The sequence below is a fragment of the Capricornis sumatraensis genome, chromosome 13 (genome assembly GCF_032405125.1).
Source record: "Capricornis sumatraensis isolate serow.1 chromosome 13, serow.2, whole genome shotgun sequence".
Taxonomy (NCBI): Eukaryota; Metazoa; Chordata; class Mammalia; order Artiodactyla; family Bovidae; genus Capricornis; species Capricornis sumatraensis.
The window spans coordinates 76,337,072-76,389,124 of NC_091081.1; the positions used below are offsets into that span (position 1 = coordinate 76,337,072).

General features: G+C 40.6%; 1 protein-coding gene across 1 annotated transcript; it reads right to left on the reverse strand.

Moving 5' to 3' along the window:
* Positions 1-2,894: 2,894 nt before the first annotated feature.
* Positions 2,895-51,519, reverse strand: LOC138089583 (nesprin-1-like). The gene is made up of 22 exons (XM_068984966.1): positions 51,400-51,519; positions 49,970-50,164; positions 49,686-49,756; positions 48,273-48,480; positions 44,192-44,383; positions 37,077-37,208; positions 36,027-36,136; positions 30,440-30,596; positions 26,483-26,614; positions 26,150-26,305; positions 25,209-25,418; positions 19,504-19,605; positions 13,831-13,950; positions 12,089-12,289; positions 9,846-10,019; positions 8,842-8,973; positions 8,058-8,254; positions 7,231-7,363; positions 6,663-6,845; positions 4,886-5,035; positions 3,551-3,727; positions 2,895-3,109 (listed from the first exon to the last, which is right to left on the reverse strand). The coding sequence occupies exons 1-22, from the start codon at positions 51,517-51,519 to the stop codon at positions 2,945-2,947; spliced, it is 3,417 nt and encodes a 1,138-aa protein (XP_068841067.1). The 3' UTR covers positions 2,895-2,944.
* Positions 51,520-52,053: the final 534 nt, after the last annotated feature.

Below are 52,053 nucleotides of genomic sequence, written 5' to 3' on the forward strand. Positions count from 1 at the left end.
CAAAATAGGAATAATAATACACTTGGCTCACCTCAAAGAGATAACATTGGAAAAATATATCTATGAAATCCTTTTTAAGCTGTTAAAAACTAGGCAAATGTAAGAGTATTATTTTATTTAGCCATTTGGTAATTTGCCTTGCTTCAGTGCAAATTTATTTATTTTTCTCTCCTTAATTATTAGGAAGCTATTTTTGTCTTGATGTATTAATTAGAAGTTCTTACAGTCAGTAGCCTAAAGAGATAATTTTTGTTTTAATAACTGGTCTTTTATTTACAATTTATAATTTTGCCAGTCTGTTGACAGCTTTGATAATTAACCTGAGAATGAACATAATGATTAGTAGGGTTACAGGTCCTATATACAGTGAAGAAAACATAATCAACTTTACTATTTAAGGATTTTTTTTTCTCTACTTCTCTAAAGGATTACATAACCAAAATAATCCTTCCAACATGTCTTTAGTATTATTCTAAAATTCAACCACTAGAATTAACCTTATTCTCATTTATCCATAGATGTTAGTGTTTTAAGTGAGCAATATTAAATAAATGATCCATTGCTTAGAAACACATCTCAAAAGTGTCCTGCATATTTATGTTGGCATAAAAGCACAACCCAGGAGAGAAACAGGAATGAAATATATATTTTGTGCAAAACAAAGGTATGTTTTCATTTCTCTCCAATAATAATTAAAAGATGACTCTGTTTCTGATCAATGAAGGGAAAAGCCAAAACTAACATTTTTTGCAATAATAAATCATTCTTAACTTGGGCTAATTCAGAAATATCAGTTTTTAGGTTGGTTTGAGTTCATAAATTACTCCTGGAAAAGTAAAAAAATATCCAAGACCTTTTAAACAAAATAAAGCTTGAATCCAGTCACCATTGTAAGTATGCTGGCTTGAATTCTATACTTTGGTCCAGAGGAAAAATTTCTCAAGAATAACAATAAATTTTCACCAATGTTTGTGGTGCTGTCAGTGGAACTTGCCAGTTAGGCTACTGTGATTTATCTGTGATACCCCAAAATAAATGTGGGCTACTTTAATTGTTGTTTTTTTTTAAATGACTTTTCATTTGAAATCATGAATTGGCATTGGGGTGAAGTCCTTTCAACCACACATGAAGCTTTCTTTCTGACACTGCCTGGTGTGACCCTCTGGGAGACTAAAATTTGGGTCGGAAAAGGAGTGAGACTTGGTCAAGTTTCTGCTATATTTTCCATCTAGCAATCTCTCTCTCTCTCTGTTAAACAGAAGACATTACATAAAAAGAAAATGGAAAATGGCAGAAGAAAAGTACATTAAGGAGAACAAAAAATAGCAAGCAAGAAAAAAATAAATGAGGAGAAGGAAGAAGGAAAAACAAAGGACAAGGAAAGCTAACCTATAATTTCAGTCTTTCCATAGTCAAGTTTCTTACAACAAGGTCATAAGGAAGCACTCATCTTTCTCATGTTCATTCTGAAATTATGTCTTAATTTTAATAAAAACACTTGAATTGAGGAAGTCATCCTTCCAAGTAAAATTCTGAGATTCTGGCTTACTTGTACATTTTAGAATTGATAGCCTAAGTTAAAAACACTACTGGACCCTGGAAAATTGGAAAGGCAATGAGACTAGCTAATGCATGTTTCTGGTCTTCCATCTTTTCCACAACCATCTTATTTTGCAGGGAGAGGGGTTTGGGGGTGTGTGTGGGGGCATGCCACAAGGCATGTGTGACTTTAGTTCCTTGCCCAGGGATGGAACCAGTCAGTGTCCCCAGCAGTGGAATTGCTGAATCACCAAGGAAGTCCCTACGCACCCAACTTATGATGTGAAGTTTTTTCAAACTATTTCTCTGTATGATAGTTTCCTTTGCCATTTTCATGCACCCTCAAAATTGTACTTCATTAGCTTGTCAGCCCAGTACAAAAGCCTGTGCTCTTTTCTGTACCAAAAGGCTTTGATTGAGAGCTTAAATATATCTCTTTACATATACCCCCCCGAAGAAAAAACATTGTTTCAAGGGAAGATCATTAGGAAAGGCCTTTCTTTTTGAAAGCTGAAATAGAAAAACAGATTCGGGGTAAGGAGCATTTCTGTAGAATTGCTTCACAGTTTAGTCTTCAACTATCCTTAGGGAATACTATAGAGAACCATCACAGCTAATCTGTAACACATAAATTACGGAATTATTTTTTTTAATTACAGCATTAACTGTAATAGCTTATATTTCTTTCATATAAACAAGAACCCCTAAGGAAATATTAAGGAGTCCCAAGTCACTGGAAAACATTTAGTTGGCCCACTCCAGCTGAACCAACATCCTTATCACTAATTGCGGAATAAGCAGGCGCTGTCTGGTCTTGCTGACGGGACACAGTAGTGGGGGCAACACTGTCCCCTGGGAAGCACTGCCTCACTGGAGTTGAACCAGAATTCAGTCAAGCCTCTAATGCTGACTTCCATCTATACAGGAAAGACAGGTGAGAGAAGCGCTTCTTAAGGAAGTGTGTGTGTGCATGTTCAGTCGCTTCAGTCCTACCCAATACTCTTTCTGACCCCAAGGACCGCAGCCTGCCCTGCTCCTTTGTCCATGGAATCTCCCAAGCAAGAAAACTGGAGTGGGTTGCCACTTCCCACTTCAGGGGATCTTTCCGACCCAGGGATCAAATCCGAGTCTCTTGTGTCTTCTGCCTTGGCAGGTGAATGCTTTGCCATTGTGCTACCTGGGAAGCCCGAATGATCAGTATGGGGGGTTAGAACCATTCTCTATTCATAAATTCAAATTTATAAAAAAAGGTGGAAAAAAACCTACTAGGTGGAAAAACATTATAATTCATGTAATCAGAGAAATTTGTTACCAAATGCAGCATTTTTTAATATGTAACTCTCAATTGTCATGACTTGCAAATTTGGTATATGACATCAAACTGTGAAGGGTGCTTGTCGGCCACTCAAGTTACCTGACAGTCTTTCATCGCATTCTGAACTGAAGCCTGGTCTCCAATGCGATGCTGTTGTTTCAGTCTCTCTTCCTGGGTTTCAAACCATGTTTTCAGACATTGTACGTTATTTTCATACTCTGACCAAGATTCCAATAAGCCTTCCAACAACTGAATCTGAACAAACATAACAAAATTTGCAATTTTGTTTTAGAATCCAATTATTGGCAGATCACTATTTCCTTCAGATTAAGAATTCTTAAAAAAAAACCAGTCCATTGTATCTATGATTAAGAATGAATGTTAAAGAGTGTAAATCAATGACTATTATTGGTAAACAAGTAAATAACTTAAGTTAACTTTGAAGCAAAGGAAAAAGATATTAAGACCTTAAATAAAGGAAAACAATATGAAATATTCAAAGAGAAGAGGGTACAGAGACAAAATAATGAACAAAGCCGAAGAACAGTTAAAATGAAAACCTCCAGGATCTATCCCTTCAGAAGCAGTCCTATGCCCAGTGGACCCATACTACTTTGTGGAATGAGTTTTCTCTACCGAGTATACCTGTTCTTGGAGTTTTCATGAAACATGGACAACAAGGAATGCTTGGCTCACCTTCTCAGTGACCAGACCCTGCAGGATTTGCCAGCTTTTATTCATTGCTCCAAGTCGCTCAGCAAAATCAGTCTTGTCGCTGCGTTTACTTTCCACATCCTGACTGCTGATCTGTAGCACAGACTGGTTCACAAAATCAACAGTCAGCTGCTTACAGTTAATGTCAATCTGAAAACCCTGAAAAGGGAGAGGAGAAAATAAGAAAATAAGGTTATATGTATACATTTCTTATATGATTTTATACATATCAGCTTCCTTGATAGCTCAGTTGGTAAAGAATCCACCTGCAATGCAAGAGACCTTGGTTCAATTCCTGGGTTGGGAAGATCCGCTGGAGAAGGAATAGGCTACTTATTTCAGTATTCTTGGGCTTCCCTTGTGGCTCAGCTGGTAAAGACTCCACCTGCAATGTGGGAGACCTGGGTTTGATCCCTGGGTTGGGAAGATCCCCTGGAGAAGGAAAAGGCTACCCACTCCAGTATTCTGGCCGAGAATTCCATGGACCATATAGCCCATGCGGTTGCAAAGAGTTGGACGTGACTTTTACTTTTTAATATTTTACCAGGAGTTGGAAAGCCTTAAGCAAGCTTAAGATGAATATTATCACTTCCATGATTTTAGTCCAAATGGCACAGTCTGTATATATTAATATAATCTATTATTTTCAGAAATTGAATATATATGTAAATATGCAACATATGAATATACTGAATATAAATTGATTTAATACATTTTGAATGTATAAATATATTGAATTGAAATTTGTGAAAATTTGAACATATAGATATATTGAGTATAAATATGTGTGTGTGTGTTAGTTGCTCAGTGGTGTCTGACTTTTTGTGACCCCATGGACTGTAGCCCACCAGGCTTCTCTGTCCATGGAATTCTCCAGGTGAAAATACTGGAGTGGGTTGCCATGTCCTTCTCCAAAGGATATTCCCAACCCAGGGATCGAACCCAGGTCTCCTACATTGCAGACAGATTCTTTACCATCTAGGCCATCAGGGAAAACTTGAGTACAAATATATATATTTTTTAGGAAGAGTAAGTAGAATTGGACAAACTATATAATCCCACTATATAACATAAATAAATTATAGTATTTATTTTTTTATGACTTCTTAAAATGACACAAAATCTTATTCAAAATTTTGTCCTAATACCGAACGATGCTCCTATGCCTATAACGAGGGAGGCAGTCTTCTTACTATCAGAAACCTCTCTGGTCACTATATTTCAGACCTGATTTCTATAACTTGAGTTTTTGAGTTTCTTCCAATAAAGCAGTTTTAAAACACAAAAAGCCAGAAACAAACAAGAATGTTTAATTACCTTATATTTCTGAAGGTACTCATGAATTGTCTTGTAACCGATGGAATTTTTAATATTCTCTTCATCCTTTTGAATAACACTTTCCATAAGAGAAATCCAAGTCATGACTTCAGAAATGGCGTGGCGAGAAGGCAGTTTATCCATTTGGAGCTGCTCATGTCAGAGATAGAACAAGTCACAGTGTTAAAATTCAAACTGATTTCTGTTAACTTAGAATTCTATTAATTCCTACTAAAGTACCAACAGAATAACACTTCTTAATGACATTTTTGGCTATTAACCTCATTAGAAGCTTGAAATTAAACATCAGGCAAACACTGAACAGTAATAGTCCTCATGTTCACTTGACATCGAATACTATAAACATTATATTAACACTACCCAATTAATCAAAACACCAGCAAGAAGAAAATATTATTCTTATTTTATAGCTAGTTTTATGAGTATTAAAAAACGTAACTACAAAACATTCAGCAGATGTATTTTATTAATTATCTTGTAAAATCTCTGTGTATTACGACTCAGGAATGTTCAAAGAAGGAAGAAAAACAACCACCACACGACAAACTATCATTTTCTAGATTTTTGGCACTCTGATATTTGTTCCGAAGAGTATAGCCAATTTCCTCCATCTTTCACTAAAATATACTTAGAATCCTGAATCTTCCTTAACATATCAAACATTTATCCAAATACTTAGAAGGACTGGGGGGACAAAAGCAATCATTTAACATATTTATGGACTTCTAGGTAGTGCAGAAAGATATAGAAGTCAATGTGAGATGTTTCCTGCCCTCTAGAAATGTTCAGCCGCTGATTAGGAGGGATGAGACGTTTATATGAAACACGCCTTTTACACAGTGATGAATGTCAAAGAGAGATACAGATAAAATAGCTGGGAAGTCAGCACTAAGAAGCCTATTTCCAGATAAGGAAACTGCTTACTTTTCCTTACTCTATTTGTTGCATGTCAGCTCTATTGTAGGTAAGATTATAGGTCTTTTACATATACTATTGGGCTTCCCTTCTGGCTCAGCTGGTAAACAATCTGCCTGCAATGCGGGAGACCTGGGTTCAACCCCTGAAGAAGGGAACAGCTATCCACTCCAGTATTCTGGCCTGGAGAATTCCATGGACTGTATAGTCCATGGGGTCGCAAAGAGTCAGACACAACTGAGCGACTTTCACTTTCACATATACTATTATTAAATCTTCATAACTACTTACTTTTTGAGAGAGGCATGGTCACACTCATTTTATTTATGAGAAAACAAATAATTTAAACATGGACAGACAAGGATTCTAACACACACAATAAAGAAGCCATTGGAAGACAGGGAATTTGTAGATTGGGCATTTGTAGAATTATTCACTCTTTTCTTAAGACAGGGAATTTGTAGATTGGACATTTGTAGAATCATTCACTCTTTTCTTTTTTGGGGGCATGGGGCACATTGATTTACAATGTTGTGTTATCTTCTACTGAAAAGGAAAGTGAGTCAGTTATACAGATAACACATTCACTCTTTTTTAGATTCTTTCCATACAGGTCATTACAGAATATTGAGTGAGGGTCCCTGTGCCATACCATAGGTTCTTTTCGGTTATCTATTTTATGTCTAGCAATATTAACATGCAATATAAGGGAAGACATAAAAGACAGGGAGTCCAAGACATAGCTGATTTAAATTTGTGAGCAAAAGCAGATAAATGTACTTTTCCATCTAATACCATTTACATCAGTTATGAACAATTAAACTGATGATTATTTCTGTACCTGGTGAAGCTTTTCCTGTACGGCTGGAATATTTGTCAGCAGGTCATTCCACTGGCCATCAATGTGGGACAGCTCAGAACGCAAGGCAGCTGTGTCCACTTTCTTTAATCGAAGAAGCTGATTTCCAGTGCTCAGAACAGACGATTTTAGTGTGGACTTGGCATCCACCTCTTTGGAAAACTCCTAGAAGAAGTACCAACAGTCAAATCAGGATTAAGTAGCCAGACCTTACATTTACAGAAAGAGACTAACTTATTACATAAAGTTTTTTCTTTCCATCTTGAAGGGGAGTGGCGATATTAAGCACTCTGAGGAAAATAAAAGCAACAGGCCCTTGCCCTGAATGAAAGCCAACCTCCCTTAGACACTACTCTAAAGAGGCAATGTGGAGGCTTAGTATTTTGCAGAATGATTGAACACACAGAGTTAACAACGACAAATTCTCTATAGCTTGACTTACTACTATATCCGCTGATAGCTGATCTTTTTACTGGTGTTAAGTCAGGTTTTACCTAAAGGCTTGAAAACAGTTAAAACCGAATCAAATGCTTTAGATTCTTAAGCTTACCAGAAAACCATTCAGGTGATCACGGACCATTTCCAGTTCTTGTGGGACTGTCACAGATTGCTGAGTCCAAAATTCTAGCCTGTCTTTTGCAGACTGTAACCAGTGGATTAGATCGGCAGATTCACTTTGATATCTGCAAGGATAATAATAAGCCTATTAAGTAAACATCCAATCCCAACTTTATGCTAACCTATGTTGTTCGCCAATGCTAATTTTAAAAGGAGACAGGTCAGGATTTGGGAGAATCATGCCCTGGGCAGACACTCTCAAATTCCCTTCTCTTAATATCCACACCTTAAGAGGGTCAGTCTCTCTGTGTTTCAGTATTCCCATGTCTAAGCTGAAAATTAAAAAAATATCTTTCTCCTACTCCTTCACATTGAGGCTACCTACTGAGAAAATATTAGATGATTGTTAAAGTTCTTAGACATAAAGGTGGCATAAAAACAAGGATTTCATTATATAAAATCAACCTTCCACCTCTCTTGATTACCTTCTATTGCCCTCAAGGAAAACTCTATCTTTTCAAAACACACTCTCTCTTCTTTCTCTCCTTCTAAGATTTACTGTGACCACCCATGTGCATTGATAGGCAAGGGAGATGACAGCTCAAAGGTTAGACGTATTGCATAATGCCTGCCTCCCTCACCCCTTTTTTAAGTACATGTTTATACAATTACACAAGAATCCAATTGGAAGCTTTGTGTTTGGTTTTCTTTTCCAAACTCTGTGGTATGTTCCTTGAGGGACCACATCTTTTTCAACTCGGAGGCCCAACAGCCTTATAAACACTGCAGCAGTAATTTAAAAATTTGCCCAAGTATTACCTGGTCCAGTGTTTCAATATTGTTTCCAGTCTGTGAAGTTCCTTAGACACTTTGTTGGTATCATTTAACCAGTGTTCTCCAAGTTGATTTAGCTGGCTTTCCAGATCTGGGCAGCTAACAGATATCAGAAGTCGTTTTCCATCATCTATTACCTGATATAATTTGGGCTGGTATTCATTAAGGCTGGATTTCAAATGCTAAAATGATCGAAAATACTGAGTCAAAGTTCAGATAATGCAATTTTTCACCCTAAAGATTATAATTTCTCTATAATGTTCCCCTTACCCCTTAGTCAGAGTTTAACTATTTACACTGAAGTTTCTACTTCATGTTTCTATATCTAAGTATATAACTTTGGGGGTACTTAAAACTATTGACGTATCATTATTTTAAGAATATTGTGACACCAACAAAAAAATACAAAGTAATGCTTGGTGGAGGCTGAATTTTCAAAAAGAGCTCTCTCTCATTAAAAATAAGAAAAAAACTGGGGGGGAAGGCTTTTTGATGCTCTATCATAAAACAACCATCTGTAATTATTTCAAGACAGTGAGACTTCAGCATAACAAGTGGAAACACTTGCTGAAGGCTACATTTTCAAAAGGGGCTCTCATTTAAAAAAAGAAAAAGATCTTTTTATGTTCTGTTATGAAACAAACACTGAAAGTAAAAGTACTTAACAAAATACTGGATTGAAAGTTTGAGTAGATCTGTTAAAACCATGGGAAAGCTTCAAAAAGCGATGTGGCAACTTCTTATACCATGCCATCATCTGGATGCTGACCTGGTAGAGTGCAATCCGGTCGATAAGCCTGTCTTCGCTCTCCTCCACCAAACCCACACTTGGGGTGCTGCTCTCCACCACCTCCAGCTGCCGGCTAAGCTCCCAGTGCTCCTTCTCCAGTTGGGACCATGTCTAGAAACACGACATCAGTGTGTGAGCTGAAGACCCTCATTAAGGAACAGCATCCTTTCTGTGTGCATACATGCACCTGATGGAGTCCTTCAAAGACACGTCTGAGGTGCCTGCGTTGGGGCTTTGCTCTGGGAAGCAAAAGACGGCTTTGAAGGAAGTCATCAGAAAGTCACCCTGCAAAGCACCACGCACGGCTCTCGCATCTGCAGCTAAGCAGCTGTAAGACCTGGGCAAATTACTGCACGTCTCTGAACCTCACTTTCAACATTAAAAGAAATGGTGACGATACTAACAGTCTTGTCCATTGTGAGGCTTAAATAGAATAATATATGCAGCACGTCTGAATACAGTGGGCATCTGAAATGCACGGTTTCATCCTTCCCCGCAGTGAGGATAAACCAGTGACTTGAGTGAAAGGAACAGGCTTGTTAACTTCCCAGAGTAACTGAACTAAATACTTTACATTTGCAGATAAAAAACTGACACAGACAGTTAAGAAATATGAATATACAGTATAGACAGTCTATTAAGAAGAAATTTCAAATCACTTATTCTAAAATTATTTTTTTATTTAAAATTGGAAAAAAAAATTTTTAATCATGTGACGTCTTCTTCAATAATTTATATCAAAGGCAAGTCTATCAAGAGTGTAAATATCACCGTGCCCATTCTGGAATCAGTCTTCTTCTGACTGAACTTACAGAAAGGCACAGCCTTTGCCTAAATGTAAACGGGAAACACTAGGGACACACACCACATGTGATGCCCAGTCTGTGATGTCTCTGGGTCATAAGAGACAAATCGCAGGAATGAAGATGTCTCGCCTGCCAGGTCTGCCGAGCAGCCGGAGTGTGCTGAAAGGGAGGTCTCACCTCGAGGATGTATTCCAGCTCCACACCCCTCTTGTGAGCCCCTTTGAGCACGGCGGAAGCCTGCACCATCAGGTCCGTGTGGAACTGAGTTTCCCGTGGGACTGCAAAGCTGATGATCTTTCTGAAGAGGGTTTCGGTCAAGATCATGTGAGATTCCAGACCCTGAAAGTATTCCTGCAATTTTTCAGATAGAAAGGGGTCAGCAACTCATGAGTTTACTACCTAATGATAAAAACCGCTTCAAACCTGGAAGCTGCTGGAGCTCAGCCAATCCCTGGGAAACAGTGGTCCTCCCCTGCTGGCCTCCGCTCACCCAGGCACCCACAGCCTTGTGCAGGGATTGGGGAGCTCTAGTCTCCTGATTGGGCTCTCCTGGCCCCTCACTGAAAGCATCTACACAATGGTGAGCTGCAGGTACTCTGGCCCCCAAACAGAACCCATCACACATGAGCAGCTGCTAAAAAACTCATCCATGCTCTCAGCTCCTAATCCCTGCACCACCTGGGTGGACACTCGCTTCTGCTGCCACACAGACCGGCCTCCCCTGGCCCTGGGACACATCAGCGCCTATCTCTCACCTTCAGCCTCTGCTCACGCCCTGCTTCCTGCAATGCCCACCCCTGACAATGTCATGACTCTCCTTCCTCCAGGGTGGGGCTGGAGCTCTGTTCCTTTGAATTCTCAGAGCATTTGTTGTACTTTGTACTCAATGCCAAGCTTAACTGGACACACACTGATTGACATCAATATATTTAAATTTCCCTCATAAAATGCCTACACACAGTAGAACTGTAGGCCTTGCACAGCCCTACAAATGCATTTCAAAATGTTACTTTCTATACGGAAATGTCCCCAGAGGATGTGTGCTAAGTTACTTCAATTGTGTCCGACTATTTGTGACCCTATGGACCGTAGCCCACCAGGCTCCTCTGTCCACCGGATTCTCCAGGCAAGAATACTGGAGTGGATTTCCATGCCCTCCTCCAGGGGATCTTCCACACCCAGGGATCAAACTCACATCTATTATGTCTCCTGTATTGGCAGGCAGGTTCTTTACGAGTGCCACCTGGGAAGCTCCCCCAGAGGATTGGAGAGGGCTATCCCATTTCCTGTTCCCAGCACCAAGGATGGAACTATGACTGGGAATTGACAACATCAGCTAATGCTGAGTGTGTACTATGTGCTGGGCAATATAAACACTCCAGTGAGTAACTTGTTGAATCCTTATCACAGCCCTAAGAGGGAGGTAGTTTTAATTTCCCATTTTCAGACTCTGAGCCACTCACGCAAAGCTCTCCCTCAGAAAATGGTCTGGTCAAGAGGAACCAGAACCATTATTTTTAACGGACAGTTATGATATCATAGAATCTCCAAGTTGGAAGAGAACCTGGAGGTCACTTAGCCCAACATTCGCAGAAAGCTGATACTTGTTTCACAACTCCATCTCCCCCGACAGCCTTGGACGGACTTCTGGCCAGGATGGCTATCAGTTCAATGGAAGCCTGTCCTTTCAGAGTTCTTCATCTATTGAGCTTTATTTCTTTGTTATTTATACTCATTGATCCCAATTTCCCCTCTGGAATAACTCAGGATGATATTTTATTGCTATGGTCAAAGATTTGAGAAAAACCAGCTGTTGACTTTAAAGCACTGTTTTCAAAGCCAAATGATAAGGCTTTAATAAATCACAAAGTTTTGGACAAAAACCTCTGGGAAAAATAGCACGAAGTATAGTTCTCTGCCCCTACCCCCAAACCCAAATCTACCTTTATAAGTTACCAAAGAGCTACATAAAGGTAGAATGTCAACCATCTATAATCCAAGGGAATTTTAAAAGTTTCCCTATGAGAAATTTGCACTGTCTGGGAAGCTGAGTCTTTGAAGTGGCAAAACCTTTATTTTTGCAATGTTACTAATAATGCAATTTGTGTTTCTGAATTAAACAGGCATTCCGTGGACAGAGGAGCCTGACAGTCTATGGTCCATGAGGTCGCAAAGTGTTGGGCATGACAGTGCACATGCATACTAAGTGTGTGCTTAGTATGAAGGGAACAGGGTCTAACCTGAAGTTGGTTATCGTACATACTGGTGGAACAATCTCAGGTCTACCAAGTTTGGTTATGTAGTAAAAGCATTTGTTGTACCCAGGAGGAAACTCATGAGGACTATGGCAACCAGAAGAACACGTATTTAAGGACATTTTCTATTTTGTTTTTGTTTTTTTTTTTTTTTTAATATATAACCTTATGTTTATCAAGTAGTTGTTGGATTTCCTCTTTGGAAGACACGATAATTTTCTGGTCTCCTGCCGTCTTTTCTCGTCCTGTTTCCAGTAGGTCGGCCAGATCCTGCAAGGCTCTTTCATACTGACTCTTGAGGGCAAGATTTTGGTTCAGCCCGCTCCGCCGGGAGCCAATAGTCATCAAGAGTTCATCATACATGTCCTAAGAAACAGATAAAACTCACGTTCAATTCAAACTCACTCTACACAGGGTACGTCTGGACACCTGTCCTCACAGAATGTCAATAATTGATGGAGGTTTAGAATGCTGAAAAGCTATTCTTGCAGCTAAGGGACATGTCATGGAGAACGCAGTTCTAATTTTTATCACGCTCTCAAATTTTCTAATTTTGAAGTAACTGGATAGAGTATCCTTAACATTGGGTCTGCTTAAGTAATAATCAGATCTGAGACTATTCCTTAAATAAAGAGCTCCAGAAACAGCAGTTTCAAGTGAGCAGAAAGACTTTAAAACTTAAAAAGGCAGTGTTTTCTGGTGGGTTTTTTTGCCAAATGTGGTGGAGTAAATAAATAACTATTTAACTGGAAAGACATTTTAGCGGACGATGATACACCAAAAACAAAATTTATTTGAGCCACATGGACCTGATTAATGTATCATATTAAGGTTGAGTAGGCCAAAATGGCTCAATCTGGAAAAGTTCAACTTTAATGCCTATTTACAGCTATGACGCTTGACTCTTACACCTGACATTTGAGTACTGTCGGAAAACTATCTCCAAAGGACAGAGTGGGGGCCGTGGGCTCATCACATTATGAAATCTTAGATAATGGAATGAGACAGTTGAAATAAAAATGTTCTTTTAAAATAAGCGGTATTTTATTTTCTCAGAAGAATTTGTGACCCTATATTGGACTCAACAGTGCAGAAAAAACTAATACGTGCACATTTTTTTCTTAATATAAATTATCTGTGTTATCAGATGCTACACTTCATTGGCTTTGCTATCTCATTATCTTCCTACCAATCTGATACCAGCTATCTGCCTAGGTGCCAGATTTAAAAACACCAATTCAAAGTGTTATTCTCTTCTCCTGGAAGATGCTAGGGAAGTCGGTTTGGATTTCAGCTACCTTCTAGCTTAATTTTTTGTTGTTCTAGAATTGAAACAATGTCTCTTTTCCATTCAACCATGTATGAAATATACACTATAATTTTGAACACTTGAGAAAATACACTTTCTAAAAGGTATCAGCTTAAGTATTTTTTCCTTAAAAACTTTTTTTTGGCTGCGGTACAATATAGGGTTTTCCAGGTATTTAATAAGATTGCCAATTAATAAATTTTCTGGAGTAGAAAGCAATAGGCCACAAATAAATTATACCATAATGCTTAACCATCAGAATAATAATAACACACACAAAAAAATCTTAGAAGCATAAGACTACAAAAAAAAAGCAAGAAAAGACCTAAAGATTTGACACAAAGTTCTCCAACAAATAGCCCACACAGACTACCTTTCAGTCAATCTCAAAATGTGTCCATTTATTTTATTGTACTAAATATTAATATGATAAATGTTTTAGAAAATGTTCTAAGAGTTACTTGGGAAAAAATTAGGGCCTAAATGACATGAATTTTACAGAAAACCTGACAAAAATGGAGAATATAATTTTTATTTTTTCTTGACTTCCAATTAGGATGTACCATTGTGGCTGAATGCCATTAGTAGAAAACTGTACCTGGAGTTTGGAGAGTTCTTGCATGGAAGGCTGCTCAATCTGCAACTTGTCAGCACGCCTTTTTAACTCAATGATTCCCGCATCTAATTCCTTTAGCCCATCTTCAGCCTGCTGGATTGCCTATGGAGGATTTATGACTTGTCATTAAAACTCCCATACACATTTCCCATGCATAATATGATTATCGTGGCTTCTTACCTGTTCCTCCCTTCTCCACCTAAAACATTTTCCGTGCAACAATAAAACAATGTTCCTCTATTATCTAGAAAAGGGAAGAAGGCCCTTTTATTATACTACAGATCAGATGTTTTAAAGGTAAGGAGGTTGGAAAGGTTTAATGTGGAGGGTTGGGAGAACAATGGCTTCCTTGAACAAATAAGAGAAATGGTGAATAGCAACCTGAAAAAGAAGCACGGTTTTGAGACAAAGTTAGAAAAGGGCATTTGCCTAAGACGGTCTAGGGGATCACACTCTGCTTTTCTGAAATGCAGTTTTGAGCATCTCTGGAGAGAGATTCAGTGAGGAAAGGGGAAAGTACATTACAGCATGGTCAGGCAGAGCGTCCTCATTGTAGAGCAGAAGGACAGGCAATAAAGCATGCAGGTGACCGCTAGAGCTGAGCCTTGTCTTCCCAGAGTGAGGCCTACTGAAGCAGGACAAGACCTCAACCTGGCCTTCAGGGAGCTTCCAGTCTGCTTAGGAAGCTGGAGTAAAGAGAAGAAAATGAAACAAGGCTGAACACAGTTAGGTGCTAAACTTGCTTCTGCTCCTCCCTGTGAGAGGACTTGGGAGCAGGCAGTGAATTCTGGAACAGTCAGAGAAGGCTTTTGGAAGACAAGCAACCTCAGCTGCCTTTGAAGGAGGAAAAGAATACGGACTCCAGATGGCAGATACAACACATGTGTCCTATTTTCTATCTCCTGGGTCGCCCATATTTTGTTTGCTTGTTTTCTGGTGTGTTTTCCCCCAATAAATCTACAAGAGCAAGGAAAACGGAAAGAAGGTGATACCAACAAAAGTTTGCAAGCTGAAAATCAGAAGGATACACGGGAATTGACTTAGGGAATCTGAGAAAGCTGAATTCGAAGATGGCAGGGGTTCTTCATCACCAGATTAAAGCAAAAGGGATCTCAGGAACTTTGGGAAATGCAGGATGAGCAGCACTAACTATAATTTGAGGGTTGGTGGAAAGATGCTTGAAGACTACTCAGATTCTCAGACCCTCTTCCTCACTGTACATTGGATCTTTCCACCTTCTGAAGAAGGTATTGGATTGCTCAAAAAGTTTGTTCAGGTATTTCCATTACAATGCACTTTTTTGGCCAACCCAATAAGACAGATAGTCTCTGGACTGAGGGGCACCAGATGCTTGAGTCCTTGACTGCAAGGGGATAAAGTGACCAAATGCCCAGTGATTGCTGAATGTGGATCTCCTGCATCTCCTAGAGTGCTGAAGCCTTGTCTCTATTTTCCAGACAGAAGAGGGCAGGTGGGAGAAAAATGAAAAGATCCGAAAAAAACCGAGACAAGGATTCTCCACCAAATGGACCACATAGATAGATCATCCTTCAATAAATCTCAAAATTGTCAAGCACCATCTATTCGTGAAGCTCCCATTCAGCTGATTACTCCCTCATCCTAAATGTGAAGAGACAGCATGCCCACGTATCCTAGAAAAGCCTCTTACATGAAAGATAGAAACTAAAATAAGCAAACAAATAAAAGCAACCTTGAGGGAAATAGATTACGCAGGAAAAACGAACAAAAACAAAAGCCTTAAAGTCTCCCAAAATATCTTCAACTCCAAAATCATTAATTTACCTAGAGAGATTACAGAAGGCAATGCATCGATTTAAAAAAGAATAAGACACTACTACCAAAGAACACATCACTTGGAGAACCAAAAAGAGCTCTAGGAAGATTAAACGCATGAGAGTAGAACCGAAAAAGTCAATAGAAAAGTTTGGAGCCAAAACCGAGACAGTCTCCCGAAAGCAGAACAAAAAAACAAAGAGAAACGTCCCTTGACAAGAAAGTTAGACGACTGGACCAGAACATCCAACATCTGCCTAAAAGGAGTTTGAGAAAGGGAGACAGATAAAACAGAAGGAGGCAAAATATTTCAATACTCTCATAAAATGTTTCAGAATGGAAGGACGAAGTTGCCACATCAAAAGAGCCCACTGAGTTCTCAGCCCAGAGGATAAAACAGACTCTCTCCAAGGCATGTCATCATGAAATTTCAGAACACTGAGACCTTTGGGATTCAGAACAATTTTACATTCCTCAAGCCAACATTGGAAGCTAGGAAACAATACAGGAGAAGCCTCAAAACTCTATAAAAAGAGTCCACCAAGAATTCTATAAAGAGCCAAGGTTTGAATAGAATGTGAGTGCAGTAATAGAACACTTTGAGACATGGAAAATATTGAAAAACACATCTAGCATGCATCCATTCTTAGCAAGGATGTACACTGATAAAACAAGGAAGCAAGACAATAAGGAGGAAGACGTGGTGTGGACTCAGGGAAGACAAGAGCCAACAGAAGGGAGAGGTGAAGGGGATTCTCAGAACGATAGTAAAAGGGCAATCCCAGGAGACAGCTGTGCACCAGGGTTCTGACACAGGTCTGTTCTAGGTCAGAATGACATGACTTAGAATACGAACATATCCCCTCGCCTTCTGCCACTGTTACCTCCTCAACCCAAGGAGGGTAGGAATGGAATTAGAAATAACTGAGTAATTTTTTATCTTTGAAATTTACATTGGTTATGTTGGCCAACAGTGTTACTTGTAATGATACCTATCCTAAATTTCACGTTAGAAATTCAGAGCAAAGCATTCTTTGGACTGCTCAATTCTTTTTTTTTTTACAATCAGATAACATTGCAAGCCAAAACATAAAAATTAAGGTCCTTTCAAGTAGGAGATATGACATGAAAGAATTATTTTTCAATTTGGGAAAAATGAGGGATCTTTTTTTTTTAAAAAAAGGTGAAATTATGGTAAAGAAAGATACATATTCAGATATAATTTTGTAACTTATTTTAAATGGTTAAAGAGAAAAAGAGAGATCTCCTTCTATAGGGAAATATTTGGGGTGACTTCTATGGTATGTATTTATGATAGTATGATCACAATTAACACTTTTACTAACTATTGACAGATATAACCAATGTAAATTCAAAAGATAAAAATATATTTCTTGATTATTTAATTGAACAAATGGTGATTTCTATTTCAGGCGATTTCTTAGGGCCTACCCACGGAACCATTATCAGTCTGCTGAAATTAAGGTATGCCATTCTATTAAAACACGTTTTCATAATGACAGCTTGTGAAATGGGATATTCTTTGTAGCATCCTTGCCATTTCTTGTCTCTTCCCTGTTTTCACTGCCACTATGACAGTTTGAATTCTTATTCCTTCTCCTCAGAGTAGCTATGAGAGGCCTCAGGATGGATACCCTGCTTCCTGACCCTGGAGTTGCCATGCCAACCACTTAGAAGCAGAAGATGACACTACCACTCATCCTCACCCTATAAACATCCCAAGTGCCTTTCCGCTGCCAGTGGTCTCCGAGGTGAGTGTAAGTACTCAGAAATGAATAAGAAGGTCTGTGAGACAGAAACACTATGTCTTTCATTTATATTCAACCACATGCATTTTAAAGGATCATTTGCATGTATACTTTATGACACAGTACCCACTTACAATTTATAAATAAGTAAACACACATACATTGTGGTATGTGCCTATTGTTTTAACCAATGAAGCATGAAATCAATAAAGCTGACCACTCATTCATGGAACAAGCCCCAATTCTCTGACATTCAATAGACTCCACAGGTTGCCTCAAATTTTCTCTTCCCATCCTTACTTCCCCTCAGTCACTTTGGTTCATTGTTCAGTTCAGTTCAGTCACTCAGTCGTGTCTGACTCTTTGCGACCCCATGAATCGTAGCATGCCAGGCCTCCCTGTCCAGCACCAACTCCCGGAGTTCACTCAAACTCACGTCCATTGAGTCAGTGATGCCATCCAGCCATCTCATCCTCGGTCGTCCCCTTCTCCTCCTGCCCCCAATCCCTCCCAGCATCAGGGTCTTTTCCAATGAGTCAACTCTTCCCATGAGGTGGCCAAAGTACTGGAGCTTCAGCTTTAGCATCAGTCCTTTCAAAGAAATCCCAGGGCTGATCTCCTTCAGAATGGACTGCTTGGATCTCCTTGGATCTCCTTGCAGTCCAAGGGACTCTCAAGAGTCTTCTCCAACACCACAGATCAAAAGCATCAATTCTTTGGCGCTCAGCCTTCTTCACAGTCCAACTCTCACATGCATACATGACCACTGGAAAAACCATAGCTTTGACTAGACGGACCTTCGTCGGCAAAGTAATATCTTTGCTTTTGAATATGCTATCTAGGTTGGTCATAACTTTTCTTCGAAGGAGTAAGCGTCTTTTAATTTCATGGCTGCAATCACCATCTGCAGTGATTTTGGAGCCCCCCAAAATAAAGTCTGACACTGTTTCCACTGTTTCCCCATCTATTTCCCATGAAGTGATGGGACCAGATGCCATGATCTTCGTTTTCTGAATGTTGAGCTTTAAGCCAACCTTTTCACTCTCCTCTTTCACTTTCATCAAGAGCCTTTTTAGTTCCTCTTCACTTTCTGCCATAAGGGTGGTGTCATCTGCATATCTGAGGTGATTGATATTTCTCCTGGCAATCTTGATTCCAGCTTGTGTTTCTTCCAGTCCAGCGTTTCTCATGACGTACTCTGCATAGAAGTTAAATAAGCAGGGTGACAATCTACAGCCTTGACGTACTCCTTTTCCTATTTGGAACCAGTCTGTTGTTCCATGTCCAGTTCTAACTGTTGCTTCCTGACCTGCATACAGGTTTCTCAAGAGGCAGGTCAGGTGGTTTGGTATTCCCATCTCTTTCAGAATTTTCCACAGTTTATTGTGATCCACACAGTCAAAGGCTTTGGCATAGTCAATAAAGCAGAAATAGATGTTTTTCTGGAACACTCTTGCTTTTTCGATGATCCAGCGGATGTTGGCAATTTGATCTCTGGTTCCTCTGCCTTTTCTAAAACCAGCTTGAACATCAGGCAGTTCACGGTTTAATCGTGGTACATTGTTAAGTCAGCCAAACAGGATTACTTGCTTTTCTCCCAAAGTGTCCTGAATGATACAACATTTATGCCTCTGTTCTTCTGCTCTTTGCTAGAATATCTTTCTTCCCAATCTCTGTGTGTCCAGACTTCTAAGTCCAGTTCGAATTTCCCATGACAAAATTTCTCCCTGATCCTACGGCTGGCTGGAGGTAATCTACCCATCTTCTAAACATCCACAGTGCTTCATCTGTACCGCTACCCGGATGGTCTGACTGCCTGTCAAATGTCATTGAGGTTCACGTCTAATCTCACATGCCTTCAGGTCAGCATCTGTCACTGACAGCTTTTCCTCTCTCACATTTCCTGGTCACACAGAAGTAAGTGGCAGAGTCAGTGTAATCTGATGTAAACCTGGCACTTAAAAACAACGCAGATGACAAACAAAAAATGCTACAGTAAGTCATCATATTCCATCGGCTATGTGGAATTTCATAGTAAACCAGATACACTCATTGTGCTTGCTCTTATGGAAAAAGCCGCAGCCGTAAATACCTCTATTTGCTCTGCCACAGGTTGTTCGAACATTTTCGCCAGCTTCTGCAGAATGATGTATTTGTGGTCAGCCAGTGATGTAACGAGCACCTTCAGATCATTCTAAGGAGGAAAGCAATAGGAAGACTTAATATGAGTAATGGGAAACTTAAAATGGTTATAAATATAACACACATTCTCAGAAATAATATATAGCTGTAGGAATTGACTTGTCTCCAGAAGAAACAATGTTATCTTATGGGAAGATAAAAGGAACTGGTAACAATTTATACAAGTGCTAAAACTGACTTTTGAAGAATTTTACAAAGCATTTCCAACTCAACACAGATGAAGGAGACAAAGTTTACAAACAAAAAGCAATAGTGGTCACTTTAATCTTGTAATTTCTGTAATAAATGAGCACATTTAAACAGAAACATGGCAGCAGAAGTGCTGCACTAAAGACTTCTGCATGTAGATGTTTCCTTGTTTTGGGGAAAAATATTATTCTGAAGAATAATTATGATCCCTTTTTTCCTTTTTCCTCTCCTTCCCTCTCTGCCCTCACTTCCTTCTTCCTCCTATTTTCAAAGAATTTGCACAAGCCTATTAAAAGCCATCCAAAAGTTTAGAAAATATGCATTATTTACAGTGGCCAAAGGCATAGGAAAACACAACACAAAAAGCTCTTAGCTAAGCCTATTCATAAACATTACTCATTTAAATGTCCAAATATGCTTATCTTGAGCTAACTTTGTACAGAACGGAGGTAACTATCGGAATTTTGACACTCAGTTCTAAAAGGAATAATAAACTGGAACAAAATATGAATTATAAATTTTTACATTTTTCTCCTGAAATATTAACAAATATGCTCTGTTTTTTATTACTTAAAAATGTCTCTGATGGTCTGGTTGCTCATCATTGTGTGAAGTTCAGCTCATCACATTTTCTTCACTGGGAACTGATCGCATGTACATATGTGTCACCAAGATGCAAAAATTCTGTCTCAGGAGAATGATAATCACACCAAGGAAGAAAGTCTAAGGATACATGGAAGCATTGTAATACAAAATGCAAGGCTAAAGCAAATTAGTAGATGAATTATGCAGTTAAAAAAAAAAAGAAAAGTAAAGAAACAGTGCTGAGCATGAGATTTTAGAGAATAGCTATACTATCCTAGGAGGCAATAATTGTCCCAAAGTGAAAGTCGCTCAGTGTCTGACTCTTCATGACCCCAAGGACTATACAGTCCATGGAATTCTCCAGGCCAGAATACTGGAGTAGGTAGCCTTTCCCTTCTCCAGGGGATATTCCCAACCCAGGAATTGAACCCAGGTTTCCCACATTGCAGGCAGATTCTTTACCAGCTGAGTCACAAGCGAAGCCCAAGAATACTGAAGTGGGTAGCATATCCCTTTTCCAACAGATCTTCCTGACCCAGGAATTGAACCGGGGTCTCATGCATTGAAGGCAGATGAGCTATCAGGGAAGCCCAAACCAATACTCAAACCTATCTGCAAGCCTAGCTGCAGACTAAATGAGAAACTGTAACAACGGAACTGAAGAATGTTGCCAGAAACAAGGGTTCTGCTTATGAGTTATGCTAATGCTTGTGTCATTCAGCTGCGTTGAGGGCCAGGTCACGTGGGCCGTTAGAACCAAGACACAGTTATCTGTTTATATGCACAAGAAGAGATGTTCTCATTCACTTGAACAGATTCAAAAGAAATCAAGTTCCTGTTATCTACATGCATTTAGAAAAACATTAGTTCAGTTACTCTAAATGAGAAGATAAGTACAAATAACATGAGTTAAGAAATGAAGAGGGTGTGTGTATTATCTGTACATCAATTTCACATTTTTAAGAGCATATTTTCTACCTTTCTAACATATTCTCCTCCAGGTAAGGGAGAAGAAAGTTCACATTTCCGGAAGCTGTAATAATTACTAGAAGAGATTAGCCAAGAAGACAGTAAAGCAGAGAACAGGACTGATTTAAAAGTTACTAATAAAAGTAACTTTTATTTTATCTTATTCATTTATTTTTTGGCCATGCTATGTGGTATGTGGGATGTTAGTTTCCTGAACCCATGCCTGCTACATTGGGAGTCTAGAGTCTTGTTCACTAGACCACCAAGGAAGTCTCTAAATAAAGGACTTTAAGAGAAGGAAGTGGGAACCCACTCCAGCATTCTTGCCTGGGGAATGCTATAGACAAAGGAGCGTGGAGGGCTACAGTTGATGGTGTTGCAAAGAGTCAGACATGAATTAGTGACTAATCAACAACAAATTGTCTGGATAGAATAGTTTGATCATAAGCATATTCTATTTAAGATTTGAAAAATAATTTGTGTTATAATACAAAATAGTTATTTACAAAAATAGAAGACTTTAAGAGGTGCGTATAGCCACATGGATGTACATATTTTATTAAAAATAAAAATCCAAAGGCTTTAACCATTTCTTAATACCACACTCGTGATGTGTGTTCAGTTGCTCAGTCACGTTCGACTCTTTGTGGCCGCATGGACTATATAGCTTGCAAGTCTCCTCTTTCCATGGAATTTTCCAGACAAGAATACTGAAATGGGTTGCCATTTCCTATGCCAAGGAATATTCCTGACCCAAGGATCAAACCCGGTCTCCTGCCTCTCCTGCATTGGTAGGGGGATTCTTTACCACGGAGCCACCTGGGAAGCCCTACAATTGTGATACAGCAGGTAATTAAGGCATCTATATACTACACATTTAATAGACATCACAATTGTTTTCCTACAGTTACTGGAATTACTTGGAGAGCATGATAAGGCAGGCTTCTAGCTGTTTAAGAAACAGGTCCAAAGAAAGTCTTGAATTTTAAAATCATTTCTGCTGCCCTGATCATTTAATAAGAAATTCTTTCATTTTTTTCCTTTTTAAATAACTTGAAATATTCAATTACAAAAGTGTCCAGAAAATGTATCTTGGCTTAAGTCCACAAAAAAGCTTTTAAAATATAGAACAGGTGATAAATAACTTGTGATTACTTGTAGATAACATATATCTACATAACACCTACCCATTATAAGGTAATATTAGCAGTCTTGCAAAAGCTAATGCTCAAAAGTTAACTGGAAAATCAAGGCTACAGCTCCAATAAGCACTGAACAGTGATAGTGCATCAGGAGCTCAGTGCAAAGTAAAATAAAATGACCTGTGACTGGTTTTTTGGCTTCCCATGTGGCTCAATGGTAAAGAATCTGCCTGCCAATTAAGGGGACGTGGGCTAGATCCTCAAATTGGGAAGATCCTCTGGAGAAGGAAACAGCAACCCACTCCATTATTCTTGCCTGGAAAATTCCATGGACTGACGAGCTATAGTCCATGGGGTCTCAGAGTTAGACATGACTTAGCAGATATGCATGCATGCACAACTTGACTTTTAATTATATTAATATTGGAAGTCTTTCTCCCAATTAAATTGGAGCACAAACATTTTGAAATGCCAGTGTTTGTTTGTGAGCTGGCCACCAACAAGTAGAAACTTGTTGGCAGAAGAAAAATAGAGAATGTGACTGAAACAGAATTTCAAGATGACTTGTTCTTCTCTTGTTCCTCTACCCAAAATAAGTTCCAGAGTATTCACACTTAGTTCATCTTTTACTCTGTCTGTGATTACCAAAGACACAGTGAATGCAATTTGAAAAAGGGAAACATGGGCCCTAGGGATATACCCATTTGCACTTTTAACCCACCAGCAGTCATGGCCAATAGACTAGAAAGTTGTTAAAACTCGGTGTGTTCTTTTATGCAAGAGGAATTTTAGAGTAATGAAACAAGTTTCTATAAGTTGCATACCAGTTTCGCTGATTTTAGACATACACTGTGTACACGTACATGCAATCAGATCTTGCATTCAAGACAGAGTACTCAAATAATCAATGCCAGGTTTTCAGATTCCAAGGGAAATGCTGTTTCCTCTCTGTGTACTATACAACACAAGGGATACAGATGCAATGATCCAATGTAGGTCATTTTTCTAAGCCACATAGTTGAGACTATTCACCTGAGTATCTTCATTCTACCTGACAGGGTTGCCCCAGCAGTGGTCCTGCCAGCAACCCAGTCCTGCCCAATGGTCAAGAGCACTGCTCCCACATGTCCTCACTGTTGGCCAGTGCCTGCCCCCCCTTCCCTGCCGCAGCCCCTGCAGATGCTCATGTCAGAGTCCCTGGAGTTCCTCAGTTGTCCCCCTTTCCCATGTTCCCCAGATCCAAACCATCAACAAGTGCTCCCCTACTGATCCTGCCTTCCAAATATACCTTGACTAGGTTTTCTTTTCTCCATCTCCCTTGCCATCACCCTAACAATATAAAATACACAAATAATCTCTGAGTCAAATCCTGGCTTTAGTTCTCGATGGTTAGATAAACTTGCAGAAATATTTAACTTTTTCATTGGTTTCAGATCCTGTATCTAGTATCGTTAAGTACTACTATTAACAGCAACACAGTAAAAAAACATGCTGAGTATTTACTATGTTTCAGATACTTTGCAAAGTATTTGACACATTTTAACTCATTTTATCCACATAAAAGCCCTAAAAGGCAGTTAATATGGGCATGATTTAATAGTTGAGGACACTTAAATCAGAGAAGGAGCTAAGGTTATACTGCAGCAGGTGATAAAACTATCATACTATTATTATGTCAGCAATACACATGAAAATTATTTTGTGAATAGAAAAATGATACATAAATGCCTACAAATGTTTACAGATTTAAGAAGGCAAACTGCAGGAGGGCAGGGATAATCTGTCCGTCTAGATGGATATCTAGAAAACTCCAGTTCCTGGCTAATAGTACATTTACTTGACATTTTATAGTACTTTTTTCCTGAAAATCAAAATTTAACATTAATTGCTTGGCTCTAATTACATGTATTACATAAATCTATTTTATAAATCTTCTATGTTTGCTAAAAATAAAGTTCAGTGAAGCCTTGAGTATTCCTCAAAGATGGTTTTTATTAGAAATGAAAATCAACCCTAAAGTTTATCAGTGGCTTTTGCATTTGTTGAAGTTAGTAGTCCTAAGAAAAGTCGCTTAAGCACACAATTACTCAGTTGGTAGTGAAACTCCAGTCTGGGGCTAAAAGACAGTAAGTCTAAGGAGTGAAGACTGGGAAGTAACAGAATGCATTTGTAACACAGATAGAAGTAATCGGGGCACGGTCACTTTCAGTGCCCCCACTGGTATTACGTGTGTAGGGTTGATTCTGTGTTACAGCACTTCCTGTATGCTTCTTTGGTCTTATGAGATGGTTGGATAGCATCATCAACTCTACGGACATGAGTCTGAATAAGCTCTGGGAGTTGGTGATGGACAGGGAAGCCTGGCATGCTGCAGTCCATGGGGTTGCCAAGAGTCAGACACGACTGAGCGACTGAACTGAAAAGAACTGAACATCAACTGGAAATGAGCATTATAATGCGCCGGAAATATGGCTTTTACTGGTTGAATTTAAAGTTCTATTCAGTCCTCAGTCTGACTGGCTAGTTTCCTCAATGAAAAGCATAAAACACTTTGTTTTCTATTCCTCGAATTCAATCTCTTTGTTTTTCTGTAATGGTCATGCATTTTGTACCTTTGAAAAAAAGTAGGTCTAGATCATACCTCAGTAAGATCCTGTTCATTGTTGAATGTAGCTGGAAGATGGTGCAACACCTCTTGATAATGCCTTACCTGGAAATTCAGTATCTGCTGAAGTCTTTCCTTCATCTGATGACATCGCTGATTTACTACTGAGTCTAGCAAAGATAACCTGCCCAAGAGACAACCCAAAGTGTCTTCAATAACATCTCGGTTATCACCATTCTCCGGAAAGGCTTGGGAAAACAAGTTCTTGTTCTTATCCATTTCTTCAGACATTTCCTTAATATCTTTGGCAAGAGTCTGGGATTGATAAGAAAGTACATGTCAATGTTTAGATCTATGAATTTATATAAGTCATTTCTTCGAAGAAAGCCCATTACATTTCTCTTACTATTCAGTGATAATTATATCCAAGGCAAGCTGGACCACTTTCATACACTTCTATAAACATTAGGCAAGTTACTGCTGGAGAGATTTTTCTCAGAAACTTTATATCATTCACTAATAATAAAATATAATATTAATATTTGGTGAAAACATGAGTTTTCTAAAGTGGCATTTAGAAATTCATAATTATTTTTAGTCTGTTTTTCAAATGTATTTATGCATATAATTCATATATTTCTATATCATAGAAGATATGCAATATAGAACAAGGCTTCTACAGACTCTTCAGTGTTTTCTGCCTCCTACATACATACACAAAAAAAAGCATAAAAATTCAAAGCCTATGAGGGAGGTGATATATGTATAATTATGACTGATTTGTATTGTTGTAGGGCAAAAACCAATACAACACTGTAAAAAAATTTAATTGTAAATCTAAAAACAAAAATACAAAAACTAAGTATCTTTCAGAGCTTGTTCTACTTAGGCAATTGTTTTCTGCTCTACACTGCTTGGAAATACACATTTGTACTTTAGTAGAACTGGTTTCTGCTTCACCTTCTTTATACATAGCATTAATTACCCAATGCCAGCATTCTGAGTGCTCTGTACCGTGCCCTGCAGACGCAAGCTGCCAAGCTCACCTCTTGGTTGAAGATGCAGGTTTCCGGTTCTTCTGCTAGAAGGGCTGTGCCAACAAAGAGCCGTTCCTCTACATCATCCAGCCAGGTAGAGGTGGCCGAGACCCCGTCATACAGCTTCCGTTCCAAGTCAACGCTCTGCTTCTTTGTCCCTCCACCCTGAGAGACAAAAGGGAAGGACAAAGAAGTCATTACAGCATTTTGAGGAGTCAAAGAAAGATACGAGGATGAGATGTGGGGGTCCAGGGCCTCTGATGTTCCGGTCTCAACAGCTCAGCTCAGGGGATGGGGAACCTCATGGGGTCCTGGATCCACAGACCAAGCACACAGCCCCACCTGGGATGAAACCTCCTCGAAGACCTGGTTCAATCCATCCAGCAAAGACGTCACCGCAGATTTATCCTGGGCCTGCCCATCCCCTTTGTACAGTGGCACGCCAGACAGGAGCCGATTTGGTCTGCTGTAGAGCTGGAGGCAGACAGGAGAGCTTCTTTAGGACCAGACGTACTCTGTCCAGGTGTTCTCATTTAGACGTGCACACTGAAACAGATGCTGGAACAACTGTGTTTATGGAAACCTCTGCTAGAGAAGGCAATGGCACCCCACTCCAGGACTCTTGCCTGGAAAATCCCATGGACAGAGGAGCCTGGTGGGCTGCAGTCCATGGGGTCGCTAAGAGTCGGGCACGACTGAGAGACTTCACTTTCACTTTTCACTTTCATGCATTGGAGAAGGAAATGGCAACCCACTCCAGTGTTCTTGCCTGGAGAATCCCAGGGAGGGGGGAGCCTGGTGGGGTCGCACACAGTCAGACACGACTGAAGTGACTTAGCAGCAGCAGCAGCTGCTAGAGAAAGATGACCTCAACAACACACCATGTCCACTAAACATGGTGACCACATTCAGCGGTGGCAATGTTTCCTGTGATGGACCAAAAAAGTGAAGAAAACAGTGGGGAAACTGCCTGAATTCTCATTATAGCCTTCCTCGCAACTTATCTTGGTTTTAACACTTATTGTTTTAGTCAATCAGTTGTGTCAGACTCTTTTGCAACCTCATGGACTGGAGCCCGCCAGACTCCTGTCTGTCGGATTCTCCGCGCATGAATACTGGAGTAGGTTGCCATTCTCTTCTCCAGGGGATCTCTTCGAACCAGGGATCGAACTTGGGTCTCTTGCATTGGCAAGTGGGTTCTTTAGTGCTGAGTGACCTGGGAAGCCCTGGTTTTAACACTACTCATGATAACTAGGGGCTTTCCAGGTGACACTAGTGGTTAAAAAAAAAACCCATTTGCCAGTACAGGTTGACATAAGAGACTGGGTTCAATCCCTGTGTCAGGAAGATCCCCTGGAGAGGGGCATGGCAATCCACTCCAGTATTATTGCCTGGAGAATTCGTCGGACAGAGAAGCCTGGTGTGCTATAGTCCATAGCGTCGCAAACAGTCAGACACAACTGAAGCAACTCAGCACGCACACACGCATGATAAAAGAATCCACCCAAAATCCTGTAACTAGATTGATCCCTTGGCTCTCATGATCCCTTTACTTCCCCCCCTAAACTCTAGGTGGCTTTCCTGGTGGCTCAGACGATCCCTGGGTTGGGAAGATCCCCTGGAAAAGGGAATGACTACCCATTCCAGTATTTTTGCCAGGATAATCCTATGGACAGAGGAGCGTGGTGTGCTACAGTCCATGGGGTCACAAAGAGTTGGCCATAACTAAAGCGAAAGAGCATGATGTCTCCCCAGTAAGGACCATGCTATGACCTAGCATTCAAACTCTTAAATGATGTTTCCAATCAAACTCAGCGCCTTATAGTTTTTTAGATCATCTCGTCCTCATCTTACTTTTCAGCTTGATTACTCATTATCCTCTAAACACACCAGCTTCATTCCCCACTGTGGCTGGAATGCCCACCACCCAACATCTCTCTGTGATCCACTGTCTTAAATTCCACATCGACCCTACCTAGCTGCTTTCCATCTTTTAATAAATTGTGTTTCCTTTTTAATTCCCTTATGGAGCCTCCCAGGCTGCTTAATTTTTCAGAAATGTAGAACACATTTTCTTAGTTGTGTTACGGCTACCTAGGAGCAGGAAGTCATATCTCATCCTGAGGCCAGGTGGGGTGTTCTGCACAGAGATGCTAAATGCAGTGAAGGTGAGCAAAGAAACACTGCTCAGAGAGAGAGACATGCCTTTCAACCTAGTCTACATGAGGCCAAAAAAAGTAAATAAATAAAAGTGCCTACTTTTACAACTGAGAATAGTAATATACCATACAGTGTACAAACTGTCAGTAACGTAATGCGAAAAAGGAGGAAGTTTGGAGTTAAGCACACCTATGTCCCCATCCCAGATCTGCCTCTTCTTAGTCATGAGACCCTGATCTTCCCAAGCCTTGGGTGCATAGGTGGTTCAGTGGTAGAATTCTTGCCTGCCATGCGGGAGGCCCAGTCTCATTTCCCAGCCCATGCAGCCACAGGGTCCATTGTTTTTATTCTGGGCTTCCCAGTTGGTGCTAGTGGTAAAAAACCTGTCTGCCAATGCAGGAGACATGGGTTCAATTCCCAGGTCCATAAGACCCCTAGAGGAGGGCATGGCAGTCCACTTCAGTGTTCCTGCCTGGAGAATCCCATGTGCAGAGGAGCCTGGTGGGCTGCAGTCCATGGGGTCACAAAGAGTTGGACACGACTGAGTGACTAACACTTTCACTTGACTTAGAAAAATCAGAAAAGGCGGCAGTCCCCGATACAGGACTGTAGATGTTTCTCATAAACAAAGGAAAGGGGAAATCCTACAACATGCATAGTGCTGTAAAGCCCAGGAGAACTGTATCAGAAACCAGGGACTCAAGCCATGAGTCTGAGCAATGTTTGATCAGAGGTGTGAAGAAGCGTTCTTTCAAAGAAAGGTAGGAAGTCCAGGCAAAAGGTACAGGATCCCGTGTGCCAGGTGGAGTCGGCCTCCAGGACAATGGCCTCTGGGAAGGGAGGGCTTTCTACTCCCTAGGACCAGAGCTAGTGACATTCCTCTGAAGGTGTTAGTCGCTCAGTCATGTCTGACTCTCTGTGACCCCATGGACTGTAGCCCATCAGGTTCCTCGGTACATGGAGTTCTCCAGGCAAGACATTCTTGTGGATGGTAGCAAAGAAGACTCCTGGACAGGGAGTGAGAAGGTATGAAACGTCCAAACTTTTGTAAAAGGAAACAGAAATGAATGGCTCTGTAGGATTTATACAGGGTTCCCAGTAGATGTGGGGGGACACATTCTGACCTTTAGGTCGGCCGCCTGCAGGTAACTGGGGCAAGGTGCACCTGTCTTAGTTCCTGCTTCATCACCTCCTGCCTTCCCCTTCTCTGGCACTCTGTAACTACTGATACCCTTTCTCTCCCCAGCTCAGTCTCTCCCAGCTCCTAAGCTAATGCTGGCCAGATCAGTAACAACAGCAGCTCCCCAGATTGCCAGTAAAGGTCCTAGAATGTACTGATGATGCCATCTCTGGGGAGTGGCCAGTGCAGAGCTGACGCGGGATCTGGGACAAGGCTTCTATCTTCACCATCCTGCTGTACCACAGCTGTGGTGAGCATCATAGCCTTCCCCTGTTAGATTTTTAAGCGGTGGATTCCTCTGACTCTCTGCTGTTCTCTGGCTTCTGCTTAGGATGAACTAATAGCTGTTATCTGTCTGGAACCTTCTGTTGCTATACTTAATTCCACTGGATTTGGCTTGCTTGGTGGAATCAAGTCCAATATCACACAAGGACCCGCCCATCTTGGGAACTGGCCTATAGAGGGGTCGGTGACCACTGTAACTGACTCTGAAATCCCCTTCCTTTAGCTCCACTGAGGTCCCAGTATGTTTCTCATTAAGATCTTCTGAAATGATTAAATACTGGAAGTAGCAATGGAAAATAAGATAACATGATAATTTACTGACAGATTCGTAGCATTTCTTTTGGCCTGGATGTATATATCCTTAATTTTCAAAGCTGTGGGGAACAAAAGCAGGGGCGGGGCATTTATATTTAATGGTTTTTGCTAATGAGTCATCAGATATTAATCTTCTCTGAGAACAGTATCTAGCAGCCACATAAATTTCTACATATAAATATATAATTATAAAAGGATATGTGAAACAGGCTTGTTAAGAGTGTAGGATGAGTCATTTGTTTCCTGTCTTATTTTGGAATTGATAATGAAATATAGATTGCTGCAGTTATATTCATTCCCATAGCATAAGCTGCAAATCTTCTCTGTTAGTTAATATGGAAAAGGAAAATGTTCAGTACCACTTGCTCTTGTTCCTGCTCCAGAACATTCTGAAGTAGTTTCTGCTTGGTGCTAAATTCTTGATGTAGGCTTTCCCATTTCATTCTCATCTGGTCTTCAGCAGGTGATTTCTCCCCTTCCATCCCCAACTCCTGGGATAACACATCAGGTTTTTCGCTATTAGAAGAATAAATAATCTAAGTTTACAATGTGCATAAAAAGGCAGTAAGTTCTAGGTAATTTATTACGTGCACTAGATCTGGCCTCTACAATTGGAACCAGATTATCTCAGACATTGGCTTACACTTTAAAAATATAAATTAAAATAGTAAAACAAGTATACTCTTACTGATCTTAAAATTGAACCATGAGGACAATAAATTAAAAAAAAAACCTGAAAATAGCTCAGCATTAAAGATAAAAGTAATTGTAACTTTTAGAATCAGAAAGCATATGATCAGAGCAGTAGCCTTTGACAAAAGAGCCCACAAATTAAAAAACCCTAACCATATTGCCTAGTCTATTGAGAGTTTTTATCCTGAGTCTAAAGAAAATACTACAGACCAGGTCTCAGGACATGGAACAGCAGTACAGAAGGCGGAAGGAAGGCACAGCAGTATCATCCTTAAAGAGGCAGCAGTGTGACCTCTGAGATGATTGTGGCTTTGGAGGTGAGACAGATCAGGGTTACAGAACGTTAGACCTGTGACTTTGAGCAATTTGCTTCATTTCTCAGAGCCCCAGCTGTCTCACCTTCAAAATGAAGGCTGCACTCACCATGCAGAATTATGAGGATTAAGCTTAGAGAGGGGAGGAATAATGCCTCTGACCCTATCTGATAAAAGCCAGCCACTAAATCAGTGGGCCTAGCGCTGATGGCTGGAGGAGGCAGTGGCACCCCACCCCAGTACTACTGCCTGGAAAATCCCACGGGCGGAGGAGCCTGGAGGGCTGCAGTCCGTGAGCTCACGAAGAGTCGGACACAACTGAGCGACTTCACTTTCACTTTTCACTTTCATGCATTGGAGAAGGAAATGGGAACCCACTCTAGTGTTCTTGCCTGGAGAATCCCAGGGACGGGAGAGCCTGGTGGGCTGCCGGCTATGGGGTCGCACAGAGTTGGACACGACTGAAGTGACTTAGCAGCAGCAGCAGCAACGCTGATGGTAACGGCAATGATAAGAACCTGGGAGACTCTAGTTTCAGTAGGTCCTAGTTTGTATCCAGGGATTTTGAAGTCCTAACTAGAATCATGTCATCCAAAAGCCACATTATGCTAGAGAGTAATTGTTATTTTGATGGAAACTTTTGATCAAGTGAAGGAAAAAAAATAAAAACTTTATTGGCAGAATATTACACACTACACCAGATCCAACTCATTTCAGATTAAGTATTGAATACAATGGTTTCTTCAAGTAAGTTTGTTGAAGAAAGCCTTAAAAAATTATCTATAAGGCTATGAGGCAAGAGTTCTTCTTCTAGGATATATCTTAGAGAATCTTTCTCACCTACACACTTAAAGACATGTGAGAAAGTTAAGTTCAGCAGTACTAGTAAGGACTTCCCTAGCAGCCCAGTGGTTAAGACTCTGTGCTTCCACTACAGGGGGTGCAGGCTTCATCCCTGGGGGGAACTAAGGTCCAACATGTCACAGGAAATGACCAAAAATTAAAATTAAAAAATGCTAGGAAAAGCAAAAAAAAAAAAAAAAAGCCAATAGTGTAAAGGCCCATCAAGAAGAAAACAGGTGAGTTGTCATTATCACAAGATAAAATACTCTTAAGCAGTTAGAATGAAAAGACTAGATCTATAGGTATCAACATGTATTGATCTAAAAAAGTAATACTGAGTTGAAAAATAAAACTGATACTTCTGATTTTGTTGGTTATATCAGTCTCTGGATTTTCTGCTTTTTAAAAATCTTTTAAAATAAAAAACACTTTAAAATTCTTCTGAAATGAGGGCTTCCCTGGTGGCTCAGTGGTAAAGAATCCACCTGCCAGTGCAGGAGATGGGGGTTCAATCCCTGGTCTGGGAAGATCCCCCATCCCATGCACTAACCCAGCCCATGGGCCAAGTAAGCCCATGAACTCACTATAGCCCATGGGCCAACTAAGCCGATGAGCCACAACCACAGAAATTAGAGAGCAGCCCCTGCTCACTGCAACTAGAGGAAAGCCCGAGCAGCAGCAGAGACCCATCACGGCCAAAAATAAATAATTAAATAAAAATCAGTTTCAGAAATTCTTCTGAAATTACATTTCTTTATTGTGTTCTTTTGAGATGGTGGACTATCATAACACTTCTAATTCATTCATGTTTATATAACAATTTAGTATATGAAACCAGAGGATATTTAATATCTATATAGTCTTATATTTAATCACTGACACATTAAAATGCCACCAGCAGATCAGTTTTAAATTGGAATACAGCTTTTATTTTCCCACAGAAAATATTCTTCCTTCCCTTTGATATTTATATTGATTAATTTCCAGTTGAGTTTCCTTAGTAATCTTGGAAGGACCCCTTCAATTCTCCAGTACATCACAAAGTACTTCTTGATTCAGTGAATCTGTAACCATGAAGCAAGTCATGCTGCTCCCAAAGGGATTTTTACATAAACCAATTCACAGTTGATAGTCTTAGAAAATCAGCTAATATGTTGAAGTCTGAATATATACTTTTTTCCCACAAACATTATTCTGTTTTTTTAAAAAATATATACATGTTTTTCTTTTAGCTTCTGGATATTATTCAATTTATGTTTGTTTGTTTGCTTGGTATATTACCCAAGGCTTGAAAGGCATGACTGAACTGTAATCAACTAGATTTAAAGATTTTTCTAAAGAATTTGCATAAAAATTAAAGAAGTTAGTCTTTAGACTAAATCTTACACAGAAAGCCAGTACTGAACCACCGATTTCTCTTTAAAATAGTCTTAGATTTGAAAGAGCAATTTATAGTTGTTGGTCTTTCATCTGGGCCCTTTCCAAAGCTAAAGGCCAAGGAAAGAAAAAAAAAAAAAAAGGCCAGAAAGCTGCAGAAGGTTCTTACAGCTGCTTTTCATGATTCTAAGTATGATGAGGAAGCAACGTGTGGACTGGTTCTTTGCAAATATAGAGTTTGGCAAAAATATTCAGAAAACCATGAGGGGTGAGTAAACACCTTAGAAGAACCAGAAACAGAAAATGCAAAGTGGCAGCAAGTCTCGACTTAGTCACCATGGAAGAAACAGAGTTCCTCATTTTAGATTTATACAGATACATGTTATGGTCTTATCAGCATTTCTAAGCATGACCATAACAGAAGAATTTAAAAATTCTATTATATTTTAACACAATTTTTACAGTATTAGGGTTATCTTTATGGAGTTCCTGATTATAGATGTTATAATCTTATTCATCTCTATTCGTTTAAATTGATTATCTATTAGCTGTTATCAATGTTTTTTATTCCTTTTTTCCCCCTTGAATATCTTCCTATTTCCTAGATGTATAGACACATAGAGTCAACACTTTTGTCATATGTCAGCAACATTATGTCATTAATTAAATTAAAAAAAAAAAAAAGAAAAGGAAAGAAAACTCTCCAAAGCTGACCTTACTAAAGTTACTTTTGATCATCTACATCTAGTCTAGGTCTTACCCATACATATACTATATACTCAATTTTACATCACATGTTTTACTTGATATCACAAACTATTATTGATATTGTTACATAATTTTTGTTAAGATTATATAGGCAAAAATATTTTCTTAGGCTTTTTTTTTTTTTTTACTAATAGGTATTTCTGTCTTTTTGTATGGTATCATAAATAGTATTTCCAAAATCCTCTTTATAATATGCATTTCCTCCAAACAAATGCTCAGAACTGAGAGCACTGGAGTCCACGGGATTAAAGCTATTTGAGACATGATGGTTGTCAAAGGATTTTACTACTGAATTTCAATCTTTAATATTGCATGAACACAGAGATTTTGCTGAAACTTTTTTTAATGTTTTAGATTTTAAAGATAGTTCTCCTATGCATCTTTTCAATTGACATTCACAGTGTTCACAACCTTTCTGTGATGATGGCAGTCAATTATTAGTTTCATTCTACTGGTGAGCAAACGAAGTCTCGGGGTTGAGTTCCTTTTCCAGACTGACACATGCAGAACCAGAATAAAACCCAGACCTGCCTCACAGCACAGGGACCCTTGCACTCTGCTTCAGTTTCTTTTCCTTCCTACCTTTTAAACCAGACTCTTCAACTTGAAAATTCTCCCCTTTCTTTAAATTTTCTTTCAACACTTCACTTTCCTGCAGGTAAGACTTTCAGTCTCACTCTAAACCAGGACTCAAAGCTCAATGACTATATATAGAAATTGTAGAAACAGATCATCAAGAAAAGTTCCCTGGTGGTCCAGTGAAAAGGACTCCAGGCTTTCACTGAAATAGTCCCAAGTTCAGTCCCTGCTTGGGAAGCTAAGATCCCACAAGCCTCATGGTGCCATCAAATTAAAAACAAAAAAAAGTCAAGATACTTACAAGACACATACATTTATTTTTCAGAATGATATTGGAGGAAAATAGATAAGCTCTTGTAAGGGAAATGTTTTGCAGTTAGGTAAAATCATTCAGTCATAAACATCATGAATCTAATTTTATAATGCATTTATTATTTGACTTTCAAAACTGTAGTATTAAATAAGCATCATCCCTGGTCAGATATGCTAAGCATACTAGAGAGTGGAAAAGGAAGTCAGCCATTATAATTACTAGTTATGCTGCTCAACTAAACGTTCAAAATACAAGATTTACAAGTAAAAATGAAATGATTCAACTTTTGTAAAAGATGTTCAAAATAAAATTTTAAGGAAGATGTTTACTTTTATTATTGTTTTGTCCACAGGGCATGTGAGATCTTAGTTCCCTGACCAGGGACCGAACCCAGGCCCTTGGGAGTGAGAGCTGGAGTCCTAACCACTGGGCCATTTTTCAAATGTCAGGACAACAGCAATAAGAAGAGAACAGTAGACTGTCATCCAAGAAATGTAAAGCGAAACCACAGTGAGGCATCACCTCTCACCCGTCGGAAGAGCTGTCATCAAAAAGACCATACGTAGCAAATGTTGGTGCAGATGAGGAGAAAAGAGACTCATGGACACTGCTGGTGGGAATGTAAGTCAGTGTAGCCACTATGGAAAACAATATGGAGGTTTCTCAAAAAGCTAAAAACAGAACTGCAGTAGATTCAACAATTCCACTCCTGGGTATATATTTGGAGAAAATAAATTCTAATGCAAAAATATACATGTACCCTAATGTTCAGATAAAGCAACCTAAGTGTCCATCAACAGATGACTAGTTAAAGAAGATGTGATATGTGTACACACACACATACACACACACGGAACACTACTCAGCCACAAAAAAGAATGAAAAATGCTTCTATTTGCAGCAATACAGACAGACTTGGAGAGTATAGTTATGCTTAGTGAAATAAGTCAGACAGAGAAAGACAAATACTGTATGATATCACTTAAATGTGGAATCTAAAAAATAAAACAAACTGGTGAATTAAAAACCAAAAAATTCCAAAGAATGAAAGAAACATACCCAACACCACCAGAGGTCTCTGGAGCTGAGTGTTGCGTTAGAATTTCCTCTCCAAGGCTGGCTACTGACTGGAGGAGGCTCTTCTGCTCTGCCAATTCCTGTTCCAACTCCTGCTCAAGGAAAAGGAAAAATAAAAACATCTTTGTTACTTTATGATTATTGTCTCCAAACACAGTTGTATGTCTAGAAAATCCTCAGAGAACTTTGGTACAATAGCATGTTTTTAAGTTAGCACGTTATATAAAAAGTGTGGCTTAGGTAACTGTTCAGAGGTGCCTCCAAGTCCTCTGTAGCTTTCTTTGGCTTTGATAAAATAATGTCTAAATAATCTTGAATTGGGGGGGAGGTTAAAAAAAAAAAAAAGAAAAGAAAATTTTGCTTGGCAATGGCGCCCCCAAGTGGTCCAAAATGTACTTTCACTTTTCAAAATCGATACTGCCTTGTTCAAGCTGAGATACAGAGAGCAACAGCTCTCTTCAATTTCCCACTTGCTTGATAAACTGGATCACCACTGGACTCAGTTTTATTTTTTCACTATTGGTGAAAAAGTCTCTACTCTTTGAGAAATATTTTAATATGCCGTATCCATAAAGTGAAGGTACTAATGAGATGTCATTCTTTGAGTAATCAAAGCTCATTTGCTTCATAGGCAGTAGTTTGCAATCCTGTTTTGTGATGGCATCTACTTGAGAGTTGAAAGCAAATTTCATTAAAAAAAAATGCAACTTAGATATTTACCAATTCTCAGAGGCCTTCCTGGGGCTTTTATTATATATAATAGACTCAAATTGGGGCAAGCTAGAAATAGAGGGGAGATTATAATTGAGTTACACTATTTTAAAACTAAGCTTTTCTTAGAGAACTGACTTTAAAATGACCAGTTTTCCCAGTGGTCACAAGTAAATGGAAATAGCCAGGTTCTGCTTCTGTCCAAAATGAAGATACAGGGGCACTCTGTCTTCAGCACAGAAGGAACTTGTCCTTCTAAAACATTTCTCTCAAGGTGCATGCTTGGCTGATCTGCAGGCAAAAGAGGCAGGAAGTGCGTACTTTTTGCTGCTGGAGGCTGCTCTGTCGCTGGTGGGTCCATGTGCTCCGAGCTTGAGCCAGCCATTCCTGAACCCCAGGGCTCTGAGTGGCAGCCAGGTCAGCATCGCTCTCCTCCTTCTCCTGGGCTGTCCCCTGCTTTTAATGAGGGAGAAATCAAGAGTCATACTACCCACAGGAAGACCTTAACCAAAACAGAGGGATGGCTCCTTTAGTGTGGTCTGAATAATAAAACCAAAGTGACTCCATTTGGATGTGAAACCACATTAAAAAAAAAAAAAAATGGTAACGCAAAACCCATGGAACTTATTATGGCATTTGCAGGAAGGAGAACAATAGATGATTATACTCAGAAATATTAAGGGAGGGGGGGAATTGCCATGTTGAGGCTAGGCTTTTTAGCTGACTGATGTGGTCAGCAGACATTATTCTGGAATTTCTTCCACAAGAATATAACTCTAGGTCTTACTCCCTTTCCTATCCCCACCAGGACTAGACTCCACTGCCATCTGTTGCCACTCTGGCTTCGACAGAGTGTGGATACAGGAGAAAGCCAAAGTAACTACCTATTACCTGGGCAGGGGTTTATTATTCCTGCTAGACTATTCCGATGGAATTTAACAGGCCCTAAAACACTGCACGGGCTTGCCTGGTGGCTCAGCGGTAAAGAATCTGCCTGCCAATGCAAGAGACGTAGGAGATGTGGGATCAATCCCTAGGTCAGGCAGATCCCCTAGAAAAGGAGATGGCAACCCACTCCAGTATTCTTGCCTGGACAATCTCATGGACAGAGGAACCTGGTGGGCTACGGTCCATAAGTTGCAAAAGAGTCGGACAGGACTAAACAACAAACAAAATATTTTGTATTAGAATGGAATTAGTTCTGAGTGAGCACCTTTCTACTAACATGTATTTATATGCCAAAGGTTAAATTACACCATGTTGGTAAGACGCATTCACTAAGTGCTTATCAGCACCCACTGTGTGTCAGGCACTGTTTGGGGCACTAGTGGGAACTGGAGGGGATTTATTTGGCTCAGAAGACAGACAAAGGCCCTGCTGGGATGACAGACAATAAATGGACAAGATAAACTGGGATGGTGATAAGACTTACAAAGAATGTGAAACTAGAGAATGGGCTGGAAAGTGAAGGAGGAGGGTTTCTTAGGCTGGGTAGCAAGGCATCTTCAGAGGTGACAGCTGTGTTGTGTGTTGCCAAAGACGGGGGCTTCCCTGGTCGCTCAGATGGTAAAGAATCTGCTTGCAATGCAGGAAACCCGGGTTTGATTCTTGTGTTGAGAAATCCCCTGGAGGAGGCCATGGCAACCCACTCCAGTACTCTTCCCTGGAGAATCCCATGGACAGAGGAGTCTGGCGGGATACAGTCCACAGGGGTCGCAAAGAGTCAGACACGACTGAGCAATTAACCCTGATACTGACTGACTGAAAGATGGGGTAGGGGCCTCCAGGCCTATGGAACCACTGGAGCAAAGGCCAGAGGGGAAAGAAACTTGGTGTCTCAGAGACAGCAGAGGGGGGGGCAAGTATGATTGGAGCATGGGGAGGGGCCAGGGGCAGGCACATAGGAAGAGAACGTTCTTGGGGGTGCTTTCATGGAGGAGTCATCCTACTGAATCGCAGCCCCCCTGGCCTCTGTTCTCTGCCAAAAAAAAAAAGAAAAAAATCTGACCTCAGCATGGGGTCCAGCCACAACAGCTCACCGCACCTGACTGCCCATAGGACCCTTCCTTTCTTTTTCTTTCCAGAATTTTACACTAACTCTTACAGAGAAGTAGATGGGGTCTGTTTCCGTCTGTCTTACTTATTAGAATCTCATGGTTAAACTGTTTGAGATCATTTGGTATCAGCACTTGAGGTGCAGTGAAGGCAACAGTGAAGCCTAGTGAAGCCCATTCATATTTATACTTCGTCCCTTCCCGGATTCAGAACCACCTCAGTTCACAGGGGCTTTCTTTCCTTGAAGATGATCCAGCTCGCCAGTAAAAGAATGTGCTTCAGATAGAACAATGGTAGCGCCATTGGTCTAAAACATGCTACTTGCATTTTGCAGGATCTTCAGAATAGATGACAAGCGTTCAGTAGGTTCCCCACCCTCCCAGGAGCGCCTCTTTCGGGCAAGCAGTGATTTTCCTGAAGGTGGGAGGTTTGGGGTGGTCCGGCATTCCTCCAGGACCAAAGTTCACACATTTCTGCATGAAGCAGAGTTTTCCCATCTGAGGATGCTCCATTGACCCAGAATAAGCTCTGAGATATGCTGGCTTTTCCAGGCAAGGATAAAACAAAAGTCAAAAGGGATCTGTAGAGGATGATCCCAAAGAAGTCAGTGGGACAAGCTGAAAGCTGTCCCTGGTCAGAGCCCCGGTGACAAACCAGTGGCCATAGCCACGACCTGCTGACTCTCTTTTGTGAACTCCTGCCACTTCCTGTCTGCCTCGCCCTCCAGTAAAGGTTTGCTTTCATAGCCCAGCCTGGAGACTCCCGTGGAAACTTCTCAGGGCTCCAGCTCACCCTTCTCTGCAGGTTCACTACAGCTGACTGAGAGCTCTGATTTCAAATTCCTCACACCAACGAAAGAGACCAACTGTGCTTGGGAAAATAGCAATCGACATGTCAGGTCTACAGGGCGGCGTAACCACATTTACACGCAGAGACACATACTTAGATTCTCAAACAAAATCTAAGGAAGGGACTCCTATTTGACTAATTGAATCCACAGCTTTAGAAAAAAGGAAATTTAGCAGCATCGAAAGCATATGACTAGTATGTATTCTCTGTGGTTAGGTTTGTTTTCTCAGTTAATGAATTTTTCTCTGGTTGATTTCACTGTTTTGAAACCTAACCCTTGGACCACAGGAAGCAAAAAATGATTAAGGAACAGTTCAAATTTCCTTCTCTTTCCCCTTGAGATATGAAGGTACTGACCTAAGGAATAAAATAATGGTAATTACACTCTCTGAGGTCTGATAACAGTTTTCTGACCTATCTAGGGAATAGGAAATAAGGTGGCTTTTATTCTCCACCAGGCTCCTGCTTGGGTGGGGCTATGTAAGCTGTTCATTTTGGAAATACTAGAAGAATAACCATTTTTGCCAGGAACATTCCTTGGAAGATTAGTGAGGGTTGGAGAATGCTAAACATTAAATAAAACACTTCTTTAGAAAGCATTTTGTTATCTATACAGGATGAACTCTCTGCTCCTTGGATGAATGATAACGTGTGAAAATGACAAACTTACAACAAATGAAGATATCATGTAATTCAAGAGGTATTATAGGCCTGTGTCATAGAGAAGGACGAATGAGATGGTTGGATGGCATCACCGACTTGATGGACATGAGTTGGAGCAAGCTCTGGGAGTTGGTGACGGACAGGGAAGCCTGACGTGCTGCAGTCCATGGGGTCGCAAAGAGTTGGACTCGACTGAGCAACTGAACTGATAGAGAAGTAAACAACTTTGGGGTGGGGTCTAAAAGTCAGACACAACTGAGCGACTTCACTTTCACTTTTCACTTTCATGCATTGGAGAAGGAAAGGGCAACCCACTCCAGTATTCTTGCCTGGAGCATCCCAGGGACGGGGAAGCCTGGCGGGCTGCCATCTATGGGGTTGCACAGAGTCGGACACGACTGAAGCGACTTAGCAGCAGCAGCAGAGGGGATTCACTGGAGTGGATTATTCGCTGGTAGGCAGCATTCATACATGTGTGTATGTGAGCTCAGTCATTCTATCGTATCGAATCTTTGTGACCCCACGGACCATAGCCTGCCAGGCTCATCTGCCCATGGGATTTTCCAGGCAAGGATATTGGAGTGGGTTTCCTACTGCAGGGGATCTTCTCAACAGGGATCAAACCCACAACTCTTGCATCTCCTACACTGGCAGGTGGATTCTTTACCACTGAGCCACCAGGGAAGCCCCTTTATTTTTTTCGATATATTGGTTTTTTTTTTTACTAAATTCTTCCATTGCTTTTAATAGTTTTCTGTTGACTAGGTTTGGTTCCAGATCATATAATCATATGATTAGCAAAGAACTGAAAATACATAGTTTAGTCCAGAAAAAAATCATTACACTGAGAAAGTAGAAGCAGTCACAGTGAATGTGCATTAAGCTCTCACCCCAGTGTGTGTGCCGTGTCCACTGCCAGCATCTCTGCTCAAGTACAGTTGCTCCCCTCCCTCCCGACACTGGTTCCAAGACCATTCCCCTGCCCCTTGGATCTTATTTTCTCCCTTTTACACAAGACCTTCCCTGGTGGCTCAGATGGTAAAGCGTCTGCCTACAATGCGGGAGACTCAGGTTCGAACCCTGGGTCAGGAGGATCCTCTGGAGAAGGAAATGGCACCCTACTCCAGTACTCTTGCCTGGAAAATCCCATGGACGGAGGAGCCTGGTAGGCTACAGTCTATGGGGTTGCAAAGAGTCAGACACGACTGAGTGACTTCACTTTCTACACAAGAGGACTTTTGCTGCAGTCGCACTTCTTTTTCATCAATTTTTCCTCTACTGAGTTGTTTCTGTCTCCCCGTAAACATGTCATTGTTCTTCTGATCTTAAAATGGAATGAATTTCTTCTAACCCGCTTCTTATAGCTTATTCCATTCCTTTGCTTCCATGACAGTGAAACCCCTGTTTCCTGCCCTCTTCCTCTCTAACTCTTCTCTCCATTCTCGCTTTCATTTCACAGTGACTTTTGCCTTCACTATTTCACTGAAATAGTTGTAGCTGGGGTCACAGAAGACCCGTGTGTTGCCAGATCCAGTGGTCAGTTCCCAGCTCTCATCTTACCTCACTTACCCTCAAGTGTCTCCCAAACCCAAATCTTGGTCTTCTTCCCACCTCACTGGTATTTCCTTCTTACTCTTTTTTTTGTGGGTTCCTCTCCATCTTCCTAACTCTTCACACTGGAGCGCCCCAGGGCTTGCTCCTCTTTATCTCTCCTCACTCCCTTGGTGATCTCATGGGCTCTCATGCCTTTGAAGACCATCTTGGGACTTCCCTTTAGTCCAGGGGTTAAGACCCGGAGCTCCTAATGCAGGGGTATGAGTTCGATCCCTGGTGGGGGAACTAAGACACGACTTATGGCACGAACAACAAAGAACCTCTAAAGGCTGACGGTTCAGTCTAGATCTGTCTGCTGAATCCCAACAGCTGATTGACATTGGATAGGCATCTCAAAACTAGCCTGTCAAAATGAAACCAGTGGCCTAATTACTTCTCCTTCCCCAAGTTCTGTTCCTCAAGTTTTCTTTTTCCTAATTATCCACAACCTGATAAGTTCTCATCCCCTCTAACCTCCTAACTGGCCTCTCAGCTTCCACCCTGGTCCCCTAGAGAAGTTATATCTGATCTTGTCACTCCTCTGTCCCCAAACACTCCAGTGGTTTCTCATTTTCCCCAGAGTAAAAGCCAAAGTTCACACGATGCCTATAAGGTCCTTTGCAGCCTGGGCCCTTGTTACCTGTTTGACCTCTCTCACCTTGTTCACGCCACGCCAGTTGCTGGGCTCCTTGAGGAACCAGGTAGGAGCCCGCCTGGGAGCCCCTGCCCTTGCGTCCCCCTCTCCGAGCCTGGAGTTCTCTTCCTCCATGTCTGCATGGCTGACTCCTTCAAATGTGAGCTGGGGAGGCTTCACTGGTCACCCTGTTTAAAACTGCACATCCACCCAGTCCCAACTTTCTGTATTTATCTGCCTTATACTATTTCACCTACAGCTCTTATCATCTTCTAACTTACCATATAATAACACACTTTAATTATATATTACTATCTGTGTCCCCCAAACATAATCTCTTGAAGATGGACTATATAGAAATATACATATACAGATAGATTTTGCCCTTGCTGCTTTACTCTATCATATAGAATAATGGTTGGCACATAGTAGCTTTGCAATAAACATTTGCTTAATATTTGTGTAAGATAATTCTAATATGTAGAGATGAAAAAACAAACAAAATCAAAATATTAGACAATACTAGTATGCAAGGTGCATGGGGAGAAACCTGAGTGAATGTGTTATGGGTTTCTTATGTTGATCTGGAACAAGAATAAAATAGAAACTTAGAATTTATTAGGTATGCATGGTAAAAAGTAGAGAGAAAAAACAAAGGAAAGCATTCAACCACCTAGAAGCAAAAGTTAAAATGGAGAAAGAAGAATAGAAAGAGCAGGACAAAATAGAAAAGAAAATAAAAAAGTAATCACAAAGAATTTAAATAGATTAAACCTGCTCTTTAAAAGTCAGAGGTTTTCTGATTAGATGTGCTTAAAACCAACAAAATATACCCAAATGTTCTTTATATGAAACAAAATCTATAAGGACTCAGAAAGGGTTAAATCAATGGAAAAGTGAAAGATACACCAGGCAAATATTATTCAAAAAAAAGCTCTAGTCGTCTAAAACAAAAATCACTATAGGGAAACTTGAAGGACACTGCGTGATAGGAAAAATGTTCAATTCTCCTGGAATACATGACAAGTCTAAACTTGTGGGCACTAAATAAAACAGTCTATCTGAAAAGTAGAACATAGGAGATATAAAGGAGAAATATAACACTGCCACAGGGTATCTTAATCTATGATTTAATCTATGTTTAATCTATATTTAAACATTTTCTTTTAAATGATACAGCTGCTAGGTTGTGGTAATTATTTTCATTTTCTTTTCTTTTCCTATGCTGTAATTTCCAGGTGCCCGGATTCAAACAACTTTTACAAAGCCTATTTGGAAACCTAAGCCAGGGACTTCCCTGGTGGTCCAGTGGCTAAGACTCGGAGCTCCCGATTCAGGGGGCCTGGGTTCGTTCCTGGTCAGGGAACTAGATCCCACATGCCACAACTAAAGACGTTACACATCCCAACGAAGACTGAAGATCCTGAGTGCTACAGTTAAGACCCAGAGCGGCCAATGAATAAATATTAAAAACAAACAAACAAAAAACTACACCAGAATGTGTGTGAAGCAGGTACGTACATAAGTATGTGCTGTTCCCCAGCCATCCCCTTCATGTATCCCGTGCTCAGAGGGCAGGCTAGTCTTGTGCAAAGATGAGCCTCCCTGTAGCGCCATGCTCGGGGCGTGGCTGGAGCCTCACCTGGATGTGGAGCTGCCGGTCCTGCAGTGCCCTCTGCAGCTCCAGGAGGCTCCCCTTGAGGGTTCTCAGCTTCACTGCCAGCTGCTCGGCCTCATCCTTTGTGTGAGCCTTGCCCTCCAGCAGCAGGTTTTCATTGTGGACTGAGAGCTCTGATAAGGCCACCACCTTCTGCTCTATTTCTACCAGCATATTCTAGAACAACAGAAATAAGGTTGAAACTGACACAGCCTGGGCGCCTCTGCAAAGACCGCATCTCACACAGAAACCCACTGCTTCATGAAGTCTTTCATCAAAACAACATGCCTCCAGGTTTGTTTTTATTCCCCCTAGTTTTCATACAACCTTCAAGAGTGGTATATAGGTTTTAACAATTCTTTGAACCTCTTAATTTTTCTCTTATTTAAGATTAGATATTATACAAGAAAAGAAAAAAAAAATAGGGGAAGCACATTTTATGTAGCCAACAGATAAGGAGAAAAGACCAGGCCTTAGCATTATCCCATTATGACTGTTCTGTTATTTTAGTCTTAGAGGTAGCTCCCCACGGTAAAAGAATCCACCTGCCAATGCAGGAGATCCAGGTTCAGTCCTTGGCTTGGGAAGACCCCCCCTGGAGGAGGACATGGCAATCCACTCCAGTATTCTTGCCTGCAGAATCACAGAGAGCCAAGAGCCTGAGGGCTACAGTCCAGGGAGTCGCAGAGCTGGACACGACTGAGTGACTGAGCATGTATGGAATGCATGTTCACACGTTATGCTTGTGGCGAATAACAGTGAAGACACCACATGATCGGCTCTTCGTGTCAATTTAAAAAGGACTCTTTTTTTTTTTTTCAAAGAAAAATGTTTTAAAGGGAGTTTTCCCAGACTAGTGCTCTTTTACTCGATTTTTATTATTTTTGTCTTTTTTCTTGGCCATGTGACCTGGCATGCGGGACCCTAGATACTCATCAGGGGTTGAACACGTGCCCCCTCCACTGGAAGGGTGGCATCTCACCCACCGGACCACCAGGGGGAAGTTCCCCTGTTTTTATCTAACGCATTTTTAACTTCACATTTCTGAAAGTTTTCCTAAGAATTTCACATTCACTTTCTAGTGTTACAAGGATTCTTTCTAAAATGGAGGCTAAATCTAGGAAAGAAGTGAAAGCAGTCTCCCCACTTCCCAAGTAAGATTGAAAACAAAAACCAACAATAGAAAAACTAAAAAAGTCAACCAAAACAAATAACAGCCATATTATTTTCTACAGAAACTGTTCTGTTTTTCTATACCTTAAGTCTGAACTCTTTGAAATGTACTTTTTAGTTTATATTCAATTATATATTAATAAGAAAAGATTGTACAAAATCAGAATCACTACCATCAGCTTCTAAGAACTAAGTGACATCCCAACACCTAGAAATAAAAGGAAGAGTGAAACTTTTCATGAAATGGGCCTAAAAGGATCATTTCCTGAGGATTACTTTTGAGGAATTAATATTCTGTGCAGGACTGCCTTTTCCATTAGGCATGGCTGTCACAGAACTGAAGGCCCCTAACACTTCAAGGGGCCCAAGAAAATGTCTTTCGTTTCTTTTAAAACCAGAGGAAAAAATGATTATGATAATAACTAATATGTAATGATATCACCTCAGGCTTCCCAGGTGGTACAAGTGGTAAAGAACCCACCTACCAATCCAGGAGACATAAGGGATGTGGGTTCAATCCCTGGGTCGGGAAGATCTCCTGGAGGAGGGCTTAGCAACTCCCCACAGTGTTCTTGCCTGGAGAATCCCATGGACAGAAGAGGTTGGTGAGCTACAGTCCACAGGTTCGCAAAGAGTGGGACACGACTGAAGCAACTTAGCAGGCACCCACGATAATCTACCCTAGATTATATTAGCCTCTGTACCCAAAGCAGTTACAAAATACAAATATAACTTTTAGTATTTCTATAGAGGAAGAGAGGTTCGTGGAAACAAAGTACCCTGGGCCCCAAAAGTCATAACAGGACCCTAATTCCATATAATAGCCACAGCTATGATTATACTACTGGCTCAAATGCCAGATTTATTTGCATGAGGAACTATCACATATTTGTGTGATTTCATAGGCTCTGAGTTTTGAAAAAATATTGCCAAAGTACCACTTCAATACTTTGTAAGAGTCCTGAAATATATTATCTCAACTATGCATCTTATGTATAACTATAAAAATAGAGATATCAAAAAGGAAGAGGTGGGAGTAATGATGAAACATAATTTTGAAATGCTAGTACATGTGGTAATTTCAAGTGCTAGAAGGCAATGCTAAAAATACATGTCTCTTTTCAGAAAAGTAACTTTAGAAAAGATGATACAATAAATAGGAAACACTGGCACATGGCTCTCTATTCTCTACCATCAAGGCAGAAATGCTTTGAAGACACATAAATAAATTGTCCACAGACTTCCCTGGTGGTCCAGTGGCTAAGACTCTGTGCTCCCAATGCAGGGGGCCCAGGTTTGATCTTTGATCCAGGAGCTAGATCCCACGTGGTGCAACTAAGACATAGCATGGCCAAATGAATAAATAAAATAGTTTAAGTTGTACAAAGAATTAAAAAACCTAAATTATAATAATTAATAGTAAAAAATCTAAATCATAAGGGATGACCAGAATGATATACTATGTATTAAGAAAAAAGATGGCATTCATAATTTATGGCTATGCATATTTCTTTCAGTCCCACATGTATGAAGTCATGTACACTGATATTTAACCTTGCAGATTAGACTGGGTTTTCTAGAGACTTGCTGGTTAAATGAAAAAGCTTTTAAAACAAACTTCACCCACCCATAGTGTAATGTCTACTATGCTGATACTCTTTGAAGTCAATGACTGGTACAAGGGACTTCAGCATCTATTCTCTATGCTTTATACGTGTGCTTGAATGTTTCCATAATAAGGAGGTAAGAAAATAATATCACAGTAAAAACTTTGATGTCATTACCCCTTACATTAATTGCTAAAGACCACACGTTGAGGAAGGAAATTCTCTGCCCCAGAAGACAACCTTCCCATGTTGAGTCTGCCTGCCTATAACTACAGTTTTGCCAAGTTTTCCAAATAATATTTCTAAATTAAAACCAAAATTTCAACAGCCCACCTATTCTGTTGTATATCCACAGTCACTGATGCTAATTCTGTGCAAAGGTACTTATATTCCTTATTAGCCACCAAAACAGATACTATAAATCTGACATGAGTTTGAGCAAGCTCCGAGAGATGGTGAAGGACCGGGAAACCTGGCATGCTGCAGTCCACGGGGTCGCAAAGAGTCGGATGTGACTGAGTGACTGAAAAACAAGTCTTTAAAAAAATGTCCTTCAGGAAGCTGAAAATTTTCTAAAGAGTAGATACTCTTGGTAAAATTTTCAAAAGACTAAGCTCACATCTGGATTTCATTTAAGCTTTTATAAGATATTGTTTTTCTCCTAAATATGTAAAGTATATGGATTGTGAAAAATCACATATCCATACCACAGTTCGTTACCATTATACTTTTCTGTAGTTAAAAAACATGTCTTGGGGGACCTTCCCTGGTGGTCCAGCAGTTAAGAATTGGCCTTGCAATGCAGGGGATGTGGGTTCGATCCCTGGTCAAGTGTGTGTACATGCGTACTTAGTCGTGTCTGACTCTTTGCGACCCCGTGGATTGTAGCCCGCCAGGCTCCTCTGTCCATGGGATTATCCTGGCAAGAATACTGGAGTGAGTTGCCATTTTCTCCTCCAGGGGCTCTTCCCAACCTAGGGATCGACCCTGTATCTCCTGTTGCTCAGGCATTGGCAGGCAGATTCTTTACCACTGAGCTACTTGGGAAGCCCCCTGAGATCCCTGGTCAGGGAATTAAAATCTCATGTGCTAAGGAGCAACTAAGGCCGTGTGCTATAATTACGGAGCCCACAAGTTCTGGAGCCCATGCACCACAACTAGAGAATCTGTACTCCCCAAAGGAAGATTCTGCATGCTGCAACCAAGACTCAGTGCAGCCAATAACATGCATTTCTAAAAAGTCTGCCTAATGATGTTGGCATACTCCTCTGAGACCATTTTTGTACCTGGCAGTCCACTAACTGGGCCTCCATGTCCATGGGCTCCTTGAGTGACCCCAGGGCAATGTCCAGAGTGGCCTTCGTGCTCAAGAGCCAGTGGTCCAGCTGATCAGCTTCACAGCGATACCTGTGCAGGGCTTGCTCCTGTCTCTGTTCCTCCAGCTGATCGTTGAGTTTCTCCTGATGAATTAAGTAGGATGGAACACAGATCATCCTGAGGCAAAATCACCAGCATTCAATGCATAGAGCAATGGTTCCCAGCCCTAACTGCACACCAGAACCACCTGTGAAACTTCAAAAACAATCCCCAGTGTTTAGACCACAGTACAGACCGGTAAATCAGAATTTCAGGAGGTGAGCCTCAAGATTAGTATTTTTTTAAAAACTCCTACAGTGATCGTATGCCTGGAGTTATCCTTTCTTAAATAATACACCTACAGAACAAGGCAGATAATGTGGATGACAGAAACCGGTCAATGGTGTAAGACAGTAGGCAACTTGACTTCAAAGTTTAGGAAACTGTAGGGTGTAGTGGGGACTATGGCAACTGAAGAACATACTTGGTTGAGCTAAAAGGGCAGAACCGTGCAGTTTCAGGCAACTGATCTCCTACAGGAAGGAGTGGCCCAGTGCTGTCGCTTTCTAGAGCAAAGGCAAAACTTCAAAAACTTTGGATAGGTCTCTGAGGATTCTTTCCTGATGGCAAATAATCCATATTTTTTTAAAAATCCAGGCCAATCACTTCATTTCACAACTCCACATGGGTTTCACAGAGTGACTGGGGACAATATCAATGAATTAAAAGGTTAATTATTAAGATACTCTAAGTATTTTACTTTAAAAGTTATTTTATCAAGAATCGATTATTTTTAATTAATTTTTATTAAATTGTTTAGAGATTAGAGTAGAAACACTGATTTAAAATTTCTCCAAAACAGGAAAATATTTGGATACATGATTTGATCAGCTTTAAAACAGATAAAACTGGGAATATCCTATGTCCCTAACAATAGGACAAAGGTTAATTGAATTATGGTATAATCTTCAGCTAAATAAAATAATGTTAAGCCGATAGCAATAACTGATTTTGTGCTAGAGAAGCTGCCAGACCCTAGAGATACAAGGACACAGACACTTCATAGGATCAACAATATGAACATCATATATGTTTAAGGCGAGGAAATGTAAGAGAACAGCAACAACAAAAGGAAAATAACTTATTTTTAACACGTATGGTAGTGTAACTAACATTTATCTATTGAGTATTAAAGTTAACATGAGAACCAGAACTGCAAGAATATTCTCATGAATTAACGTGCTTGAATTGGCTTCCAGTGACTAAGGATTTTTTTTTCACAGCATTAGCAATGCTATTCATAAAAATGGTCTTATTTAAACATAGCAAACTATTATGCAAACCTTCTACAATTATTCCCCACAAAGCTCATGTCTACCCAGTACTGGCTCTCCGCTGCCTCAGTTCTGCAGGCCTGAAATGAGTCAGAAACGGGTGAAAAGACACATTCATGGTTCCACACTGACTCAGAGCTCTATTCACGAGGCCCTGCACTCACAATATACCAGCTTCTTTGAAGTGGGAAACCATAGACATGTCAATCACGTAAGTAGCTGGACATACTTGTCAACCCAACCCCAGGAGTTAATCTGGACGTGAGGGGCACCCCCCCAGGGTGGCCTGTTACCTCCAGAAGTTGCCGTTTCCCGGATGCCTTCATCTTAATGGTGGACATTCGCTCCGCCAAGACGGTGAGCGTGGACTGCAGGGCCAGCTGCTCTGCCGGCTCGGACTCCGGGGACTCGGACACCAGCTCGTCCGCGAGGGCCGACTGCAGCTCGCTGATCTCCTCTTGGAGCATGAGAATCTCATCCATCAGAGCCTGAGGGAAGGACTGTGGAATCACACTCCTGTGTGCAGTTTTTTGCACTGAGGAATCGTGGCACTTAGCCAAGCTCACTTGGAAGTCATTTAACCAACAAATAGGGGGCCTTCTAACCTAAGTTTCAAAATGTCATTGCCAGACTGAAAGTCAAGAAGTTTCTGACTTTAAGATCATCTGCATCAGTAACTTAAAGTTAATTAATCCGGGACAAATTAACTGATCTGGCTTTCAACAGGCTCGTCTGTAATCTGATGGGATGCGGCAGGGGCGGGGGTATGTGCAATTAATTCTGAGTCCACAATTTTGTGTTGAAAATAAAATTCATCACTTTCTTCCTCAACGTGACTCCTCCCACTCCAAATTTCCCTGAGTCTGGAACAAGTCTGCATTTTAATCGCAAACTCATATCATACAGACAGGAAGAATCTGTCACCTGCTTCTATGCCGTTGCCCTCTCCTTACTTTTCTCCTCTTCCCAGGTCTAAAATTGGAAGCTTCTCAGGGCTTCTTTCTAGACCCTGTTTTCTCTCTTCACAATCTCTCCCATGCCTTGTTCATCGCCAAGGCTTTAATTCCTTTCTCCCGCGGGACACTTAGGTAGGAGAACAAAATCTCCCACTCCAAAAGGTCTCTGGCACGCAGATTATTTTGAGCTGAGAACAATCAAGGCCCAAAAGACTCAGGAAAAAACTTGGACCTAACTACCTAAAGAATCTATCTTGGAGACATTTGCAAAGAATAGGAGTGGGTGTGGTGAGGGAAACTCCTATGCAGTCCAGTTTGCATCCCTCTGTCTCTGAATGGCCCAGCTAACACACGCTTCCCAAGCATTCGCTTTGTGTCTCTTCGGGCAGTTCATTTCTGTGTTAGACAAGAGCCCACTTTCAGACTCTGGAAGGGGTCCCCCTTCCTGCAATACAACTGCTTTCACCTCCAAAACATCTTGTTTGTCTCCTCTGCTCCCACCTAAGTCACAACCAATTCCTTATCTGAATTGCTCTCATAGTCTACTGCGTGTAGTATCTGCTTAAACCCCTTTAAAAAGATAAATCAGATCCTCTCACTCCCTTGATTTATAATACTTTGTGGCTTCTTGCCTATGAAATAAAACCCAAACTCCTTACAGTATTCATGCATTCTCACACCTGGCTGTCCTTGGTACCAGGCTTCCTTCTTGCTCACTGCATCCCTGCCTTCAATCACTCCAGGATCCCCAATGCTTTCTGCCTCACGGCCTTTGCACATCCTATTCTCTCAAAGTCTGGAATGCTCTTCTCCTCGCTCTCCTGAGAAGGGTCTCTTCCTCCTTGGAGCCTTAGATTAACTGCCTCATCTTCAGAGAGGCCTTTCATGACTGCTGCTGCTGCTGCTGCTAAGTTGCTTCAGTCATGTCCGACTCTGTGCAACCCCATAGACGGCAGCCCACCAGGCTCCCCCGTCCCTGGGATGCTCCAGGCAAGAACACTGGAGTGGGTTGCCATTTCCTTCTCCAATGCATGAAAGTGAAAGGTGAAAGTGAAGTCACTCAGTTGGGTCTGACTCATCGTAACCCCATGGACTGCAGCCTACCAGGCTCTTCTCTCCATGGGATTTTCCAGGTAAGAGTACTGGAGTACTGGAGTGCCATTACCTTCATGACTACTCATTCAAAAAACAAAACAAAACAAAACTCTATTGCTGTCTTTGAATAGCATCCTATTTCCTGTTTAACAGTCATCACAATTATACACTGTATTTCTCATTTTTTTGTATTTTATGATTTGCTCTTTAGCTGGAATCTTTTTTTTTTTTCTTCATTTTTGTGGCTGTGCCATGCAGCTTCCCCAACCAGGGATGGAACCCATGCTCTTTGGAGTGAAAGCACAGAGTCCTAACCACTGGGCTGC

Bases quoted from the DNA above. Each gene is read 5' to 3' on its own strand.
- LOC138089583 (XM_068984966.1), bottom strand. From the start codon at position 51,519: ATGAAAGGCCTCTCTGAAGATGAGGCAGTTAATCTAAGGCTCCAAGGA. The intron at 26,615-30,439 runs GTACTGAACATT...GTCTGCCTCCAG, and splicing joins AGCAGGAACAAGAGCAAGTG to CTCTACAGCAGACCAAATCG. The intron at 7,364-8,057 runs GTAATACTTGGG...TTATCCTTGCAG, and splicing joins ATATTGAAACACTGGACCAG to ATATCAAAGTGAATCTGCCG.